Source organism: Saccostrea cucullata, unplaced genomic scaffold, assembly GCF_032062105.1.
Source record: "Saccostrea cucullata isolate Sc308-1 unplaced genomic scaffold, CSIRO_AGI_Scuc_v1 ctg1424, whole genome shotgun sequence".
Taxonomy (NCBI): Eukaryota; Metazoa; Mollusca; class Bivalvia; order Ostreida; family Ostreidae; genus Saccostrea; species Saccostrea cuccullata.
This window is the reverse complement of record NW_026938228.1, coordinates 36555-108643: the sequence shown is the minus strand read 5'-3', so window position 1 is coordinate 108643 and position 72089 is coordinate 36555. Positions and strand designations below refer to the sequence as shown.

The window sequence follows — 72089 nt, the reverse complement described above, 5'->3', positions numbered from 1 at the left end:
CTTTCTCGTCCCTTTTTAAATGCATAATTTTAACTTTTCAAATCATAACATTGTGATATTATAGCTAAAGTCTTCAAGCTTAAACTGTATAGATACTTATAAAAGATTTTTTGGGGGGAAAGAGACTTTCAATATATACATGATATTGATAAATAAAATCGTATACTTCACTGTAAAATCCCGGCTTAGCCATTACAGCTTAAAGAAAAAATATGAATATCTGGCGCATAAAACCCCTCTTGTTTCGTGCTAGAGACCGGCAAAATATAAGCATATATTCTTGATTGAATTATATGACATGTTATTCAACTAAATTTACAAGTTATATTTGAAATGACTTACTAAAAATTCGTTGAGACACAATGGAATCTGTAAACAGAGCGATTGCATTAATATTGCTTTGAGCAAAATCCTTTTTACTCATGCTAAACAAGTTAATATGATATTCTTCGTATAGGAATTCAATAACTCTTGAAATTCACTCTTGTATATATTTTTTTATTTTTATATTAACTCTCTCTGCGTAGTAAGATAAATGATAATTCACTTCAAAATATTTTTAGTGCGCTTTTCCTTTTGATTGACCCCCCCCCCCCTCCCCCACCCCCTAAATACGTTGATCGGACATGTGCAAGGCCCAATACAAGTGCATTTTCTAGATTTTAAACATTATGCTTTAAAATATCTGCGTACATGGAATTTTTTACATGATCTGAAATAATATGATTTTTCTGCCGAGGTCAAATTGAAAAAAAACCTTTGTTTCCCCTAACGCGACCTACCCAATTTAATCGCGCCGACTAAAAAGATTTTTTAAATAAGATGATAATTCAAATAAATTTTTTTTAATTGTTAACAGGGTTTTATAAAATACATGTACAATTAATTTCATCAAAATCAGTTTTTATCAGAACTGCCGACATTGTTCTACTGTGATTTTCAAGCATTTGTTGGAAACAAAATGACGCCCAGATGCATGTGTTTGTAGAGAATTAGATCTTCATAAAACAACGGCGACGTATCAATCTTATGCCTTTGGCTAATAAGAATTCTTCACTCTTGAAACAATTCGATAATAAGTTGTTACATTAAACAGAACATTTGAGAAAATATTTACTTCAATTATATGTCTAAGCACCTTTAATAAATATGTGCATTTTAATCCTACAGTCATCTCTATCGCCTTTTTACGTGACGTTATATTACAAAAAATGACGTTCCTAATGCATTTTTCCATTAAAACAATACTCTTTTTGAAAAAGTATAATAGATATCGAAAAAAGAAAAACGGTTATGAAAAGCTTAAAGTCTACTCTATCGATTATAAAAATCATGTCAATTTTGGGGATGAGGCCATATTTTATGGTTCGTGGATTAGGCTCTTTTTACGTTATCCCTCAAAATTATTGTTATAAAATTGTAATTATTTTTTCATTATTTTCATTTCATTTTTTTTCCTTAAATATTCTAAAACATCCATAGTTATAAACTGTAAAGGAATTACTCATCCAGGACTTCTTTTGTTAAACATTTAATGCAATTTTTATCAATGAGTGGTACTTTTCAGTTTAGAATATTCATTGGTTTGTCCCCTTTTGCTCATTATTCACCGAATAATGTAAAATAACCTATTTTTGATGTGTTACATTTTCGTGGTTAGAAGAAATGAAGGATGGGAAGATAGGGAACTGTATTCGATATCAAAGTCCATACAACAGTACAAAACAGAAGCAGAGAAACAAGGACCTCCAAAAGATCACAGGTGGGATCAGGTGCCATGCAGAAGTGAGCATCCCCTGTCACCGATTACACCTGCCGTGTGCTCCTTGTCATGATCGGGAAATAACTGAAAACTGTGTTGTCATTTTAGTGTATAAATAATAAGCAATAAGTATGAAAAATGTCAGTCAGAGTTTAACTTAATGATAAATTGTATTTGCTAACAAGGCCATTGTGTTGACGATTAAACTTACAAAATGATCTCTTTAAACAAGACTGCTTACACTCTTGTTTCATCAACCTGTATGTCAATAATTTACTTCGTTTCAGATAATATCCATACGTAGAGCATGCTTTGAAAAAGTCTACAAAACGACTAATTTTTAGAGCTATTTTTTGATATTTGATATAGAGCGCAACCTCTGATCTAAAATATGCAACTAGATAATGATAGAACTGTTTCTGAGGATTAAAAAAAATGTTTTAATTTTTTTTCAGTTCAGACAGTGCGCACATATTTTTTTCTTCACTGAAAGTACTCAATTTAAACTCTTTACCTAAAATTTCAAAAACATTGCAATATCATAAAGCTAGTTCTCTAAGACCTGGACCTTCAGGAGAAAAATTTTAATAGGATATGAAAGCACCAAATCTGTATTTTATCTTAACTCTTCAAATGAAAAATCAAGTGTTGATCAATCAATTGGTATATATACAGGGCCATTGTATACATAATGTCAACCGACTTCTTTATATGCCAAATTAACTACCGACGACCAAACATCTAAAGTAATTACCATAAAAAACTATAGAAATTTAATGCATGAGATGTAGAATTTTGGCCTTTCTCTTCGGTTGACAATTTTTATCCATTTAAGACGTACGAGGTATATTAGGCACGAATCAACGATTTCACTGTTAATAAATGTAATATAAATCAAAGTACTCAGAAGTACAGAGAGCCGGGCTCATTTACAGAGTAGAATGGATTTTTTACATGAATCACGTTGATATTCTGATGAAAAAATTATTTTAAAACTATCAGTATAAATGATAAGACACTGACAGTGAGTTTTTCAATCCTAATACCACGGCCCGATTTAGTCAGAATCAGAATTAATCTGGTACCGCAGCTGAATGTAAACAAACAGTCCAGTCTGGTTCCCTCTTCTGCTTTACCTCGTATGTGTAGAGAACTGCGGTAACACTGATTATCAAAAATCCTTACGCTAATGAACTATGTTCTTTGACTTATGAAGTTTTCAAAGTCATTACTACTACCGGTAATGTTTATTTGATATAGATAAAACTTCGTTTTATTTTTGTTGCTTTATTTAGCGTTTGTACATGTATTATCTCAAAAGCGGTTGAGAGTAAGAACTATATTTTTGCACGTAACTTTAAAATGGCGACTATGGGGTCAACATCCTGCCTTGAACAGGATCACATTAGCCGGCAATTGCTCTTTGAGCAATAAGCCCGGCTAAGAATGAATATTTTTTAAACATACATGGAGGTCTTAATTGTAATTTGTAACTCTTGCTTATGACTCGGTTATGAGATTTACAAAAAAGGAATATATACTTAGTTTGTCTTTAAATCTTTCACATCCAATCTTTTTTATCTCGAATAAAAATATCAGTATTCAAAATTCATTCACACTCATGGTGGAAAAACCTCATTTAGCTCATTTCTCTTTAATTTTTTCCAATAATCAGCATTTTCCGATTGTAAAATGTCCAAAGCCTCTTATTCAAGAACATCATCAATTGTGTTATCTACTAAATCAATGTAAGGAGAAACATTTATGCAATCATTGGGTTCTTTTTCTCTATACACTACATCTAAATATGTTCCGTCTGCATTGTCAGGATCTATATATGGTCCATCTTCGTTTGTTAGAGTTATAGTGTTTTCTCCGGGTCCGGGCAATTGTTCGTTACCCTCATTTTGTTCCTCTATTATTTCATAGTCAGGATCGGAATACGGACTTTCTGGATTGGTTAATTTCATTTCGTATGGAGAGTCCTTTGATTTTGGAATACTTGGGAGGCGCATCAATTATTTCCGTCTTCTTCTCAATGAAATTGCTCTATAATTATGAACTTGGAAAAATCTTCATGTAAATAGAGTTTCTTAATTAAGGAGAATAACTGTAAATTAGAGTCAATGTTAAATGAATTTATTAATTTAAAGTAGGGGCCTACTTCGTGGAAAACCGGAAGCCGGATTTAGCCGTTTTCGGTTTTAAAATTATGATACATTTTACATTAGCAAAAACGTAAAATATAAAGATGACTGAAGGTATTATTGTGCAAGGATCTAGATTTATACAGTATGTAGCAGAAAATTGAATAGGTTAAATCTTGTATGTCTTGCTAGTAATCTTTTGTAAGTAGTAAAAGGCATCCAGGAAAAGCGCATCATTAGTGGACATGTCCCCTAAATATAATATATTCAGAATTAAACTAAGAATAAAATTTATGTTTGTGATTAGGAAAGGGTATGTAAATTTTGATAAAATTGTTTTTAAAAAGAAAATTTCACTTTTTAGCTGATTTATAAATATCGTTGTCGACATAATAGGCATGAGCTATTGAACTGCGATGGGGGTACCTGTATGTATTACCCCATATCTCTGTGAAAAGACTGGTGACCAATACATTTATCATGCCTAAAAGATACTTCAAGTATCGATTGCTATAAATAAAGACAAAAAAATCAGGGTAAGCAAATTAATTATTGTAATAGAGAGCTTTAATTGGGTTTTGAGTTTTCTTACTTCATTAGTAAAATGAGATTAATTCTTCAATATATTCTTAGTTTGAACCAGTAATGTGTACCGTAGCCTGAAATGATTCATTATTATCTTTATCCTTTTGATTTATCTTAAAAAGAATTTATTTGCCATGTGCAATGACATAAAATTTAGACCGTCTTTAAAACAGTCGTGATTTTGTTTTTGGTACAAGAGGTTACTGGAGTGTTTCGGACCCTATCTCAGTACAAATATCGATTATCTATCTATTTTTTGTGCTTTTGAAGTAGATCAAGTATCTCTTAATCTTAATCAGGATAAAACTTGCACTGTTAACCAATTAATTATAAGAGAAGGGACAATAAATTTGTCAATAAATTTGAATCCTCTTTATAACAAAGCTTTATGCCAAGTTTGTGTAAATTTTTCTTATGGTTTTAAGATGATAAAATAAGGATTTACATTTCACTGCAAAAATGTTCCAAATATTAATGAAATCATTGACCTGATGTTACCATGGTTAAAATGAGATGTTTCAATGCGAGAATTTAAACTGAAAAAAATATTTAAACAATGAAAACGTTTTTGTGATTTCAATTAAAAGAATTAATTTGAAAGAAAATAATATCTTTTTTAAGAATCTTACCTTCAAAGCTTTATGTTAAAAAGACATTATAGATTAATGAGTGTCAACTTACGAAAAATTGCTGTTCGGGAAAAGTCGGTGTCTGTTTCTTTACTTCCTGCAGACAATTTAGTACCTAGATAAAAACATTATTGGGGTTTTAGAGAACAGAGAGTTGAGATGTGGGTTATACACTTTTAGAACTGGAATAAATGAAGGAAACAAAACAAATGAAATTTAAAAAAATTTAATGAACAAACAAAAGTAATTTTTTACAAAAAAAGAAAAACAAATTTAAGGGAAAAAAATGAAATGTTTATCAGCAGCATGTCCTGGAGAATGTCCTTTCAAACGTAGTAAACTAATCACAACACCCTTGCTGAAGATTTGATTTCTGTAAACGTACTTTTTCTTTCACAAACCAAAGTGAATATAATTCCACAAATAACACATATTTCAGTGTTTGCTAACTTTCACAATGTTGTCTGGATTATCTTTGGGTTGAATTGATAAATTTTCAAACAAAAGTGTAATTTTGATTCAATATCAACACATAACTTTAAATTGCTGGTCCCGAAGTGTCCATCAGGGCTGCCGTACTCTGTCGTACTCTCTCACACATTTGCGGTTGTAACTGCAAAACCAATGTAAGCCTCTCCCTCTCACCTGGACGAATGGCTATGATTGTCAAGGTAATTAACTGTAGTACCCGGCCCAAGACCTGATAATTACGAAATGGGGCGAAAGCCCTAGGACAAAAGACCCTAGGGAAACATAGTAAACAAACATACTTAATGTGTAGACTCAAACAAGAAAGCATACTTTACAAATTGCATTTTCAAATACCTGATGTAGACTGAGAACCCGCCCTGGCTACTTCAACACAACAAGCCAAACAAGTCTTATATCGACTGTGAATTCCCGGATACAATCCAAACACGAGCTCTCAGGTAGATAAGAAATCCCGAGAGGATAAAGAATACTTTTGACACTTACACCATAGGGACATTTTAAGGGATTAAATTTAGTTTGTAACACAGTGTCTGTCGTCATCTATTGTTGTGTAAAATCACAATTTATAAATTGATAAAGACTGAAAATTCAAATATATGTATTATTTTCAAATTGAATGAAGGATATGGAGATAAAGAACAGTTTTCAATATCAAAGTCCATTAAACATTACAAAATAGGAGAAGCGCACACACGGACCTTCAAAACATCAGAAGTGGGATCAGCTGCTATGGAGGAGTGAGCATCACACCCGCCGTGGGCTCCTTGTCATGATCAGAAAATAATGGAAAAATCCGTCGTCAATTCAGTATATAAATAATGGACTAATAATTAGTATTAAAACGTCACTCAGTATTTGACTCAATGATAAACTGTATTTGCTGAAAGGTCATTGTATCGACCCTATGGTCGATACAATGACCTTGTCAGCAATCATCAACTTTTTTGTCAATAATTTACCTCGTTTAAAAATTGGCCAGTACGTTGGTACTTTGATCATGCATGCTCTTGCGCTCTTGCGCATCGAATCAAAACAAACGAATTGAAAAAACAAAAAAATTAGATGGGCAACACTTTCTTCAAAATTATATATTTTAAACATTTCAATACAGTAAATAAATTATTACAGCAAAATCACTATTTTTGTCGGGGAATAATTTACGCTGTCTTCAAGGTTTAATGAGACTCATGAATTTATGTCAACCACGAAACATAAAATTCCTTATTTTCTTTATTCGCGAAATCAAAACCTTAAACTCTCATTATTCCTCAATTGTCGAAATCTATGATAAAAAAATCTCTCGGTGTTCTTGCCGATATAGTCTGTAATGAATTGGGATATATATAGATCTTCAGATGATTAGACCAACTTTCTGATGCTTGATTCATTATGACGTCATAATCAATTTCAACTTTCTTTTTCCCATACTAAATGACTTTAGCAGAATCCCGATACCTATATTAAATTTGATGTTATTTTAAAGAAGAGGCCCGGTGTAAAGACGAATAATGACCCCCATCGAATAATGACCGGGGTCATTTTTCGACAGCGAAAAATGACCCCCAGTCAATATTCTACGGCGAAAAATGACCCCCGGTCATTCTTCGACGTTGAAAAATGACCCTTTTGCCCGTAGAAAAAGTGTCACCACCCTAAAAATTTGCAGAACCCACGTGAAGAAAAATGACCCCCGTAGAAAAATGACTCCCTGTGGATTAAAGCTGAATTTTTTAGGGGGCAAGAAAATAAATTAGATGAAGAAGCATATTGGCCAAAATTCTCACGTGAGCTAATTGGGAATAAATTGATGATATGTTGATCTCATAACATTTTACAGTTATGGCAATATTTTAAGGTCAATGCGATGATTTAGAATCTAAAGGAGTAAAAGATTTATCGAGCCTAAAGGGTTAGGTATAAACATTATTTTTCGATGGTGGAAATCATCGTAGTGACAGAAAAAATCAGCAGTATTATATATTATTATATCCTCCGCTTGAAAAGCGGGAGGGTATATAGTAATCGGGTGTCCGTCTGTTTCGCTTTGGGGTATCCATCTCTTATCCGCAACTCCTCTTATATATAAAAATATTTAATTTACATCCTTAAACTAATTTATGTAAAACATCTGATACAGCAGACCCATGTTAGCAATTAACGTTCTAAATCCCGAAAATTCTTATCCGTGAGATTAAAGCAATTCTCGAGTTGAATTAAAAACTTCATTCAACGACTAATTCTAGCTTTTAAAAAATAGAACAAGTCTTCACAGGCATTAGTTTTGAGCATCAAGGCTTGCATAATAATTTGATATACAGGAATTTAAATACAGCTTCATACAAGTCTGTAGCAATAGTTTTCCTTGTGAGGGAGTTGGGAGGCTCCGTAAACAAAATCTGCGTACTATAGAGTTCTGCTACACGTGTACCATCAGATTTAATTTTCCAATGATAGATCTCTTCTGAATAAATTTAGAATACTAGTATATGTAAAGTCCCAACCATTATGGGTTATATGTATCAAAAATAGTCCAAAACAGTCAAAGTAGGCAGATGACGTTGTAGAAAATGTGAACGAGCCTACATGAATATCCAATAAATTGAATTTCGGTCAGAAACACATGCATATGGTCCACGTATTGTAGTCCTTTTTTAAAGGACAGCAACTTGTATCAAAATTTTAACGTAAGTTAAATTTTTGGGAATGCAGTCTACTAGAGACAGATTTATGTATCCCACTTGAAACGTATTCTAAGCTTTTAAGTCGTGTTTGTTCATGGTAGAATTTTTATAAATATTATATTATTCTCAAATGTCCATAAAGTTTTTAAAAAGTTTGGTAAAAAAAAATCTTTTGAGCAAAAAACTTAAAAACCACGTGTTTTATTTTTTTTCTCAAGGGATTGTCTAAATGCTGTTATCTGATTGGACAGAAGGATAAGTGCCTTGTTTATTCTGTGTATTTATAGAAATTGTGACTGTTGCATGGTTTGATTTCTAAAAACAAGTGGAATATCATTCTTTAAGCAAACATTAAAAGAAGGAATATTGAAAAGAAATTTTATTTACTTGACAATTAAAGAATCTCTTTTCAAACACAATTTTAGCATTGAAAGACTACGTGAATCTCTTGATTTTTAATTTCTCACTTGAAATTTTTCATTGCAAGTCTGGTTGTTCTACCGAGGGGAGGGGGAATAATAAGAATATGTATTTGCAAAGATCTAATGTCTTTAATCATATTGTGAAAGTCTGCATGTATAAGATGAAACATATGAAAAATATACAGCATCGAAGCGTCCTGTCATCCATTTCTATTCTTATTCACTCGCCCGAATGAAACCTTATTAATTTGAACAAATTACTTATTTTTACGCACCAATATCAATTCGTCTGCTACAAATTTCTACTTTTTCCCAACAAATATTTTTTCTGAAAAAACGTATCAATGGAGTCAGTAAAGAAAAAAATTATATTCATAAATTTCATCTCCAGTGTGCGTTTGATCCATTTGCATGTACCATCTTTGATTTGCTAGGTTTGCTCTTTTATCAGAGAAATGAAGATTAATTGATTGATTGTTAATTGCTTAAAACTGATTTGGCAATATTGCGACAGAGAGAAATGAGGAACTTAATTACCCCTACGTGCTAAGAAGAACAAAGATCAAATCTATTCGAACAAATGCATGAATTCCTCGAAGGAAGAACAATTATAATACACAGCATATTTTTCCCTTTCACCTTTTATAAATTTTGTATCACTTTAAAGGGGGTCATTTTTCAATGGGGGCCAATTTTTTATAGGACTAACATATGAAATAATGACCCAAGGACTTTTTTCTACAAAAATTATATTTTTCTACGGGTAGGGGGTCATTTTTTGTCGTTGATAAATGACCCCCAGGTCATTATTCGATGGGGGTCATTATTCGTCTTTACACTGGAACATACAAAGTACTGTTTTCTGAGAGACGGTAGGCAATCTGGATACATTTCCTTTGTCGAATATGAAAAAAACTCCGATATTCATGACTGGTTTTCTTTATTTTTCATTGAAAATGACAGTTTAAAAACATAGTTTTTCATCTTGTTAACATGTACCTACAAATTATGCCCCGAAACACCTTAATTGACCAAGCTGAAGTTGTAAGCATCATTAAAGGGATTTATTTCTCATATTTGATAAATCTGTAGGCATCTTTTATTTACTAATGGTAATCAAACAACCAAGCTATATGATAAACATGATGACTTTAACTTTTCTATCGTCAACTTCCCTTACTTATGCAGCAATATACCTTCATCACCTGCATACGGAGTATATATATCTCAGTTGATTCGATACGCAAGAGCATGCTCTACGTATGAACAATTTCTAAAACGAGGTAAATTACTGACAAGCAGGTTGGCGAAACAAGAATATCAGCAGTTTCGTTTAAAGTCATCATTTCGTAAGTTCTATGGTCGATATAATGACCTTGTCAGCAAATATAGTTTATCGTTGAGTCAAATGCTGACTGACGTTTTTCATACCAATTATTAGTCCATTAATTATGCACTGAAATGACGACGGATTTTTTCCGTTATTTCCTGATCATGACAAGGAGCACACGGCGGGTGTGACCGGTCGGCAGTGGATGCTCACTCCTCCATGGCACCTGATCCCACCTCTGATGTTTCGGGGTTCCGTGTTTGCTCTGCTCTTTTTGTATTGTTTTATGGACTTTGAGATTGAATACTGTTCGTTATCTCCATATCCTTTATTTACTAGATCCTGACCTTAATAATATCCCCTAAAATTTATATTAAAAAATTATTATTCGTAGTTTTCTGATCAAGAGTCAAGAAGATAAAAGAAAATATTTTAACTTCTTTCGTCTTTTTGTGGATACGGATATAGAGTGACCTGAACAAAAGAAAATGTTAATTTTTTAGGGTTTTTCGAAAAGTTCGTGGATATGTCAATTTTCGTTGAACTACTTTCAAGAAATTAAAAAAATAAGCTCAAAATCACGTTATTTTGTTGATGTGTGAAGTTTTATTTCAATCGATTCAATAGAAACCAATTTACTTCATTTTAAAATCAACATGATTTTTACCCACAGAGCATACTTTACGACAATGTAACGTTAAAAACAAAGCGTTAAGAATTTCTTTAAAGTATTATTATCCCTATAATTTTCAACAGTTTAGTTTAATTTTCACATAATAAAAACTTTTTCTAGCACTTGAAATTCATTTTTTAACAATTGTTCTCGTTGTATAATTTCCTATGTTTTGTTTCTTTCACCACTTACATGTGTAACTATGCATTCACAAGATCAGCAACTCGGAGGCGCCTATGTCTTTCAATGAAGTTCATTTTTTTTTAAGTTTTAGATTTCATCAGATAAATCGTTTCTCAACAGATTACTCTCGTCCGATACAGAGTCTCTGTCACTAAAATTCCACCTGTACCATTTATAAACACATGCACGATGTCATTGTGACATAATTTTTTTATTCTTTTAACATTTTTAGAGTTTATGCAGAATTTCTACCGAGTATAAAACAAAATTGCATCGCATTCTAGCTGCTGCCCTGTGACGTTCCACAACGTCATCATTTTTGCACTTTCAATGAAGACTACCTTACTTCCCGAACTGATCTCTTTTCAACGAATTTAAAATATTAAGCCCTAATTTGGAGTATGAATAAATGACACAGTTCTTAATTTAAAATTCTAGGACTTTTTAAAAAAGTTTTTGCTCCATTGTACAGAGAATAGAACTACAGACATTTTCATATTTATTTCGTGTTTTGTTTGTAAATTACTAAATGTTGACCTGCTCCACGATCCAATTTTTGAAGTTTTTAACTCTGGATAGGTTTGAAATAAATCATGATACATGTAATTTTAAAATTTTAAATACAAATAATTTGGATTTATTGTTAAAATAGTTCTTTTAAGTTTGGTTAGTATATAACTTTAAATAAAAAAAAAACATATGACAGGAGTCCACGAACTTTTCGAACAACCGTCGTAAATACGATTAACTGGTTTATCGGTCGGAACGTCTTACGGTAAACCGATTAGCAATTCTGTATTCTATTACCATCCCTTAAAAAATAATAATAATTTACTTTGCCTATTTTAGACAGGTTGATTTAACTGATCGACATTTTCAATGGAATCAGCATTGTTCGGGGGAAAGTGGGACTAACTTTTGAATTTCATCACATGGATCAGCTACACCTATGAATATATATTTATATTTCCACAAATGCTTATTTTTGTATTTCATCAGTCGTTTAATTATAATTTGGTTAACCTTAATAAATTATGTCCATAAAACAAAATTATATATGGCTGTCAACAAATACTGACCTGCACAAATTTATAATTCCACAGCATAATACAATTTTAAAAAATCATATCAGAAAAGAAAAATTGTCACTGAATATCAATTAATAAATATGATTTGAAAAATTTGCAAATACAGAAGAACATACTTTTTGCTGGACTTGAAATCAGACTCAAGACATCTGAGCCTACAGCTAAAATTACCTAGTATATATCTGCAGTTACTTATGGGTGAATTTATATAATGTATCGCGTATAATCATTCATGTTTCCTTGTGCTTGATTTTCTTGTGTCTTCAAGAGGTAGCTCTTTGGTATCCGACAATTAAATCATTTACAATTTAAAAATCATAAAACGTTTTTTGTTGTTTAACAAAGAGAAGGAAAAATAAAAAAAAAATGAAAATACATGTAATAATAATACCATAATCTTTCACACTTGCATTATTTATATTAATTTTGTGTGTATAGTAAAGAGTATCTAATTTTTGCATTATGTTATATTTATGAAAACAAAAATACATATCCGGGGGTCTGAATTTACCTAATGCCAATATTATTTACAGAAAGTTTTTGAAGGACAAGGTCAAAATTTATCGGTGACGTAGTTTGATTTAGACAACAATGAAATTCAAAATATATAATAATAATATCAATGAAGAATTTACTTGTTTTAAGCCTTCGAAGTGTAACAAAGTCATGAAATACTGTGGCATATGCTTGTAATGACATCACTTATTCACACAAAAGTAATACGATGCTTACTTTGACGGTGTTTTAGTTTAGAAAAGATGATAGGCCTAGGGAGTGGGATTTATGTGGAATGCTAAGTAGTTAGGTAAGGCAGCAATTACAATTTTTAAAAATCTGAATACCAGTAATCTTACTTAGATTGATCTCTTCGTTTTGGCAATAAAAAAGGTCATTTCACTCGAACTTAATTTGCAGTGGCCATCATTATTTTAACAACATGATGATAGCAATTTACTCAGATAAATTAGGTATGCATACCTCTTTGATTTATGCAGAATAGCCCTTTTATGAATTTTTATCCCTTCTGTCTCAGTCTGGGCATGGCAGTTTCGTTGAAGACGCATATATATACTTGGTAAGTCTCGGGCATTATAGGTTTTTTGGAGTCGATAACTATAGAGCATTCTCTAACGTGTATGACGTCATTTCCTTACTGACGACAATATACGGAAAATCAAGACCAATGTATGACCCCCTTTCGAAGTTGGGCTGTTTTGACAATGTTGAATTCCCGTAGACTTTGAATTTGCCGTCGTGTATAGACACTGGTTGGTTTTGAGGGTTTTCGAATTAATGCAGGAAGTTTGTAAGGCCATAATTTTATCAATTAATTCTATTAGTATCTTTCTGTTATCTCTATAATGACAAGTAGCAAATGGTTGGTGTGACCTGTTGACAAGGGACGCATAATCGACCATGGCATCTGATCCTATCCATAATGCTTTTACAATTCTGCGCTTTGTCTGCTTCAGGTTTCATTGTTTCAATGTACTTGATAGCTTGATACTGTGTGTTACCTTTATAACTCTTTACTAAAATCCAGTACACTATATTATTACAGATATAATGCATGACATGTACTTTGATTTAAAAAATAAAATCTAGGTGTAAATAAGCTAGACTTAAAGATGTCTTCAAAGAAAATGAGTGATGCAAATGTTACAAAAAGGCAAGAAAAAAATGGAACTTACAAAATCTTTTTTTAAAAAATGAACGTTAGGTTTGTGTTATTCAAGATCATCATATTTGTCCATTAATCACTTACTGACTTTAATTTTACTTAAATACTAAATCGTATATATGTGCCCTATCAGGCCCCAAGTCCATAAACTGAAAACAGACTTAAGTTTAAAATTTCAAATCAATATAACTTTGGAAATGATTTTCATAATAAAATAAAATTTTCATCATATGTTTGAATTGACGTGTTTTGCACAATTGCAAAATTTTAAGCTAATACATTGGATGAAATTTAAGATATTAAAAATCAAATATTTGACTTAAGTATGTTCTCAATTTATGGTCTTTATGCCAGGCTTCGATGGAATAAAAGCACAAAACGTCAACTCTAAATTCAAATGTTCAATTACATATTTTGTAGTTGACAAACACATTAAATATATATCCTTTCGGATATATAATATGTGGGATTCTCCTTTTTTTATTTCATGTCATTCAATTTTTTTTAAAAAAAGAAAGAACATGAAGAAAAAATTTATTTTTTTAAACAATATTTTTTTTTTTTGCATGTTTCAGTTTTGCTTAAAAAGAGTATTTCGTTTTACCTGTTGTATTTTCCTGCGGTGCAGGAAATTCAGAAAGAAAATATTTGACACCTGAAAAAGAAAGAGATAACCGTTTTGGATTTAAACATGAAGTAAGCAATCAGAAAACATACACAAAAGTCTAATGAAAGATTAATGACAAAATTAAAAAAAAATGTTCGTAAAGCAACCATGGACGTCTGAGAACATGGCGCAGCAAACATCCCTGTCGACTAATTAATTTTACAGTTTGGTTTTATCATGATCGAATACACTAAAGTCAATTCAGCATAAAAATGGCCTAGCAAATCGTTTGAAGAAAGTAAATTATTTTTTCTCTTGGGCCAGACTGAAGTGATTGAAATTCGATATGTATCAACAGTATCACAATCAAAATATTACTTTAAATGAAATTGTAAATGCCTTAGTAATATCGACTGTTTTTCAGAGTTCCATCTTGATTTAGTAATTTTTCTTACAAAGAACATGCTCTTGGTGTTGAAGGAACTTTAGATATACTAATCCCTTGTGAAGTCGAAAATGTTTTTGTTATATAGATAAGGTGAAATGGCGAAAGAACATGTGACATGGAGTTGATCATAAATTTTAGTTGTTAGTTTTTCATCAATTACTTGCTCAAGTTCTTTAATGTAGTTAATATTCAAATATGAAGCAAATATTCCAAATACCTCGTTGTCTTTTATATCAAGTTAATAGAATGTTTCGGAAAGAAATGTCTTTGTATCGAAGAATACTTACAAATACTAGAATATTCGTGAAGGCGGGCGAATGCAGGAAGAAACCTGTTAATTCTGATTACTTTATCCTTGACGAGACAAGTAGAGTTTGTTTTGTCACTGTCTTGTACAGCGGATACAATACAATTCCCAATCTGCTGAATCATTCTAAATACAAATGAGAGGACAAGAAGTGATAAATTATTTGGTATATTTAAGAGGATTAATTTCAAATATAAAATATTTTTTATATTATTGTTCATACTTTAAATCAAATTCATTTTTCAAAGTCTCTCCTCATAGAGCAGTGGTTACTGCGTCTGCTCTTGAGTTGCGAAGTATGAATTTGTTTTCCACGTTGTGGGATCGAATCTCACTGTGGGACGTGGGGACCGGTTCTTCGGATGAGATCGTATAGGTCGAGGTCCCATGTCCCAGTAGGTGCTGGCATGAAAAAGATCTTTCCCTACTCAAAATTTGCATGTATACACCAGCAAATAGTGGCGTTTCAATATCAGTGAAAAATTCTCGAGGGACGTTAAACAATAAATAATCAATCAATGAATTTCTAAAAATTCAGCCTGTGATACAAACCGAAGCCAGAACGAAACTTTTCAAAATACTCTGTTTTAAAACAACTAGTAGTTAATAATTAAAGAAATAAGCTAAAATTTCAAATGCGTTATCAATTAATATATACTTCTCTAATATTTAGATAGAAAAACTCCACATAAATATTTAAGTGAGACAATGAAACTTACTTTGTTCATATTAACATTTTAATTTTGTCATATCAAGATACATTGTGAATGAATACCGGCATAATATCGGTCCATTTGTTGTAAATCTGTAAAATTGTTTGATACAAGGAAAGACAATTGCCTTTATAGAGCTTGGATCTCGACATGGTGAAAGAACAAAAAATTACAATTATATTTTTGAAAGAACGTTTGAAGATAGTTAGTTTTTTTTCAGTATGATCCTGATTTTGCATGATAAAGTGTCTTTTAATGAGGAAAGCTTGGATGGACGTATTTGTATCTAGTTACAGTTCTACTTATTTTGGAAACATATTATATATAAAGTTTATATAAAAAATTAAGAAATCAGGAAATTGTTAAACTATGTTTGATTTTCAAATATACCTCATTCTACTATCTCCTTTAAAAATCCATTTTCCAATTTAAAAATGACTTTTAAAAAACGTTGAAGGTAAAATTTGACTAGAGATTTTCATTTCACTTTCAATTGATGACATTCATTTCTCTTTTAACTTGCGTTGGAAACCAACCACTGTTTTAGTTTTCTTTTAGAAATGAACATTCCTTTCAAGATGCTTTCATGGAAAATTGAGTTAACTTTATAAACTTACATTGAGAGATGGATTTCTCTGTAAAGTTTTCTAAAGTATCCTTCATTTGCAGAGCAATTGATCGCCATGTAATCTGAGAACAATTGGAACCAGTGAGGTATTCTATATTCTTCTTCAAACATGTGATCAGGAATAATATATTGCTGGAAAATATGCACATGACATTGATTAAATATTCATGTAGTAAACAGGAAATAATGAAATGAGATTGTCACATTTGACATTCTGTCGAAGAATTTCATTATTCTTTCAATACATAAAAACCATCAAGCAATGGTTTTCTTTCAATTAGCAATGCACACACAAAGACCTAACTTTCCACATACTTCATTAAATTGAAAAATTTATTTTGATACAAGAATTCAATGGCATTTAATTAGAACTTGCCTTAATGTTAAATATATATATATATATATATATATATATATATATATATATATATATATATATATATATATATATATATATATATATATATTAGGGATGTCAACGAATATTCGAATATTCGAATATTCATTCGATGAGTTGATATTCGAATACAAATCTGTGATTCGAATATTCGGTTTTTAAGTATAAGCATTTAATAGAGAGAAAAATCTGACAAGTTTTATTTGAAATTGAATGAAGTTTGTACAGTTGACATGAATAAGATTTGATTTTAAAAAAAATAAAAGACAGTCCTGTTGGATTACTTTAAAAGTGTGAAGAGTGTAATTATTAGAATAAATTATTCTTTGATCATTTAATCAGTGGTATAACAGTACCAATAACCTACAATCAGTTTGTATTGTTGTAAGGACACAGTTTTACGGAAAACACATGGATCCCTTGTTTATGTATATATCATTAAAAATAATTATCGGGAAATTACTTCACTAAAATTAATTGATTTTAATTGTTCTTCAGTAGATAATTGTTTAAAGTGGTATAAATTGGAGTAAGTAGTGTAGACTTTGGTAAGACGATCAGTTAATCTGGAACATACTAAAGAAGCTTTTGAATTGAATAAAGTGCTTACCTACAATATTCACTATCACTCGGGAAATCAGAAACACACTGGCTCTTTATTTCTTTTGTATAAAAAGAGTGATTGAGACACGGGGTTTCTGAAAAAAATATTTAAAAGATAAATATTCTTAGGTTATCAATCTCATGTAACATTAAAAGATTTTTTCATCCTAATACAAATAAACTGACCACACACTTCCACGCCACAGAGTTCCCAGCGGAAACGCGGGTCATCGGTAAAGCACCATGGCTCCTCTCTGTCGAAGTTCCGACAGTAGTTCTCTTTTGCAAGGCTAAACTCATCATACGTGTGTTCGTGTGGGGTCTGTGTATCCCATCTTTGACATGCTCTACCTGTTTCGGTTACGTTTTTGGTTCCTTGATATAAAACTCCTGGCAACCGACAGTCAGCGGAGATAGATTTTGCTTTACATGTAATTGATTAAAGAATAAAAATTTCTTTTTTTTTTCTTTTTTTATGTACATCAGTGTGTTTTTTAATATCCCTTATATTAAAATTATATCTATATATATAGAATAATACATACGTCTGTAATTTTTCTTCAAACTTAACAAATTTTCTTTCTATATCCTAAGAATTACACTGCTTTTTGTATTTTTCATGCGGTTTTGGTTAAAAGTGCTGCACGTATACATGTAGGAAATTGACACAGACCACAAGCTGGTATGACAAAGACTCCTGGTGTAAGTATTTAAATGTATGCATCTTGTTTTTCGATGTACTTGTCTGTCATTTGTTTTCCTAACCACACTGTGCTCTAAATTTCAGCAGATTGTATTCAAGGGCTATTGATAAGCATTGAATATTTTCTGCATAAAATCCAAAGGACTTCCCCTTGTTTGTGATTCATAAACTAACATAGGCATTGAACATTGAACATTGAGGCCTAGGTTTAGCATTCCCATCCAACTTGCAATGGTTGCAGTGTAAACCCCCCCCCGCAAGTAAGTCAAAAGCTCTCCTTTCAATTTTCTTCCGAAGCCAATGAAATATTATACTGAAACTATCAGTTATGTCGCTTTAATTACTTCGAAAAATTATAGAAAGAAAAAAATAACAAACGATGAATTATTGATTCTTATACATGATTGTAATACATGCAATTAATATAATAATATTTATAATTTTCATCATTTTTCATTATCTAAAAAAAACAAAAACAAGTATAAGACCTTAAATGTACATGTAGTAGACAAAACTATGTCAGCCAAAAATATGTTGCTTATTTTCAATCAAGGGCTTTCATTCCATATCCAAGATATTTCAATTTCTATATATTAATGTTTTGATTATTAAAAAAAAATTAAACAAGAAGAAAACATTACACAATCGACAAAATTATAAAGTAACTCCTGTTATATCGAAAAGATAAATTGTAATTACCTGTAAAGGAATATAAAAAGGTTCCAATAAGCAACCTAAAAGTTATCATTTCAGTTTTTTTTTTCATTACAGTTACAGGTTGAGTAAATCTCAGGAGGAAAACATATTGCAAAGCTGAGGTAAGATCATCACGGAATTTAACTTCCTTTCTTTGTATACATTCTATATGCGAACAAGAAAAGAGGATGTTAATGTTTGTAAGTATTTCCTTTATGTGATGTTTTTTCCTATAAATCTGCACATTACTTATATATATTTGCACACATCTTTAAAAGCATTAGTCAATATTTTTATAATGAAAAAGACCGAGGCTTTGTAACTTCCATTATTTCATTAGGTATAACATCACATACGCTTGTTTTGTTCGAAAGTATTCAAAGCTTTGAAAAAGGTTATCAAAATATATATATACATCTATCCTTCATGCAAATAATATATTTAGGACATTTGAAATAGATTCAGATCATATTGTATTAAAAATTGCAATTCGAACTAATTTGAATACTTTGAAGTATTAGGTACCAGTCCACATAAAAATTAGACAAAATTTAAAAGATCTGATACAGCCTCTCTTATGAAAAAAACGTCAATATAAAATTTTAAAATGTTGTCTTGAAAGAAAAACAAAGTACTCAAAATTTGGGGAAGCTTGTTGACGTAATACAGCTAAGAGATTGATTTGAAAAGTTCAAGGAATGTCTGTCCTATATATAATACAAAGAGTAAACTTGTGATTGTTTTTTTTTTAAATGGCCAGATGAATTTACATAAAATATAAATGTTACAAGATAGTTTGAACAAAGAACTACCTATTTCATATAAAATTTCCATTGGCTCTGCCTTCATTAGTTTGTAGTAAGTCTCTATGCGTAACGAGTTTACTGCAAAATATATTATCTCCCTTTGTAGAGCTCTTTTGCTTTAGAAACAAATTTTAGACTATGAAAGTATGGCAGACGATCAAACAAATGTAATCAGAACTAGAGCAAAGCTCGTTGCAAAGCAACGAGTAGGTCTTCCTTCTTAGCAGTAAGCAGAAAGTGAAATGTTTCATTTGTCAACTTTACAACCTTTCTTTATTTGTTTGACTCAAATAGCAAAAACCCGTTCTTAATGTCTGAATCTGGAGTGAGCACGAGGATAAAAAATCCAATGGTAATCTCTCCACCAGCATTGAAACTGTACCCACAAAACTTTTACTCCCTCATATTTTGACTTGATTTGTAGACACACATCATCTTTGATGCAATCATGTTACCAAAGTGTGGCATACTACAGAAATATCAGTGTTTTGATACATCATGATCTTAAAAATTGCTTTAAAACATTTACACAATATAATTAAATAGTGAGAAATCCCAATGTGTTACTGATTAACTATCTCCTTTTTTTCGTCAATCAGTAAAAAGAACAATACTTTTACAAGAAATACATAGGAATGTGTTGTGTATGTCTCTAATTTGCAGCCCTCCACTACCAAATGGTGGTATCTCAATAGGAGTGTAGTGAAATTCTCTGAACAGGGCATTCAACAAAGAGATCTCCTTTTGAAAGCATTGCTTTTCATTTGAACAAATCTTATTTCCCTACACTACAGAATGCTGTGTGCCAAGTTAAGCTTAAATTTGTCCGGTGGTTTCGGGTAGAAAATAAAATTCTGAAGAATTTAAGACAAAGATGATAATGTGTGAATTTTAATTTTAAAAAAAAATTACTATAGCTTTAGCTCATAAGAGCTAAACTGTATACAGAGTTAGTGCTTTGTTGACTTTGAAATGTAGCTGGACATCTCTTTCATATTATGTTTGAAACTAGAGGTACTGTGAGCGATGAGCTCACTAAATGATACCCCCACCTCCCGTTTGGTTATAATGGCAAAGTCCATGTTTTGCTGTGGCCAGAAAACCCAAAATATGTGTCAGATCAAAAAGTAAAATAGGAGGTGCACAATGGCAATATGAAATAAAGATTCTGTAAAAGTTTCATCAAATTTCATTCAGTGGTATATGAGGAGTTGCGGATAAGAGATGGGTACCCAAAAGCGTAACAGACGGACGGACAGAATTAACGATTACTACATATATACCCTTCCGCTTTTCAAGTGGAGGGTATAACATGTCCTTTGTGCTGAATCATGCACATATGTTATGCTTTAGATGTTTATACCTAAATAGCAACTTTCCTTCAATTATACGGTAAAAATACACATATAAGATCTTATATATTGCCGCTGAAGATCATCTTGACCATTAAAATTGGTATTTTTTCCCTAGGAAGCGGAAGACCTAAATACAGATGTTAAAATGAAAGATCTGACACATATTTAAAAAGAAGATTTATTCCAAACTTAAACATAGATTCTGTAACAAAATCTATTTTTCTTGAAAAACTGAAAGCAATTGATAATATTTTTGGATTCATCAAAACTTAAAACATGATATACTTAAAGTTATCTTCTTAAACTGAGAATTGACTGTTTCAATTTCATTGTGCTGTTTATTCTTTGTTATCTCCCAACAGAAGCTTTTCTGGCAAATCATAATCATGCTTGGCATCAAATGTCAGTACTCAGATGACAGTCACACCTATCAAAAAGAAATTGAAATTTTTTATTGAACTTTTTTTTTTTAAAGTGTAACTTATAGGATAAGATAAACCATCAATCTGAGTTCAAAGATACTGTTACATTTTCTTCATGTGTATTATTTGTAAAAGTACTCTGTAAGTATAATTATACTTATGAACATGATGAATAGAGGTTTACAGGCAGTCATTTGAAGATGTAATAAAATAACATATTAGTTTTTCATGATTTCAAATAAAGAAAATGTACATTACTTGTTCATGTCTAAATTTTTTAGGAATGGTTTTGGTTAACAGTTTTTAACCGACTAATCAGTCAGAAAGAATGTATACAGTTATGATTTTTCATGTGTCAGGATAAGGCCATTCGTAAAGGTGTTTCAGCACATTAGGAACAATGCACTAATGAAGTGACAAAACACTATCGCATAAGGAACAATGAGCTAGCGCAAAGTAACAATGTGGCTCTAGCTAAATAACTGTAAATGTATTACATTTGGCTTGTACGATATTTGTTGGAGATTCAATTTTTAACAAGTTAGCATAGATTTGATTTAGCACTCTCTGAATTTGCTAGTTATGAAAGTTAATATACAAGACATTTAGACAATTAGCTGAATCTGCTCTCCGCCAAAATCGCTGAATAGAATACACTGCTGAATGTAATACATTTACAGTATAACACTATGCTACTAATTTTATGACAAACATGCTTAGGACACTTACACACTAGTGTGAAGTAAAAATGTGCTACCACCCTTATGACAATGGGTTAGTGTGCTTATAACAACATGGTGACAATGTACTTGTGTGTTTGTAACAATGTTTCAGCAGGATGTTTACACCATGCTGTCAAGCTTACACAAAATAGATTTTGTAAAGTTGTGTTAGCATGGTAGCATATTTTGTGTCAGCACAACTGCATGTTGTTTTAAGTTGCCTTAGCCCGACATTGTTCCTAGCACGCTTTTACACTTTAATTTACAAATTGCCTTTTCAGGACACCATATTTTTCCTAACCGACTAGCTATGTTTTTTGTAAAAGTACATGTACCAGGGTACATGTAAATCATTTTTATGCATCCAGAGATCCGGGGCGTACATTGTTTTTGTCCTGTCTTTCTGTTTGTCTGCAAACTTGAACCTTTGCCATAAGGCATAACTTTTCAACCATGAAAGATACAGACTTCATATCTAGTATGCCTATTCCACTGATTAAGCTCTTTCAAATATTACCATGGTCAATGACCTTGTGACCTTGAATGTGACCTATATACTAAAAGTAGCTTTTTGAATGCAAACTTTAACCTTTGTCATAAATATGCATACTTCACTAATTAAGTTCTTTTCAATGACACCAAGGTCAATGACCTTGTGACCTTGATTGTGACCCATATGCTAAAAACAAAAAAATAGTTTTTTTAACCTTCACTGTTACTTTTGAACCATGAGAGGCAGAGACTGCATATTTGGTATATATACTCCACTAATTAAGCTCTTTCAAATGACACAAAAGTCAATGACCTTGTGACCTTGACTGTGACCTTTATGCTAAAAAAAACCTTTTTTTTTTAAATTTTGTTGCCGCTGGATGCATAGTGTTTCACAAACACATCTTGTTTTCATTTAATTTTCCGTATGTTTTTAAAAGACGAAGAATTAAACTCAATTTTCTATAAGCTTCTATTCATTATAATTGTTCGCCTATTAGCGTTTTTTACTATATAACCAAATACATCATTGTCTGTTTTGGTAGCCTAGTGGTAGGGCATTCGCTTTGTATAATCATGAAGCCAGGTTTGATTCTAATTCACTGCATCAAACCTAAGACAAAAACATGCATGCAGTAATGTACCTTAACCATGCAACAAGCATTTGAAGTGAATGAGACCTTAAAAACCTCACAGTAGATGTTAGGACAATGACCCTAGTTGCAAGTAGCCAAGTAAAGGTCTAAATTGAAGCTATTCACCAGTATATATTAACATCTCTAAATGAGTGAAAATTCTCAAATAATATTATCAATCAAAGTATCTATAAGAAGCTATTCCTTACCTCGAAGGTTCCAATCCCATTGCTAAATGCTTGAGACAGGTTACTCTGATGAGACTGTATAAACCGAGATTCTGTGTCACAGTTGGAAATGGCACAAAAAGGATCCCTTACTTCTCAAAGGCAATAAATGCTGAGTGCAAGTCTATATTTGCAGCTTACTATCCCAAGCGGTGGCATCATAAAATGACTGAAAAATGATTGATAGGCCAATAAACAAACAAACCACTCCTGAGTCTTATCACAGGAAAAATGCAAACTTTACATTATTACAACTTTTTTTTTTAATTTTCCTTTGCAATTTAACTGATCAACATTTGTGCAATTTTTTATCAATTAAATTATGATACTAAACACTTTGTTTGAACAGCTATTTATAGTGAGTACAGACAGCAGCACAAAGCGCTGCTCATAATGCGAGCTCTTATGACAATGCCTTGGCGATGAGAAAATTATAACTTGCACGTTGATCCATACAACTTTTTTCCTACAGTAACTTTGGACCCACAGTGCTTTGCTTTTTTAAGCTATATTCTTGTAAGCATGACTAAAACTTGAAAGTTTCAAAAAAATAAACTCACCTTGATCTAATTGATAAATTGCAGTTAAATAGTGAAAAAAAAAGAAGAAATTCTTAATTCATTTAAGTCAGCACTATTCAAGCTTTAGACTGCAAATGTACCGGTAGGCCTAACTTACACTACGACGTCATGTGACTTCAGAGTCTTAGTAGTGCCCTGTTCACATGAAGAGTTAAATTCGCAGTAATTTGTCGCAAAGTAAACTAATTAAACTCTCTGTGTGAACAGGGCCATCTTCGCTAGCCAAGGGTTTCTGATACGCTACTCTCCTCATAAACCCTTGTCCTACAGTGTTCATAGAAATGGGGATTTTTTACCAGAGTTCTAATTGGATTTCAGTACACCCAGGTCGACCAATCAGCAATTGTTTTTTGTAAATGACGAAATTTGCGTTTGGGATGCATCTTCACTCTTTAATCTCGGAAATGAAAAACGGAAGTAAACAACGATCTGTAAGATAACATTCAATTCTATGAATAGCCATGCATCATGACCAGGTGTCATCCAATATCTTCTAAATATGTGATTATATAGGAATCTACATTGAAGCTTCAGATTTGTTCTATAAATAATGAATAAACATAACTCAATTATTGCTTCTTAATTACCGTAATTAGGGGAGTATAATACGCATTTTTTTCCTAAAATAAATTTCTGTGAGAAAGGGATGCGTATTTTACATCACAATGGGATTTTGACAAGTTTTTCTTTCAGGTGCAACACGGCTATCATACGTACATACCGTAGTATTACCTAGAGACACATGCAATTTCTTTTGTTAATTGCCATATTTTAAACTTCGGAAAGTTATTGTTGGAAGGTATGCTTCTTATAAATGTCACTTTCATAATCTTTTTATGCCCAAATAACATGAAAAAGTAAGTTAAAAGTAATTTGAGCTGCATGTTGATTGTCTCCGAGGAGGCCGCCATTACCGATGTTATTTTTAGACGTTCACTCATAGCTATGTCACGTGCTTCCGGAATGAAAGTGCACATGCACCTTATCTGCCAGACAAAGTAATAAATCATTTTTTAATGAAATACAATGAAATAAATATTAATTTTAGGTTTAAAATAACTCAGTGATAATCTGCAACAATATTAACACCCCTCAATACGTCCCAATGAAAGGAAGCCAATGTTGTGACACACGTGCGCTGGTCAAATGATAATTACCTATCAACACCCCTCGGGGCAATTAATTGTCTACCGACTCCAAAGCAATGTTTTTACAGTTAGAGCACTGATTATTTACTGCCATGTTAATTGCTGTGATTATTTTCTTTGTTAAAAATTGGGGGTCGGTTTATGACCTTTCGTATGTTTGAGCATGGTGAGCATGTGTTGATTACGGCACTTAAACAATTAAACACTTGTTAAATGTAATTTTACCTTATCTTATACTTATCGGCCTCTTGTTTAAATAATTGAGAGTTGAGAAATGAAATATAAATTATGCTAAAACTTTTAATAAAAGTGGTATCATTTAGAAAATAAGATATCCGCGAAGATTCAGAAGAGGAAAATCGTAGTCTTGTTAAAGAAATAAATACTTTGATGTTTCAATTTCGTTTCCTGTTAAAATATTGTAAGATAATTTTAAGCATGATTATCTAGAACCAAAATTAAATATGACAACTGATAAAACTTTCGACAATATCTCTTGCTTTGTTAAAATAAAATTATTTCATCTAAGAATATGGCGACGCATAATTTCAAAATCACCGTAACTATTCTTTAAAAAAATCTGTTAACATTTTTACGCAACATTATCTTGTGCTTTGTTGAAATTAATGAATAAATAATTTTCTCCAGATTGCCGAGATACGGAATGTCAGGATTAAGAGAAAGTTATAAAGTGTGTATTTTAAAAAAAGTGTGTTCAGTAAATTTTTGACACCTAATCCTCGCGCCAATTTTCGTAACAAATTACCGTGATTTTCATAGTTCAGAACATTGCTTGGTAAATTTTTCTGTTGCGTATAATACATCCGAAGTGCGTTTTTTTCTCCAGTTTCAAACTCAAAAAGGGGGGTGCGTATTTTACATCAATGCGTATTATACTCCCCTAATTACGGTACTCTTTAAAAAACTTTGATTTAATTTTTTTTAACACGTATCTTTATTTCTGGCGATGATGCAATCTGTGCGTACCTTATAGATTCGAGATCACGTGATGGAAAACAATCCCGTCTTTTAACTTCACCGTATGCCAATTTAAGGGTTTATGAGGAGAGTAGCGTATCAGAAACCCTTGGCTAGCGAAGATGGAACAGGGCATCAATGCACCAAATTTCAATTGCTGTTTGACAGGCCCGATCTAAATTAAAACTGAATAAGTGTCTGCCCTCACCCTAACAGTCGCACTGGCAACATATTAGTTGAAGAATATACACTGTAACAATAAGTGTAGTGTGAATTAGAGTATCACTATGATGGATAGTGTTGTGTTGAATTTTTGCATTTTTGGTTTTGAAAGCGAGTCTTGTTGAAATTACATGTTCACATATATTTAAGTACAGGTCTCTGTAAGAATCAGACAATATGTGTATAAAAGTGAATCATGAGGGTTCTCAGAATTCGATGATTTTACACACATAGGTTTCTCTTACCCTATGAACCACGTATGTAAAGTGAAAATTATTTTGGGTCCTGGTTACTATGGAAACATGGCCAAAGAAATTTTCCCTAGCAACCGGTCAATTTTCCATGTTTATGGACAAATATATCACTAAAATTAGAGGCTTGAAATTGAATGTGAATATTACCAGAGGGGTTCTTAAATAATGTTATCATAAAGATAAACATTTCAAGTGATAAAACCATGTAATACATACCATTTTTATTTCAAGATATTTCTTTTACAGGCAATGGAAGATATGCATGTTTTGCATTTTTTGCTGATTCAGCATTTTTGTTAATTTGGGCAATTTTCAAGGCCATATATCTCAAACTTCTTGCACAATACAAGAGTATGGTATATTTTACATAAAGGCAGAGGAATATCCTTTTTGGAATTTAAATTCAAAAACGTGTGTTTTTTAATATTTACAATTGGTTGCCTAGCAACAAAAATGGATGTTTTGATTAAGAGAAAGAGACAAATTGTCAAATATGCGAGTTATTTATGGAATTAAATCTTATCGGTGGATACCAAAATCAATTTTTAAAGTAAAAACATATTTCTGAGACTTCTTCATGAATCCAGGAATATTTTGCATATACTTATCGCCATAGTAACAGAAAATTTCCCTTAGCAACAAAGAAAATAAATCCACTTTTGACATGCACTCATATATGTTTGTAAAGATTATTCAGTGTTTGACAGACCACAGTGATTTAAGAGCATCAGTACATTTTTTGTACTTTATTAGTCCCCAACCCATGAAACTGGAGGGGGCTATAGGTTTCCTCTGAGTCTGTGCGTCGGTCTAGCTGTCCCTATATCTGTCTGTAAGTCTCTTCTACTTGGGTTTCCACACTTATTTTCTAAACGCTTGCAGATATTAAGCTGAATTTCGGCATGTGAGTGTATCTTGGTAAGTCACAGATCAAGTTTGAATGTTGTTACGCTTCATTGATTTTTGATAGATTTATGGCGTTTTAATTTTTTTCATAATGGTTTAAGATCGGGTTCGTGCTGTGCTAAATTCCAAAGGTCAACATGGTGAACATGAATGATGATGAAGCCAAAAGAAGATGTTTAAAAAAAAATGAGTTAAATTTCCGTCTTTATGCGTTTTATTTTTTTTTTTAGATTAAAGGCATGCATAACCTCAAAATTTTTAACATCAAACACTTTAGCATGGTCATAACTTTTGCATATTATAAAATGACATTCTAGAGAAACCGGTAGGGGCATGCATTGCTTTAGTCCAAAAAATCTGACGTTTTCCTGGCATGTAAAGTATCAAAATCGTAAAAAAAAACCAGGAAAACGTCAGATTTTTCGGACTAGCATTGCTTATGCAATAATCTCAGAATGTTTTTAACGTTTACACATGGCAACAACAATGAGCATGTAGCAATCATGAAAAGTTATTAAGCGCCATATGGCATTTTTTAACATGTGTAGAGTGTTATAGTTAACATTTGTACCTATAAACAAACAAGTGGCAAGGTTCCAGGCAATAAAAGTTAGACGAGTTTTCTTTCAATCTCAATCTCACAGTTACATGTAAAGGGGTTGAAATAAATGTACAACAAAATATTAGAGAAAAGAGCCTTGAAACATTTTCCAGGGACGAAACCAAAGCAAGCCTTCAACTGTATAAATATGCATGTTTTTATTTTATCCTATATTTAAAAAAAATCACATTTCTATATAACTCACTCAGATGATCAATATAAACACATTGTTTTGGTCATAAATAGACATAATTAATATAGATTTTCACATTTCAAAATTTTCAAACTTTATTCTTCCAAAAAGAGCAGTGCTAGGGAATTAAGCAGAAAAAAATGTGCATCAGTTAAAATTTGAAACAAAAGGCCCAGGGACCACATCCCTCACCTGAGCACCGTAGCAGGGATCAAAGCAAAAATCAGTTCAGGCTTGGAAAGCTTAAATATATTTGTGGTCCCGACCTACCCCTAAAAGGGAGGGGGTACGTCTTATTTCTTAAGTGATACATGTATCCAATGTAACTTAAGTTCTTCCAGATAAGTACTATTTAAGGTGAGTCAAATAACAAGTTTCTTGATTAAAGCTGAACACTAATCGTAAAAAGGCAAAGTCCGCAATATTTCCTGTTCTTCAATGCTCTCCCTACAACCCATATATAAGGAGCAGATCGCTTATCAGTTCAATGTATTTTGCTGTAGAGATCCGACAAGTGTAGACGTACATCTTACAAATTTACATAGCCGTGCTACTCGGTCGCGATGAAATTATCAAAGTTAACGTACTTTTTCCAAAACAGGACAAAAGTATCATGAAAAATAGAGGTCGATACATCATTTACAAACAGAAAATGCACATAAAACAAGGAAAAAACGCAAAAAATCTAAGACCACGCAAGGAGTACTACATGTTGGCCACGAGTTTTGAGTGTGCAATCAGGTGTCACAAAATCGAACTGTTTATATACCCTTCTGACAGTGCCTATTTATGAGAACATGTAAATAGTACCCAAGAAAGCAAATTCCAAAAGCAGCAAGATATTACTTTAAACCACTGGTACTTTGTTTCCGTGGTTACACGGAAAAGAAGATAATGATCAAATTTTCTTATGTTGTTGGTGTTGTGGTGTTGCAAGGTCCTAGGGATGTATACATGTCACAAATGCAGATCCAGTGCCGGTGTGCCGGTCATCCACCCTCCCGTTTGAAGATTTTGTACATTTACACTAATGTGTATAAAATTTATATGTCCACTATCCTAAAATCAAGGAAAAAAACATCTTTCATTTGTGGACCCCCACTAGTCCCATGCCCTAAACCCAATGGGGACTTTAGTGCAGTCTTGGACCCCCTTCCTTCTACTGCCCCCCACCCCCAACCCAACCCCACCCTGTTTTTTTCTCTCAAGATAGGAGCACTAGCCCAATTTTAGTAAAGTAAACAGATAGCTAATGAAACATGCAAATTTAGGCTGAAGTCAGAAAATCTAGTGGGTACTGGTATTCTAAATAGTGCACGAAGTAGAAATCAGATTTTGCAAATATAAAAAAAACATTTTTTTTATATAAATTCAAACATTTGGAAATGAATGTATTCTTTGAAAATTAAGATACATTGATGGCATTAGGAATTCTATTTATTTTATCTCAGTTTAGTTCAGTTTATTGAAGTTAAAGGGACATATATCTCACAATTATACATTTTTAATAACAAATATAATGATGAGCTTAACATGCAACATGTACAGCACATATTATATTTTCTATAATGTATAAACAAGTGAAAGGCACTATTCTTGATGCACTCGCTAGTTGCACAAATTTTCCTAGATTACATAATTCTTTTTTATTCTGTGCAATAACATGACTACCGGTAAGTAACTTAGGGCACTTGGTCTTCGGGAGTATAGTACATATGTACACTGTGTTACAGTTTCTATCTAACATGTACAATTTTGCAAAGCCTAGCCAATGAAAATCACTTTTAATATTTACAATGCAGTCATCATTATTTTCTGTCCTTTTTAGGAGACATACTTGAAGAATACAATTATCACTAGTCACTACTTAAAAAGAAAAAAAAAATATTTAAGGATTTTCTTTTCCCTGACCAGTTCAAGAGGAAATTCACCTAATTCACAATATATATTACCATAATGTTATATGTATTTTGAAAAGGGTACATAGTGCGGGGTGCAGATATAATTATGTTTTGTTGTACAATTTTTAGTGTATTGATGTATATGGGTATACCTATTGAATACATCAAAACATCCCTCCTTTCAAGTAACACTATATATTATTGTAAGTTACAAAAACAGTTTGATTTATCTTTTGAAATTAATGTTTTTCAAGTTAAAAAAAAAATACCACACAAAATTAAAGAGAATTTGTACACTTCAATTGATTGATTGTGTATATTGTTAAACGTCTCTCTCTCGAGAATTTTTCACTCACATGGAGACGGTGGAGAGCTGCAAATTTTGTCATATACTTGGCACTGAGGGCCATTGAGCAGGGAGGGATCATTTTTCATGCCAGCACTTACTGCGACACGGGACCTTGGTTTATATGGTCTCATCCGAAGGACCAGTCTCCATGTCCCACAGTGGGATTCGAACCCTGGACGTAAGGATTGACTCCTTTGCGACTCTCGAGCAGACGCTTTAACCACTGCGCCACGCGGACGACTGCAGACTTCGAAAGATGTATGTTGATTTTCGAAATCCATTGCTTGGTAAAAATATATCATCTCATGCAAAGTGATCAATAATGCTATGAACGCTAGGGATAGAAATTTACAGTACAAAATATTAGGCTATATTTTTTTTGTCCCACATTTATATGGCAAGTATTGACTTTGGACAATTGCAGGCACTTTTTCTGTATTTGTCCTGCTTAGGGCATTGATTCCCTATTGATGTATTGTAGTTTTATTATACCCAATTTGGACAATTGTTTCAAACAAAGGATGTAGCAACAGGGGGCCCAAGGGGTGGGGGCTGCCCCCCCCCCCAGTTTTTTCGAACGTAAAATTACTGTAGGAAATGTTTATTAGAAGACCCCCCCCCCCAAATTTACAGTTACAGTTAAGGGAAATAAAGAAAATGTATTATTGCATTGAAATAAAATTTGGTGCTAGCTGAAGGTGTGCTTTTATTGTAAACAAAAAATAAATAAAAATACATGTATCACATACCAATTATACAAACAATGATATTTCAATAAATATTTTTTAAACACCGGGAGCAAGTCCCTGTGCACCAAGATTCATTTTTTAAATTCATAAAAAGATTGCTCATGAAGAAAACTGGTAAAAATTGTAAATCATGCTAGTTTGAACATCTAACCCGTCTAAGCAAGCTACTCTGAGTATATATACAGTGTTATATAGAGATTGTGTCTGTCACTGTCTGACCTGACATATGTCTACATTGTCTCTCATCAACGTGCTTTTACATGTACTGGTAAGGTAATATTTTTATTGCGAAATGTACCGGGGTCGGGGGAGAGTCAGGGCAGAGGCCCCCTCAGGTGTCACAATTTTCAAAGCAGAGGAATCTCGGTTAAATGCATGAAAGCCAAAAAATGGAAAGAAAAAAGCACAGGGGCTTGCTCCCGGCGTGTAATAATTATTTATTAAAAAATCATTTAGAGAGTAAACCAAGGGAAGTAATTGGGAAGCAAAAATGCTTCAAAATGCAGAAAAAATTAATATTCACCTTTAAAATTCTTTTATGCATATCATTTGCCCACCGAATTTTTATTTAAAATGTTTAATGTAATAAAATGTTGACCTTCCTTTTTCTATGCTTAATTTGTAAATGATTGTATTTTTTGTCTTAAGCATTTAAAAACATCAAAATTTACCATATTTTGATATTTTCGAGTACCTAGCATGACCACTAACAAGTGTGAAATGAAAATTGAACCGTAACCATTGTTGTTTGAATCTCTAGCACTGGTTTCAAAAAAATTATACACAAATTTAATTATCTCCTCTCATTTCTGGACATCTTCATGAAAAGAGCAGATTTTCATGATTTACAGAAATGAGAAAGTCTGTATCCCGTTTCCATGGCAATGGTGAACCGAGGTTATAATTCAAAAATACTTCTACATTTCACAATCAATCACACATTTGTTTAAAATTATGACAGAAAAAATTCAAATCTGTAAGTATGCGTTGCCAACCAATTTTGATAATTACGGAGAATTGGTCTTAAAATGCTTATGTACAGAGACTTTAGAAAATAACTTTAGCTCCTTGTAGTGTATAATTTTATTAACGTTATAAGCTTAGTAATATTGCTATGCATTAAATAAGATCAAAGTTCAACACTATTTTTTAATATTTACCAAATCATCATTTAATTCTAGACGAAAATAATCAAATCTGTGAATGAGTGCATGTCAAAAGTGGATTTATTTTTTTTGTTGCTATGGGGAATTTTCTGTTACTATGGTGATAAGTATATGCAAAATATTCCTGGATTCATGAAGAAGTCTCAGAAATATGTTTTTACTTTAAAAATTGATTTTGGTATCCACCGATAAGATTTAATTCCATAAATAACTCGCATATTTGACAATTTGTCTCTTTCTCTTAATCAAAACATCCATTTTTGTTGCTAGGCAACCAATTGTAAATATTAAAAAACACACGTTTTTGAATTTAAATTCCAAAAAGGATATTCCTCTGCCTTTATGTAAAATATACCATACTCTTGTATTGTGCAAGAAGTTCGAGATATATGGCCTTGAAAATTGCCCAAATTAACAAAAATGCTGAATCAGCAAAAAATGCAAAACATGCATATCTTCCATTGCCCGTAAAAGAAATATCTTGAAATAAAAATGGTATGTATTACATGGTTTTATCACTTGCAGTGTTTTCAATAAGAGCCGGCAACCGGCAAAATTAACCGCCTGTACGAGTAATTTTGCCGGCTATGAATTTTCCGTCATTAGGATTTTGCCGATGCTGATACGCAAAATTCATAGATTTTATCGCAACTATTTCCATGATCTAGAGTAGCTTCCCTTGAGTGCGCTCTTTTTCAAGGAAGTTTGATTAGATCGATAGTGTCAGGTAATGGCGTCGCGGACAACGAATATTTTAGCGAAGTCGTGGAGAAATGTGCTGCTGCTTTAACACATGCGTGTTAGATCACATACATTAAGAGGCATAAAGAATAGTCCCTTCCGAAAAGATTTGTTTGTGTTTTATAATTTTCGATTGAAAATTGATCATGTATCCATTCTAATTCTTACAGAATTTCCACAAACTGAAAATCTCAAATGTTATGCTGACATAATAATTACGAATAAAAGTCTTAATATTTTAATCGTGACTCAGACATAGAAATTCTTACAGCATTTCTACAAACTGAAATTGAAAAAAATATTCTCTTTTATCCGTCTAAGAACTCTTGAAATACAGGAACACTATCATTTTCACATTTGGGAAGGTTTTAATGTACTAGTATTTTGTATCAAATACCATTTTCTTAATTATTTTGTTCTGACTATCTGCACAAAATGTCAAAAACGTAAATCAATTTAAAGATTAATTTATGAAAAGTCTAAGATTACAGAATATTTCAATTTTTGGGGGTACTCTACATAACCAAGTGTTTAAAAAATCTAAAATTTTCAACCAAATAATTTTTTTAGTTTTGAATAAACATCCTGACCAATTTATGTGGAAGGGACTAAATATGTAGAATTTTAAATATGATATTCTACCACAGACAATTGTCTGTACTAGAATTTCATACTTAAGTTGTCTGTATGTTTTTATAGACACTTAGTTTTCGGAAGAAAAAAAACAGTATGTCAAAAATCTTGTCAAACAAATCTGTAAAAAGGAAAAAAAAAATTTAATTGGCTTTTTTAGGTAAAATTTGATAATTGATAGTGACAAGAATGTGAAAAAAATTACTTTTTTAATGGCCTTAGAGGTCAGAAAAATGAGTCAAAAATGTTGATTTTCGTTTTCGGCCGGGGGGCTTCGCCCCCCTGGGCCCCCTACCAGGGCTCTGCACTGGACCCGCTGGGGGCCTAAGGCGGCCCCCAGACCCCTCGCCGATACTGATTTCCTGCTATTCCATCTATTTTTCCTTCTATTGAAAATCTTATTGAAAACACTGACTTGAAATGTTTATCTTTATGATAACATTATTTAAGAACCCCTCTGGTAATATTCACATTCAATTTCAAGCCTCTAAGTTTAGTGATATATTTGTCCATAAACATGGAAAATTGACCGGTTGCTAGGGAAAATTTCTTTGGCCATGTTTCCATAGTAACCAGGACCCAAAATAATTTTCACTTTACATACGTGGTTCATAGGGTAAGAGAAACCTATGTGTGTAAAATCATCGAATTCTGAGAACCCTCATGATTCACCTTTTGTCTGATTCTTACAGAGACCTGTACTTAAATAAAATATAAAGGGATGTGGGGATTTTAAAAGGCTAACAGAGAGCGTCTGAACCGTAAAACAGATATTACATCGGTGTGTCTGTGTATTTCTAAAAATATCACAGCTCTAAGCTGCCATAGTAATGTAAATTTTAGGTAAAAAAATTCTTACTTTCATTCTCGGTCACAGCTAGTCCACACCAATTATTCATTAAAATGCCACCGTCAGCTCTTTCATCACTCGATGCAATTATCACTGGGAAGTCCGAAACAGAGTCAAGACGACAAGAGTGTTCATCCTTGTTAATGTGACAGTCGGAATTTCCTCGTAAACAATTCACACAAGAATATATAAATCGGATAATTCTGCTTAGAATAATGTTCCAGAGAATTGATAAAGTACTTCATAGCTGCAGATTAAATGTGCGTACATGTCTACATACAGCTTGTATGATGAAATTATGTTCAACTTCACATCATTTCTCAATTTCAGTTTGTAAACATCATGTGTCCGATTTCGATGGGACACACTAAAACCCGGATATACTAAAGACCTGATATTTACCTGATGTTTTTATTTTAAATTAAGTGATAATAATGATTACTTTAAATGACTTAATTAAAGACTTTTCGACTAGGATGCATTATGCTATACAAAAATTCATTTGTTTGGAAATTTTACCGACAATTTTGATTAAGATCATATCAGGTTTTAAGTATATCGGTCTTTAGCCTTCCTATTTCCCACAATGCCGCGCGTTGTTTACAAACAAGAAGGTCCCGGAAAAGACTTCCTCAAAAGAAAACATTTTGATTTACCTTTTGTTGTGTACAACAAGATTTGAATTATTTGAATAAAAAGAAAACAGAGAAACACAGAATCAAAACTATATCTTTCAACTTAAAACTGTACAAGAGGCCCAGCTAGTAAAGTCTTCCTATAGTCATGATAGTAGACAACTTGGTTCCTGTAAGGATTCTCATATATTTGTTTTATAAAAAAAAAAAACCCACACAATTAAATATAGCTTGGAAATTGTTTCTCTTTATATCAAATGACAAGATTTAGTCAGTTCGAAATTATTTCAGTCAGACTTTTTCGTAATCATGGAAATATACCAATATTTTTAGCTATCCTCGACTGACTTTATTATTTCAATTTTGCATCAAAACCTTAAAATAAGCTATTTTATGCTAGTTCCAGTTTGTCTGAAAGTGATTTTGAGGGATGAGAAATTTGGTTGGATGCTTTTAGTGCCATTAATTAATAAAACATGTCGAAAACCGCAAAAATTTGCACTTGCTGACTTCTTCCAGATTGACCGGGAGTGACGTTGTTTGACGACTTTCGACAATTCAGGCTTCATTTCCGGCTGACACCAAAGCCGAAAAACAGAAAAAAAAACTCAAATTAGACTATTTTTTCTATTTCTTTTGATTCAAGAGAGAAAGTTGAATTTTTCGTCAACTTCCGGTATAAACCGGAAGTACTTCCAATCGATGCTTTTTGTTGACGATTGTGAATATAAATATAAGTTCTATTTGCCTTTATTCAAAATGGTTGAATTTTTCAAAAATTATTGAAAGAAAACATCACTTCCTGTGTCGACCGGAAGTGACAAATGCAAAATCTAAAGACATCATGCATAACTCAAAAAGATGTTTTATCATCCCTGAAAGTATCGTGATTCAATCTTGAGTGGTTTACAAGAAGATGCTTGGACAAAATGACAATTTAAAAAAAGAAAATCGGACAAAAAATGGAACCGGAAGTGATTTTTTCAAAAATGAAAAAAAGGTCTGGAGATATTACAACAATGCATCATTCCTAAAAAAATCTTTGAAATCAGTCCAGTACTTTCCGAGAAATCACGTGTACTATGAAAAGGGAAAAATAATAATAATAGGAAACATAAGGAAAACAGTAAGGTCTTCCGAAGGAAGTCGGAAGACCTTAATAACAACAAGTGCAGTTTTTTTTACCTTTCATGTATCCCTTGTGGGTTATCATCATATTTTACATCTGAGAAAGATTATGTTCAAATTTCCAACTGTAAGAAAGACATCAGCGGACACCTTGGAATTTTAAAAATGGTCATGACAATATTCCGTCTGAGGGGTACTTACTGTTGTTCAGAATGGTTTTTTTTTCACATTAAATAATTTCACAATTTGCCCTATTCATCGTGAAAAACTGGGCGTAAAGTTGAGGAGACTAAGTATGAAATGTTCCTTTCCAGAGCATTTCAGCAAAGCCAAGACGGAACGTTCAGTGACGTCCAAAATGTCGTGCTTTATTCTTGAACAAAAAGGAGTGTTGCTTCCCGTTGGTTCAGGTAAGATTCAAGGCTGTACTTCTCTAAATATATATTGGTAGATGTCTATCATTCAATAGTATATGCAAGAATATCAGAGTTTCCGTTTTCCGTAGTTTAATTTTGCATGTGAATGCATAATGTCCTTAAAAACTCGAATGAATGAGATTTTTGGTATTATTAAATCATAGCTCTTTTACCTATATATAGTGAACATGTAAAACGATGAAATTGAATACAACTAGACTTTTTGAAATAAATTTTGTAATACAATACACCAATTTTTGAAGGTGCTGATGTTCCCAAACAAAAACCAGTGTTTCACAAGAAAAAGGACATGATGAAGTTAGATCATGCTCTGGATTTCATCTACAATTGCAATTGTGTGCCAAAAGTGAAGATAATTTTATTTTTTCTTTATATATTTCATTGAAAACAATATTTTGTAAAGTCGCTGGTATGACAACATTTCTTGCCAGATTTTATCAAAATTTTCTAGATAATCCAAGAAATTATTGTAGTTAAACAAAACAATAGTTTTTATCTGATAAGCATTGATAATTAAAAAATATTGTAATTTAAGTCTGACATCTTGAATTTTAGAACTGATGTTTAGTGATGAACTATATTTTACTACATATTAAACGTGTAATGATCTTTTAAAGAAAGATAACTTCACATTTTTTGGTTTAAGTACTGAAATAAATTATTAAATTGGACAAAAATTGACCATTTACCTATGATTTTACAACATGTTGTTTTCAATGAAATATATAGAGAAAAAATAAAATTATCTTCACTTTTGGCACGCCACTGTATAATCCAGTATTTCATCAGGTATATTATAATTAATTTATTTCTGAATTTTGGGTATGGTGGTAAACAGGTAGTGCAATTTTTAAGCAGAGTTCTGAACTGTTTGATTACAATTGATGATTGTCAGTATCATTTCGATTTGAGTTGGATTTTACTTGAAGCTTTTTATAATATAGGGATCCCATGAAGATGGCATTACATTTTACCAACCCCTGTCCTCCTACATTTGGTTTTCCTCCAAGTTACCTCATCTCCTGAATTTGAAGTATGTCTTTTTCAACTCTAGAAACACTGATGTGTATGACAGACTTTTTTCATTTACTTTTTATTATAATATGACCTACATTTTGAATACTTTAGCCTTGAAATTCATGCTTTTGAAAGGCAGGGGATAACTATTTTAAGACACGTATTACCTGTGTCAAAATCTTTGTATATAACCAGTGTCAAGATCTTCCCTTTGTTATTGACCCACTTTTTCCTAAATAAGTGTCAAACTTCATAGCTGAGGTCATTTTAACCTTGACATTGCCTTTGACATTGATTAAGTTTTTCTTAAAGTGTTTAGTTCAGTTTTAGAGATACCATTAATAATATTTTTACCAAGCATCGTATGCTAACACATACTATTGTAAGCTTTTCAACTGCATTTCTTGTGGTTTCCTTTGACCTTGACCTCATAGGTCAACCAGTTAACCATATGGGATATTTTCATTAAAGCATTTATATGTGACGCGCCAAGCAAAAACCTCCCTTAACGAAGAATTTTGACATTTTCAGTTTTTTATTGATTCTGGTAGAGTTTTTCTTTCTCTTTCATTTGATGTATAACATGACATATATTTCTGTGTATAAATGTATAACATATCGCATGAAAAAGACGGAAAATTTACTTTGACGTACGGTGTACGCGTGCGTAACTCCATGGATTTTCATAACGTAAAATCGTAAAATAACGAGAAGTATATAATAATTTGATGATACTTGTATTTTTAAACTTTTGATTTGATTCCCTTAGAAATATCAATAATTAAGATATTTCATCGTACTAATAAAATATACATTTTAAACTAAATCTTTGAAAAAATGAAAAGAGGGGGGGGGGGGACACCGAAATGATTGACAAGGGAAAAAAGAACAAAACTGAAATAAAAAATCTTCTCTTCCTCTAAAAGATTTTCCAATTTATGGCTTTTTTAATGCAAGAAAATGGCAGAAATCTACATCACTGCAACAGTAAAAGAAAATAATCAACATTTAGATGAAAAAAATCTTATTGTGGTAGTACAAACTATACATGCACCACATCTTCCTACGTACGAGCTTGGGTAGCATGTTAACCCTTAAGCTCATTTGGTAGAGCACTGGACTGTCAAGCCAGAGGCCTTGGGTTCAACCCCAATTAAGCAGAGGCACTTACACTATCAAAGTAGTTATCAGTATCTTTAAACAGTTTGAGACAGCCTCTACCACCCCCTCCCCCGGGCATCAAAAGTCTATACAATACACAGTATAAAAAAAGTTTTGTCAAAGTTTACGTTTTAAGTACCTAAATTTTTAAAGAGTATGACAGGTTTTTTTTACCTAAAGGATACCACATTTCTTTTAACACGTTTACCATATGTATTTACATGTTTAGCTCCGAATTTTTAAATACGGGAAAAAAGTATGCAGAACAACATTGTACGCCCTCATCTCTGAAGACTTTTTGGGTTATTGATAAGATACTCTGCATCCAGGAATAAATTGTATTTGTCTCTTGTAGTAGAGTTTGATCCTTTTCTTCTTTGGATGTCGTTATGAAATCGATCTTTAATTCACATGAGGAAGTTGTAAGTTGTCAAACTTGTTTCCAATCCTTTTGTTTATCTCAATAAATACGTGTTCAAATCAAAACAATTAAGATTAGGTGCATCAAATTTTAAAGTGTTAAATTAGAGTTTAAACCATTATTTCTTGTTAATCTTTAAACATTTGATAATTTTTCCTGGCCCTACGTTTCCTATTTTATATTTATGTTTAAATTATTGAAAAGAAATATGTTTAGAATTATTTCGTAACTAAATGCGCTAGCATACTTTTCAGTGAATCAGAATGTAACACCCACCCCATCCAATAATATACGTTTATATATTTTAAAATATGGTTCGAAAAAAAAATCTGCAATTTATATGCATGTATGAAGTTGATCATGAATTAATTTTGACCAATCATTGTACACTAACCGAATAACAAACCACAATACCCTAATATACATGAATCCCACAAGTAACACACTCAACAACTTCATTTACATTCATTTCTAGACATAGACTGTAAAGTCTAGCCTAAACTTTACCGTTACCTTCCTGAGAAAGTACATTCACACATTATGATTTATTTTGATCAAATCAAATATTAGTTGCAACAGAAAATAAGAGAACGGGTAAAACATTCTTAATATTCTACCATTATTGTAAACGGGGGGGGGGGGGTGTATCGGCTATGGACATTCACGCTTGATTAATTACCTGAATTAATTAAACAAGAACAAGGCACACACATGTACAATCGTAAGTTATAACTTTTTTTTTGTTTTTTTTTTAAAATAATTAATTGATGTAATTTACATGTATACAATCATACGTTTTTTTTTAAATCATTAAGCTTTATAAATGGGTTAGTTGAACAAGCACGCAATATTCAAGTCGACAAACATGTATTTTTCATGTTTGATAAATCCTTTATTTTAAAACATAGAGCGTTTTGATAATTGTTCTTTTTTCATATTTTGTGCAGATTTGTACCGTACTAGTTTTGCTATTTTTTTTTCACAAAACTCCCCATAGATGTACATGTATGTACATGTAGGCATGTACACTGCGACTTTGCAGGAAAAATTATTGAAATTGTTTTAGTTTGTTACTTGTATATATTAAATTACGTGTAATTGGTAGCAAACTTTAATAATTTGAAATGCATGAACATATTCATTTTATATTGCAATTCAACAGAAGGAAACAAGATTATTATTTTCCAAGGTAGATGTGAAATCATAAAATGTTGGTAGTAAAAACTTTGTCGGGGAAATAATTATTACAGGTTAAATAAATCCTTAATATTGAAGGTTAAAATAAAATGATTACAATGAAAATTTATAACTCTAAAATGTATAATGTAAACTTTCATTCTGTTCTCAGTTCAAAGGGCTGAATAAGCACCGGAGACTGCGTTACAACATGCGGCAGCCCAATTCAACGGTTTTATAAATTGCCGACATTACGTTGTTTTCAGGAATCCAAACCTTTAAAGTCACCTCTTCACCTTCTTTTCTCTTCTTTTGTAGAAAAATCATGTACTAAATGATAAAAGATTGGAATGTTTAAAGGCGTTCAAACAATATGTATTAATTTGTAACAATTTGTATTACTTATAACATTTTAGCGATGTATCATGTTTGCCAGTTTCACATTCGATGTATTGTGTATACACTGTAACCTCAGTAAACGGATTATGAATACATAACAGAGCAGCAAAATAACGATATGTTTCATTTTTCCCCCGGAAAATGTCGATAAGCATATGTCCAATCTGTTTTGTTCTCAATCATAAAATATCTTAGAAAGTGGGACAGTAACTTACAATGAATGCGAGCATCCGTACTGTATATATACATGTATTCACGACAAAATGTGCACGAAGTCTCCAAAGAGCAGACACAGGAGAAGGGGGGGGGCAAATTTTTCCTACATTTTTGCGTACATGAGAAGGTGTTAAACAATAACAAAATAAATTGAGAAGCTCAAAAGCCCTTCCTTCAAAATATTCATTTTAGATCAACAGCTAAAAACTAATTCCGGAAGAAGTGGCCAAGTCAAATTCTCTGTGTCGTATCTATAGAGAATTACATTTTTAACTAAACTTCACTATTTATCAATATCCTTGGCAAGCTATCAAATATTATGTACAGTTCTTACTACTTGCGCAGAAAGTGCAGCGAAGGGCAATGTATATTTTTCCAACTTACATCATCTACGGAAGTGAAAAGATTTAGTTATATACTTCTTTAATTTAATTATGGTTATAACGCGGTATTTTCTTGGATAAAGAACTTATTTTTTATTGCATAAATCGGGTTACCTATATCACAATCACTTGCATAAAAAAACATGTCGATCCGTCTGAACATTTAAATATTGTACAACTGGAACTGTTGAAGTGATTTTTAATGAAAGTCTACTTTGTTCATGATACAAGAAATGAATTAAAACAATTAAATTATAAGGACTGAAAAAGCTATCCAATTTATATGTACGGTGTAAACTGGGTTGGAACAGCGTACAATTTTTTTTTATATATATAAACCGCAGCGTTAACTGCCCAACTCAGTTTATACCGTTTATATTGAGTAATTCAGGTCAATTTTCACTGCATCGCCATTTTAAAAATAGATGCCTTTCCTAGTTTTATGCTCCTGTTTAATTTTTCTTGCATGTGCATCACGATGAAACAGCTGGTAATTAGCAGCTTAAATTAAAAAAAGATACGATCTTTAAAAACTTGTTTGTTTGACCTTTTAAGATGAACCGACTAAATCTTTTCAAAAACTCCGAATTAGTCATTTCGGAATTTTCTTATCCAATCAATATTTCAGAAATGCCTTCAATCTTATTCAACATTGCACATTTCCGACAAAAAATTCGACCTACCTACCGACGCAATTTTTTTAACTGAATAGAGAGAGGGCAAACAAACTTCATGTTAAAAACGGCCTTACGGGAATTTTTTAACCACCACTGGACATCTTTAAAAAATATACACTTAATAATTGTGAAAAAGGATAGCTAGGTCACACAGACACTTGACAGAAAATAATTCTTCTTAAAGAATAAACTACATCAAACCACACCCAAGAATCTTTCTTAGCATATAAATAAAACAACATTCCCTTGTTCTGCTGAGGAGAGTTTTTCTCGAGGAGGCGTTTTTACGTCGCTTTTACGTTGTTGACTTTAGACGCGTCTTTTGACGTTACGTCATAATAGATATAAGGGAGGTTTTTGCTTGGCGCGTCACATATAAAAGTAAAAGCTATTGAACTGTGCATGCATCAAAAACACTTGACATTGAACTCCAAAAAGAATTATTTTGTACCCTGCCAGCATAAAACTACAAATTTCCAAGAAGCATTTTTAAAAAAGCAAATTGCTTTTGCAAGAATTACATTTATGCATTGTTTTGTAAGATTTGGTAAAGGCTGCCTGATTTTAAAAAATGTTTGATGATTTCTTAGAATATTGTCATTGACAGGTTTCTTCTATTGGCACAAAAGAACTAAGACTAGAGGATGGAAGAATCGTAACAGTTCCAGAAGTAATAAGAACAGTCTGGCATTCAACACTCATTATGATATACCAGGCATACTGTGAAGAAACCCAATATATTCCCTTATGTAGATCCACACTCTTCCACTTTTGAGTTTGTCCAGCATCAAAGCGAACATATCTATAAGGCTTTGATAATGCAGCAGCAGACGGATGGAATGCATATGATGTGCTTTTATCAACAGTTGCAGGTTTCTAAACTTATATATTCAATTGATGTCTAACATGTATGATAGTATTGTTTCCGAGAAGCCCTCTGGTAACTTGAACTTATATGTACAAGATGGGTAAAGCCCTGATTAGTCCAAAAATATGGAAGCATTATTAATAAGTGTAGGTTCATTAGTTTGTTAAATCATGCCCCTGTCACCATTATGCGTAAGTTGGGACCACATATATTATATACTTTTTGATATATTTTCTTAAAAATTTGCAATGTTGTGTAATATTTAAATTAAAATATATGATGAAATTCTTTTTTCCAGATCAAAATTATTTTAAGTTATAATAGCTTGAAATTTTGGGGCCAGGACAATTGAATCTCATTAGCATAACTAGGTATACATATATTTTTAGATGTTGAAAAGTATGTAACAAATGGATATTGCTGCTGGAGCTGACAGAATGTAAAGAATCTATCGTTACCAGCAGAATTTACATGAAGACAGACTTTAAAATGCATGTAAAACAGGTATTTGAAAAAAAAATCATAATTGATAGCTGTCAAATTTAAAGTGATTGTGAAACAAAATTATTGCATTAACGATTAATATTTTATTCTAGTAACCAGTTATGCATGTTCATCTTCAAGGCATATCATATACATTAAGATGTATACTGTATAACAAATAATCTAATGATATCATTCAAAGACTCTTTTTGCTGGTGCAATGTAAATAATTAAATAAATTATTTTATTCTTTCTTCTTTTGGTAGACTGACCACTGCAGTGATCATTGTATAATCTATGCTTTGAGTGATCCACATGATCTGTATTGATTATCAACATGATGTTGTATGTGATCGCTGTCAATTACTCCCAAATGCAATTCTAAATTTAAAAGGAATTTTGAATAACCTTGCGGGTAATTCATAAATGCAAATATACAATGTAGCTTTTTATCATCTGATCTTTAAACCTATACTTGAAATTAAAATGAATTTAATAAAGTATTAAGTTCACTATTGTTGAGACATTACGTTTACATTTAAAGGTTAAGATATTTTTCTTACATACCAAAAATTATGGAACATTGATTTTTAAATGAGTTCAGTAATTGAATTGACAGCTCTTTCACCAACTACAAAAGAGTAGATGTTTGAGGACAAAGATATAGCTGAAGCAAAAATTGTTGAATGGAATAGTCACATTGTGCGAACCATTTATCAAGACAATGCAAGAATCCAGACACTGAAAGATCTGGAGCCTGGTGATATCCTTCTTGTTATGGACTGGGCCATGAAATACTTGCCTGTATCATTCAGAGAGAAACAGAGCGATTGGTATGGCCAAAAGGGTATAAATTGGCATGTGTCTGTCTGCATTTACAGAGATGTATACTCAAACTTAAAGGTGAGATAGTAAATGAAAGTAAAATGTTCTCTTTATATGTCTGTCTGTTTTTTGTAAGCTAATCAAGAAATAAGATAAAATTATGGAATAGTCATTAAACAAATCTGAAGATACACTGGACAAGAAAACATAAAAATTAAGTGAAGCCTCTATAAGGTGTTGCGAATTCTGATTGATCAAATCATGACCCACGGGATTCGGTGAAAGTCATGTCCAACTACAAAACACGCGAGAAAACTTTTTACAACAACTCATTGCACAGGTTACACAGATCAATAATTTACAAACTTTTTTGGCTGAAGTTAAGATTGTATGTGAAATTGCGGCATAAATTTAAGTTAATCATTAACTTTTTTTGTCTTTCAGCACAGAACATTTGCACATATGATGGATGGAGTGAGGCAAGACTGGATAGTTGTTGCATGCCTTTTGGATGACACTCTCCGTTACATCAAAAACTTCCTAGCACAGCAAGGGCATTTCTCAGAAGCGATAACGCAGGATGTTACCACTGAGGAAATCTATGGCTTGCCATTCCAGGCTTCAGTAGGCGTACTGGTGAGAATTCTTTGGGTTTCTTTTAAGCTTCAACTAAATGTACATGGCAAAATGATTTGGTTAATATACTTTGTTGTCTATATACGTGCACTATATAAACTGTTCATACAATTATATGCTTACCTGAGCTGCAAGCTAAAATAAGCCTTTTGATCCCCTCCCCTGTAAACTTTTCAATACTGAACTGATTTGTGTGTTTTCCTAGCCAGTGTGTTTAGGTAAGCAATGTGGTCCATCGGACTATTGTTACTCGGTTACATTTTTTTTCAAAGTAATTTAAAAAAAGGGAAGTTTTCTGCGTTTAAAAAGGAAACAGACACAACTATTAAAGTACGCTGAAAAATATCATTCAATGATTTTTTTAAAAGTTGATGTTGATTAATTGGTATCAGAATACATTATATAAAAATTATTGAAAGAATAAGATATATGTTATGGAGAACAATTTCTTTAATTTTGAAGTACAAACCCTGAAACGTTCGATTTTCACAATTTTCCGTTCGCTCACCGTTCGTTCAGTGTGCGTTCAACCGTTCGCTCTTCGTTCCCTTTACTTTGGGTTCACCTTTCGTTCACCGTTTACTTATCGTTCAGTTTTCATTGTCATTCGGAACTCCGAAGTGAAAGGACTTATCTTTTTGATGGTAAGAATTTACACGTTTTTTAATTAAATAACTTAGATATCGTGTTTGAAAAAAAAAAAATTTTCATTGCAAAAATTATCTATGATAATCATATTTCTTATTATTATAACTTAGCTGTCACATTATTCACGAAATTTCCCTGGAAAATAATACATTACGTACCTACATGTATGAAGAACGATGCTAAAATAATAAATTTAAAAAAGGGCAATGTACAAATGCATTACGCACGGCAACAATTCATGAATAGAATAATTCTTTCATTGCAAAAATTATCTATGATATTTATATTTCTATTATTATGACTTAGCTGTCACTTTATTCATGAAAGAACAAAATACGGTATTAGCAATAATTCGTCGCAAATAATACGATATTTTAATCATCTTTGTATCATTGTTTGATGTTACGCATTGAAGTAAGGAAGATCCGAAGTAAATGCTACAGGTACAAAAATGACGTAATTTTTAACTATGACGTCACTGATACGCGCTAAACATTGAATGTTCGTGCAAAATCGTTAAATTATGCTGAAAAATGAGTAATCTTTACTGAAATTAGACCCGTTCACATGCAACAACCACTTTTCTACTCCGCATATAAGTTCATCATTACATATCTTAGTTACACTATTAAAATAGTGTTGGTTGTCATCTGTGATCAATATAAATTTTACAAAAGTTAGCATACGGATAAAGACATTCTACCGACGCAATGTTCCTGATTCGATGCCAATGACGCTTAATTTAAACAGAATGAATTTTTTTGTTTTAAGTCCCATCATTTGAAATAGTAATCTATATAAATACCTATAAATATAAATAAAATATTTTGAAAACAAAGAATAAATTGTAGTTAAAGATGCCGCTTGAGCTTATGTTATTTGTACATGGTATGCACTTGTAAGTATACTAGTGTCCATCGGCTGTACATGTATTATAAACAACAGTAGTTACAGTACTAACATATCCTATAGGCCTCAATTCAAGCCACAAACAAGAGGCCCAGGGGCCACATCGCTCACCTGAGCAAATTGGCTAGGCAAAGGTTTACTAAAGGGGAAAGGGGGGAGGCTTGATTTGAATTTCAATGCTACTTGAGAATGCCTTCATATTGCATTCATATTTGATACAGCATATGGCTTTGCTGTTCTTGATAAAAACATTTTTTAAAAACAATTTCTTCCTATATATTCCTATGTAAATAATTGATCGGCCTTTGTGGTCCCACCCTACCCCCGGGGGTCATGATTTGAACAAACTTGAATCTTAACTACAGGAGGATGATTCCACATGAGTTTCATCTTTCCTGGGTCAGTGGATCTAGAGAAGATTTTCTCTCAATACTACTATGTAAAACTTTGATCGGCCATTGTGGCCCCACCCTACTCCCAGCGGTCATGATTTGATTGATTGATTGTATATTGTTTAACGCCCCCTCGAGCATGGAGACGCCACCATTTGCCGGTGGAGAGCTGCAAATTTTGTCCTTTACTCGGCACTCATGGCCATTGAGCAGGGAGGATCTTTTTCGTGCCAGCACCTACTGCGACAAGGGACCTCGGTTTATACGGTCTCATCCCAAGGACCCGTCTCCACGTCTTGCAGTGGGATTCGAACCCGCGACGTAAGGATTGACTCCTTGTTTCGCAACTCCAGAGCAGACGCTCGAACCACTGCGCCACGCGGGCGACTGGGTCATGATTTGAACAAACTTAAATCTTTACTACATGAGGATGATTCCACTTGAGTTTCATCTTTCCTGGCCCAGTGGTTCTCGATTTTAAAAAAATTCCCTATCTAGTCCTATTTAAAATTTTGATCAGCCATTGTGGCCCCACCCTACCCGCGGGGGTCATGATTTGAATAAACTTGAATCTACACTACCTGAAGATGATTCCACATGAGTCTCATTTTTCCTGGCCCAGTGGCTCTTGGGATAAAAAGTTTTAAAGATTTTTCCTGTATATTTCTATGATGTAAAACTGATCAGCTATTGTGGCCCCACCCTACACCCGGGGGTCTTAATTTGAATAAAATTGTCTTATCTTATCGCTTTAACTTTATTACTTACAAAATATCTCCTGTTATGAATATTAAAAAAACTATCGTGAATATAGAAACTATGTTACATGTAAATTAGGAAAACCCGGTTTTATTGATTTTTATTCCTTTTCAGGCATTCGATGATTCAGCCAAGAGCAGTTCTTCTCCAAAACAATGTTTCTTGTGCAAGACATGGATAATTGCTGTACAATTCTTTTATCTCATTTTCTACGATGTAAGGTTTTTCTTAATGCACTGAGATACATATAAGCATGCAGTATATATTTTAATTATTATATAGTTACTTAAGTATTATTTATTATAACCAAAAACTTTTTCAAGTTCCCTGTTCTCAAAACCGCTTAAAAAGATGCAATTATTTTGCATCAAGGATTTCATTTTTGTTAATGGTAACATTTTATTTTTAATTATAACATACATCTGGTTTAATTGGAGGAAAGCGTAAAGTAATTTACATACAATGTTAAAATAAAACGAATAAAAACTTGATTAAAATAACATATTTTCGTGGGTTTCAATTTTCGAGGTTTTAGAAAAAAATATCTTTACGTGGGGATTTGATTTCGTAATTTGAAAATGCTAAGTAGCAATGCATGAATAAATTTATACGTTTCATGATCGTCATGAATTTGTGGGTCTCTCCATATCTCGAAGACAACGTAAATTAATCCCATTCCCTACCCCCCACGAAAAATAGTTATTTCAGTTTTTTTTTCTTCAGTTAAAAAGCGTTCTTTACAAGCACGAATTGCAAGAAAGTTTACACTATGCACCCGGATTCCAATGGCCTATTCTGAAGTTAAGAATTCAATGCTTTGGGAAACAGACTTTGCAAGGTTTGTTGACTAATGAATATAAAACTTCCAAATCATGCAGTAACGGTAAAGTGAGCTGTGTTCCACTCATTAGCTCCTTATGTCTCCTACTGTCCGGTGATATACAGGTAAACCCTGGGTCTTCTCTGCCGACGCAACAGACCGTATCCTGTATCGGCTGTCTAAGAAAATCTAACGGGAGCGCTGAACTTTCCAATTTTCCTGATATTTCAGAATGGATTTGCGATTCTTGTGTTGAAAATATATCAAATAATTACGATCTTGGCAAATCAGCTGACGATTTTATCAATTTACTACCGAAAGGCATTTCTTTTGGGCATTTGAATGTATGTGTTTTGCTTAGTAAATTAGATCAAGTTAAAATCTTATTACGGAAGGGTTCCTTTGATGTTTTTGCAGTTCCTGAAAGTAAGATTGACAACAGTATATCGGACTCTGAATTATCTATTAATGGCTATAGACTGATTAGACGTGACCGTGACAGACCTGGCGGGGGTATTGCCGTGTATATCAAAAATAAATTCCATGTCACCGAAGTCAAACAACATGATGAAATTGAAGTTTTGAATTTTTGCCTAAAAATAGGAAATTCTCCTAAACTTACATGCATAACGGTTTATCGACCGCCCAATTCCAAATGTGAATGGCTTGAACATTTTGAGAAATATGTAGAGGCGACAACAACTTCTAATGACAACGTTATAGTCATGGGTGATTTTAATGTGGACGAAAATAAAAACTCAAATCTTAAAAATATTAAAACTCAGGGACTGTCTCAAATAATTAAAGAGGCCACTAGAGTAACAAAAGACTCCAGCACCCTCATTGATCATATATATGTGTCCGAACCTAAGGATATATGCAAATCTGGCGTAAAACATATGGGTATAAGCGATCATCATTTAATTTATGCTGTCCGAGGAAAAATAAAGAGCGGCACAAACAGTCATGTTAACATAAAATTTCGTAGTTTTCGGGATTTAGATGAAGGCCAATTTCACGAAGATCTCGGTGAGGTTGATTGGAATGAAATTAAGAAGTGTGGTGACGTAAATCAAATGTGGGATGTTTTTAATGCAAAATTTTTCAACGTCATTGACAAACATTTACCTTGTAAACAACGGCGGATAAATGTTAAGTCTGAGGAATGGATAAATGATGAAATTTTAACTGAAATGCACAACCGTGATTATCTGCACGAAAAAGCACTACAAACAAAATCAGCGGAAGACTGGGATCTTTATAAGGCCATCCGAAACCGCGTTACTCTCAAGATCAGAGATGCGAAACGGGACTTTGTAGAAGAAGCAATGGATCAATGTACCAATCGACCAAAAGATATGTGGTCTAGAATAAAACAATTTCTACCATCAAAGCAAAATTCTTCAACATGTACACAATTACAAACGGAAAGTGGAACTTTAACATCTTTAGAATCTATGGCTAACTATTTCAATGATTTTTTCTGTAGCATTGGGTATGAAATAGGGAAACAGTTTGATTCGTCTTTACCGGAAGTAGAACAACTTAAACCGCCAGGTTCATTTAGAATTCCAGAAATCACAATTGAATTTATTGCAAATGAAATTGTTAAAATGTCATCTTCGAAAGCCACGGGTATAGATGGTTTGTCTGTAAAACTTTTAAAGATGTCTTTTAGTCATATAGGTGATATATTACATTTTATTTTTAATGAATCTATATCATCGTGTACATTTGTTGATGCATGGAAAAGAGCAAGAGTAGTTCCATTGTACAAAGTGGGTGATGAAAATCTAGTAAACAATTACAGACCCGTATCTATTTTGTCAGTCGCTAGCAAAATTATTGAGCGTCATGTTTTTAATTCTTTTTATGAATATTTATCAAAGAACAAACTAATAACTGAAAATCAATCAGGTTTAAGGCCAGGTCACTCATGTGAAACAGCACTAGACAATCTAACAGATAAATGGTTTAAAAACATGGAGGACGGTAAACTTACTGGAGTTCTGTTTATTGACCTGCGTAAGGCCTTTGATACAGTCAATTATAAAGTTCTTTTACACAAGCTGAGGTCATTTGGAATCTGTGAAAATACTTTTAAATTTTTTCAATCTTATCTTTTAAATCGTAAGCAATGTGTCAGTTGGCGAGGTGCTCTGTCTCGAGAAAAAGAAATATCTTTAGGTGTCCCTCAAGGGTCAATTTTAGGACCGTTATTTTTTATTTTATATATCAATGACTACTCAAAATGTCTTAAACACTCGTCAGTCACAATGTACGCAGACGACACCTCGCAGGATGTAAGCGATAAATGCATAGACGTTATTGAGAGAAAACTTCAAGAAGATTTAGAGTTAGGAATTCAATGGATGATTAAAAATAAGCTCAGTATAAATCTCCAAAAAACGCAGTGCATGCTTATTGGCACATCCGAAAGGTTACAAAAATGGAGAAATCTTATCATAAATTTTAATGATGTTCAAATTGAATTTGTGAAGCAGGCCAAATTACTTGGTGTTTATATTGATAATACTTTATCTTGGGATGTTCATATTGACTTTATTTCAAAGAAAATTTTAAGAAAACTTGCTGTGCTTAAGAGAGTGAGTCATTTTATGCCACCGAATGCTTTAGTTAAGGTTTTTAATAGTATTGTATTTCCGCATTTTACTTACTGTTCCACTGTTTGGTGCAATGTGAAAAATCAAATGTTTTTAGAAAAGTTGTACAAACTTCAAAAGAGGGCAGCTATGATACTCTTAAACATTCGAGATGTTTTAACTCCTACTACCTTTTTATTTTCCTGTTTAAACTGGATGCCAATCAAGGATTATTTTATGTTTAGACAGGTCACTTTTCTATTTAAGGTTTTAGACAATCAAATGCCAGATTATTTGAATGTGTTTCAATATACAAGAGATGTCAATTGTCGCCAAACCAGGTCGAATGATTTTATGTCAAACATATTGTATTTACCACGAGCCAAAACAGAAAATTACAAACGTTCTTTTAGATATTCATCTGCATTTTTATGGAACAAACTGTCACAAAATGTTCGAAATTCTAGGTCAGTGGATATTTTTAAATCTGTGTATCTCGCTACTCAATACTTAAAATGGATTTTTCCCCAATGTCTAAGTGTATAAAAGATATGCTTCTTCATGTTTATATATGTATGTGTTGTATTTTTATAGCTTGTGGTTATATTAATGTTAATTTTGTATATCCTTATGTGATTGTAAATATGTTTTAATGCAGGACCACAATGAAAACTAGCTTTATGCTAATTGTGTTATCCTGGGTAAATAAAGGTTATTATTATTATTATTATTATTATTTCACAGTAATTGTTTGTTTTAAAAAATAGATATAGACCGTTTTTCTCTTTAAAATTTTAATACAATGTAATCCTTATTTAAGCCTAATTGATTATTTTTTGTAAGTCCGTGTTTGCTCTGCTCCTATTTTGTATTGTTTAATGGACTTTGAGATTGAATATTGTTCGTTATCTCCACATTCTTTTCATGATTCAGATATGCAATTTAAAAGAAATGAAATATGTAAAGATAACAAACAGTATTCTAGCTCAAAAGTCTATTAAACATTAAACATACACGGAGCTCCAAAACATCAGAGATCGGATCATGTGCCATGTAAAAGAAAGCATTCCCTGCCGACCGGTCACACACGCCGTGATGTTTGTTCTGAAGCTAATTTTATTCAATGACGTTTTCCTATTCTTTAATTTTTTTTTAATTTCAGCTCACCATTTATTTACCAGATATAATCAGCTTATTACTTTCATTTTTAACTGAAACTCATAATATTAATGCATTCAAGAAAATTCTAGATTGGCCAATATATGAAGATATTGTAGTTACAAAAATGAATAAAATAAAAATGATGAATACCTGGTTATTTAACTATCGATTTTTTTTATTAGCTACAGGTTTTCAGATACTTTATATAGTGTTATCATGCTCTTTTTATCCACATATACAGAAGCAAACATGTATAACGTCTTTTTATGTACTTTCTTGATAATGCTCTTATTAGTATTGACATGTTACAATTTTGAGACAATAAAAAGTTACATCTCTTTGAAAATATTGATGACTTTCAAAACAATAATAAAACAAATGACATGTCCGTAAAATCAAGTATCCAATAAAGATACGTACAGGTATTTTTCTTATTGAAAAAAATAGAGTTATACAAAAAAAATTCTGGGCATGACGGCCAACAATCTTTAAGCAAAATCATTTACACGATATGTACCTAGTAGGATCAATAGCATACTTGTTTATTAAAGTTTAGAATAATCCATGAATTCCTTTGTCTGAAACATCATAATTATGGATAAAAGGCGAAGAAAGCGAACAGTAATCCATCGCGATAAATTTCAAACAATATAAGAATGTCCACAGGCAATTAACTCGGACCTTAAGGAATTTCAAAGGTGGGATATCAAATTCTTACGATCCTAGCATCTCCTGTTTATCGGTAACACACACCATGAGCCTTAAGCATTAGTCAAGCTTAAACATTCCGTAGTCAATTTAATACTTGTACATAAACAAAGGCCTAAAAATTGGTATAAAACAGGCCAGCCAAAACACAACGCAGTGAAATGCTATATTTGTTAATGATATCTTTAGAACGATAATATTGTTTACTTGAAAAGGGTGTTGAAATCCCTGCAATATAAACTTATGTGTGAGTAGCGTACATGTAGTGTAGGCGGGTACAAATATTGACCATAGTTTTGTAAGGAAATATAATGGATTTTTTTAAAGTTCTTTTTTATAGAGACATGAAAACTTTGAGTATGATATAAATACGTAGACAAACATTTGGCAGTATTTACTGAGTCAAACATTTAAGTAGAAATGACAAGCAAAAATATCTTTTGAATTTTTTAGGATAGCCATAGTGACGTTGTTGCGATTCATTGTGGCCCTTGTATTCCTGTTTTCAAACGGTACAAGTAATGATGTCAATTATTGTATGTTGATTCCTTCGTATTAAGAAATAGAAAGAATCAATCCATAATTGATACCCCTTTTTATCTTTTCAATTTTAATTGAAATGTGTAAAGAATACAATAGATGAAATAATCAATAATAAATAATAAAAATGTAATTCCATTCTCAGAATCACTGATATGACATCAGATTTCATCTCTTGAAAAAAAAAAAAACTACATAAAACATTCTAAATAAACTAGTGAACAAATCTCAGACTTTGGATATAGTTTTCAGTTGAAGAGTTTCCTGGAATTATTTTTTGGTTCGGGGAATTTTTCTCTGATAACTTCCTAATGACAGAAACATTGAATATCTTTTTTAAAAAATCATTTAAATCATCTATACTATTAAAATATGGACTTTATTATCTAAAAAAGTGGGGATTTCAAAATGAATAATTTTCGCTTCAATAATATAAATGTACAATAAAATCGAATAAGCATAGGTGCAAAAGCCTTGGAAAGTTTCTACTTCTCTCTTAACATCCAGACTGTTTTCTTCCATGCTTGCTCAAAAAGGTCACTTTTCATAATATGGACCGCTCTCTGGGAAAAGGGGTCTTAATGACAAAATTTTCGAAATTGACTTTTTCAAATATTTCAAATCTACAGCAAATTTGGGACACACAGTCAAAATTTGAGCATTAAATTTGCTTTAGTTTTAAAGTTATGCGTGTTTTAACACAACATGTTGCCATTAAATAAAAACGTCAATGACGTAATTGAATAACGTCATCTTTTTTTTTTTAAATGACGTCTTAGATACAAAGACTTTCAATAACGTTATCTTTGTAAAAAGAAATGATGTTTTTGAAACAAATTCTAATATCAATTTGATTATAAAATTGAATAACATAATTTAAATTTTGATATAAATTATTTTTTTCCTAACACATTTTTAATAAAAATATCATGAAGCACATTTATTAAATTATTAAGTGAGTGTATCCGTGCATGTTTCAAAGCGAATGACATTCTGTATATGTATATCCAATTGATTTCATAAAGGTTGACTACAATTTTTTTAATAATAAATGTTTATAAAGGACTAACAAAATAATTATGATAACAAAGAAACAGAAAACTAATATACAAAACAAAGCTTAGTATCATTACATATACGTTATTAAACAGGCCCGATGGGAAATTGTGACCAGATAAATGTTTGCGGGCGTCAATAAGGTCATTGGTCAGTAAACAAACTGGTCAATCCTGGGTAAAACTTCTCGTCTTCTAATACGCTGATCTTTACTTCTGCTTTTGAACCTTATTCCTTTACGAACAAAAAAAACCAGGCTTAGTATTTTGTAACCAGTTGAGTACATTTGAAATCCCCATAGAGATGTAGAAAAGTCTTTCATTCCAGCCACTGTCATGCGGGGTACCCGAGAGCAGAGTGAAAACTGTTCCACGATTGTTTCAGTCTGATTAATGAATTAGTCTCCTAAGTTTTTAATCAACGCAGCAAGCGTTTGACATTGAAATTGTATCATAAGCTGATTTGTACTGCTGCCCCGTCACAATTTGCCATATAAAACATATACATGTATTCCATTAATAAAAAAAAATCTTGTTTTGTCCGATGCAGTTATCAGTATGAACTGTATATAAAAGTTCTGTATTTCAAAGAAAACGAATAGATCAAATAATTGAATCCGGTCCATGTGTAATTGTAGCTTTAAGCACTACAGTTACGTTGAGAAATTTAAAATAAAAGAGATTTATCGTCTTTTCGGATAGATCAAATAATTGAATCCGGTCCATGTGTAATTGTAGCTTTAAGCACTACAGTTACGTTGAGAAATTTAAAATAAAAGAGATTTATCGTCTTTTCGGAAACCAAACTTCTGGATTTTATAAAGAGTAAAGAAGTGGAGAGGCCATTGGAGAGCATAACGAGGTATAACTCATATATCAGAGATGTCAAATTAATATTACATGGCGTTCGGAGAAGTGTTAAACGTTGAGACTGCTAAACCCTGAAAAGAAACCATAACTCTACTTAAAAAATGTGTGTTGACTTATTATCCGGTAATTAAATAGCTAAGACCATCTTTAAAAAATGGTTGTCCTCTCCCGATCGATTGTCTAAAGATGGCCCGACTCAAGACTTTTTTTTTTACATACCATGACACAATATTTTTTTATTCCTCTTATTCCGTCAACAAATATGTTGAAATTTTCTGGCAAAGTTTTTTCCGACCTACCTAATGATCCAATAATTTACCCCAAGTCGGGAGAGAATAAGAAAACATTATTTTAAAGATGACCTAATTAACATGCGTGAATTTAACTTGCTGTATAAAATTTGATAAGAAATAGTATTAGTTTAAAGACTTAACATGATATGCACACGCTTTAGGAGGTAGTTTTCGTTGAAAGAGGGGGATCAGCCTAACAGAAAAATTTAACAAAAACAAAACTAAAAAAGGCGTTCACATTACTTTTGAGGTGCACAACCAAAATTTATTTAAATATTCTTTTGAGGAGTATTAATACTGGTAAAGCTTTTAAGGGTTAAATTTTAATTCGCTTTGTTTTCTATTAAGCGATACTAGTAATTGTGAATTATTGCCCACCCCCTCTAGTTTGTATCTGATATAAAGTACAACATGAAGAATCACTCATTTTCTCTCGGTGCAACTTTAGATGAAATCTCTCCATGATCGAACTTGTGTAAAAGTCAATCAAATATATGTAATATGTGTGTTTTCAATAAAAACACAAACTAAATTATGAACTTCCACAGACACCTCAAGCATGTCAAGAGAGGATAAAGTACATGTACTTAATTCAACACCCCCCCCCCCCGGCCCCTTTCGGATTGAGTCTATTTGAGTTACTTTTCATGATATGACATGACATGATAGAATCAAATCTACCATTTTGAAAACACTTTACACTTATTTTCGGAGACTATCTTTGCTTATGAATTAAAGTATAAAATAATAAATATGATAGATCTGACGGAGAGTGTTTTTTAAAATTATGATCGCTACATTTTTGTTATTAGGGGGGAGGGTTGGTCAATCTTGTTAGCTATCAGATAGAGATTAGTCATGATGATAAGTATAACGTCATGTATGTTATCCGCATTTCATACAAGTCAACATGCGACTGCCTGTGATATTTCAGTATGACAGTATCCCGCTCTCTCTATGCCTAATGGTTTAACATCATTATGTATCGGGGATTCAAGGCAAGATCCAAGCCTCACAATTTATTCCTGAGTAGGGGGTGCATGGATTCTGCATAAGTAATAATTACATCCAAACTATAAATTTATTGACGAGCAAAAAGAAAATAAAACCAAACCAAAAAAAAAAATGTACACTCCTTTCAAAGGTGTTAAACTTATTCCGTAGAGGGGTGGGTCGGACTGCTTTCACTTCTTATGCTTCAAAAGTATTATTTCTCCTCAAATTTTAAACATTTGATTGCTATAAAATTTGAGGAGGGTAAAATTTACAATTTTAAGGGGGGGGGGATTCGCGCATTGAAATTACACATCGTTTTTAAAGATTTTTGATATTGATTAAATGAAAATACTATTCTTTTAGAGTATAATCAAGAATTATAAATAAATTCTAAATTATCAGTAAGTATAATGTTTATACTTTGAAAGTTTGCAAACATTAGTTTATGATTGGCCTATTTGTGCGTTCACGCATCTTCGCTAGCCAAGGGTTTCTGATACGCTACTCTCCTCATGAACGTATCAGAAACCCTTGTTGTATAATTGTAGCATTAATCTATTGGTTGATGGATTGAAATTCATTTGTTTTCTCATTTATCGAATACAATGCATTCATATTATTATTAAAATTAAAAAAAAAATTGAAAAACCAAATACTGCTACTACATGTATATTTTGTATTGTGCGTGATATATACATTTAGAGGAAACAAACAACATTCCAAATCCGTTGTCATTTCAGTGTGTGAAGAATGAATTAGTATGAATTGTTAGTTCAAAACATCAGAATCTAATATAGTCGTTGACTGGATATGATTTCTATCTATTTAAACGTATCAGCATTAGTTAAAAAAACACTTGATTCTCTTTATTATAGAACCCCATTAAACAAATTTATAATTTTTTCAGCAGAACCCTTCCATTTTCAAACAACAGTTCACGCCAATGGCACGATATATTTTGCGTACAAACAGGTAAAATATAATATATTTATTATGTTGTTAATATTGTTAAACAATAGTTCTAATTATCTGGCCCTCACAAACCAATGTTAAATGCCAATAAATATGAAAATATTTAAAAGTTGCATTGTAAGAAAAAGTGTTCGTTTTTAAATTTTAATTTCAAAATAATTCCACGATCAAACTTACTAGAATTAACAATATAACGGTCTGTTTTCGGTGTATAATCATGTGACCTGACCTGGTTGTTCTCGGGAATTGATCATACTCTCTATGTATTTTAGTATTACAACGTAACCAAATTGCCTTATTTTTAGTGTTTTATTTCTCTCAGTTAATTTTGGTAGGGATTCAATGTCACTAGGTAAGACACATCATGTTAAAAATGTATTTTGTTCGTGCATAACAAGTAAAATAAATATGTATTGTAGATTCCAGTAGAAGTAGTTGAAATTGACACAAGAAATCATCCCGTAAAAGTGGGCGTGTCTGATGCATTCTACATAGACGTCATGAGACAAGGTATAAGTAATAATGATATTATAAACAACAGGCGATCAAAAAACTCCTTTTTAAATCATACTTATATGAGTATGTACGGCCTTTGGTTTTTTTTTCTTTTTTCGACTTATCATGTCAGTTAAGTTATGTATTTTAACAATTAGAAACAGTGCTAAATGGTACCAAAAGAGTAATTAGATTAAAAAATATTTGAACAGCCGTTTTGTAAATATAAATATATTGTCATTTTAAACTTTCGGACATGTACTGATAGCTTAAAGGCAAATATAAAGCACTGAACACTTATCTTTTTAATTTAAAAGGGGTGTAGTTTCCATCTTAACCTGCCATTTCCTCCACACTATTCACCTACTTATCTATACGTGTGGAAGCCTTGGTGTGACACTGATTTACTTCTTGATTTACTTTTTATGATGTTTTGTTTTATTTCATGTTATTATATATTTGTTAACATACACTTTTCCTATCCCGAAAAATTGTGGGTAAGATGCAGGCTACGTATATAGTTTCAAGAAAAAATAATATTTTTGCTTGAACTAGGATAAAACATATCACTTTAATGACATATAAGCCAAGTCACAAGTCATATATAACAGATAAGTCACAACAAAGAAGGAATAACAAACAGTCTTAAAGAGTAAAAGATTTTCCTTATAAGGCTTCGTACTTCAGGGCTGCTGGCCGATTGGAAAAGGTTATTTGTTACAACTTCATAAAACAAATTGTTTTATTATTTCATCAACATTTTTATGATACCAGTGTTTTATTATTTCATAAAAATTTTTATGATACCAGTTTTAGAAATAAAACAAATCATTTAGAACATATAAATAGTTTTACACGTCTCTTATTTTCTCGCAAAATGTAGGAAAGAAAAACAATAATATACATTTATTGACTGAGGTTGAGGGCAACATGCGTTTTGTCGGACTCATGAAGCAGACAGTTTGACTCCAGGGTCTAACAAAACGCATATTGGTAGAGAACTCTGTTAATGAATGTTTTGTTATACCTTTCATTTGATTTCATTTTTTACATGCAAGTATGTTGTACTCTATTCCGTGATGTAACATCAGGTCTGTCACCGTTTGACACCAACAAATGAAAATAAGAGAAAGCTCCGCCCATTCTGTGTCAAAAGCGGTTCAGCATCTCATTCACCGCTTCAACATCGTTTTTTAAGCCCGCTCAGCAAAACATTAAGAATGTTAGACTTTTTTCGTAAATATTTGTATAGGAAAAAAAATTGTAAGGTATATGACAAAAGTAATTTTTGCAGGTGTAAAAAGAAGAACCTTATATGAATACGACCGCTTGGATATCAACTTTAAGTTAGTTCGTTCAGGGACTGTCGTCATCTTGGACCCATTGAAGAGTAAGTTTTCTGGTTGTCTTGGAAAAATAAGACTCAACAATACAGCTATCAAAACGGCCGCTTTAAATGTCTGTTCAATCAACATTTAACTCAAAATTATATAATTATTGAGCATACTGGGACCCTAATCATATACTGAATACAGGGAAATTTTCGCCCCGTTTAATTTTCGCCCTTGTCGGAAGTGGGCGAATTAAAAACGGGGCGAATTCAAAGTAAACAGTATAATACCTTAAACAAATATCTTTCTGGGCGAATTTAAAACGGGGCAAACTTGTTTCTGTCTGTAAAAGGGTCCAAATAACATGGGGCGAAAATAACCCTGTATTCAGTATAAAGAAAGACAACACAGCTATGAAGAAAACCAACTTCTTTCTGTCTGATAAAAAATTAATGTCAGCGTTAAAATCCATGACACTATTTGTAAAACCTCTTTGCTGTACCGCATCCAAATTCATAATTTTCATTTTAGTTTTACATTAAATTGTTTCTTATTCAAGCTTCGAAGCTTTCATGTCTTCATACTTGCTTACAGCCTGTAATATTGCCAAGGATTGTACAACTTGTTTAACTCAGGACGATTCGTTTGATTGTAAATGGTGTCCAGTGGTTGGTAGGTGTTCCGATGGCACTGATTGGCTGAGACAAGAATGGCTTGGTCAAGATTGTGACAGAAAGGTAAAGAGTCTTGACAACATACTCAGAATTTGTCTCAATTATCTTTAGGAAATTTGATTTATTTGACCTGAATTTTGAAATTTTATACAAATTTTTCTTAATTACAAAGTTAAATAATAATTTAAATTACTTTATTTAGTAACAATAAATGAAAATAAAAATTAAATTGCAAAATATGGGAAAGCGAAGCTATCATAAAAATCTATTCACAGTTGAAACTGTATTAGGTAGCCAAGGGTTTCCGATCCGAAATCTACTCTACAACACTTGGCAGATTTGGCTGAAAATTTTAGAACTCGGGCAAACGAATTTGATTGGCTGCGAAGTCTCAGTCTAAACAAGGTTTTTACTAATCAACGATTTTCGGCTGAATTAAAGTCTGTTCCTGTTTTATGCAAAAGAAGAGTATTATGTACAAGGGATGAAAGTTAGGACGTGATATATGCTAAAAAAAAACAAGGGAGTAATTAATTTATTATTTTTTTCTTTTGATTATATGTCTTCAATAATTATTGAAAGGACCACATAAGTCAGTGTTACGCATTTTAGGTGCATCAATTCAAGCCAATCAAATGTCACTGCTCATTGATAACAATTGATACGGCAACATGTAGAAAGTATTGTCAAACTCTTGACAAAAAATCACGAGGAACGATATTTTCTACCAATTTTAAGGTGTGCCAACAGCTGCATGAGGTGTTGGATTATATTCCACATCAAATTGCAAGGATGTCGCCATATTGTTTCAAACGTCATGTTGATTTACGTCTGTTACGGCTATTTTCATTGCACAAATATGAAAGAGCTTCAAGGGACTTAACTCAATTACGACCATAGGCGGCGCATTTAAAGTTCCCGTTTGATAGGATTAAATCTGCCAAGGGTTGTAGAGTAGATTTCGGATTGAAACCCTTGGCTAGCGAAGATGAAGTTGTATCTGCATTTGCAAAATATAGTATAAACGAAAACTATAGATGTTTTCTGGTATTCTTCCATTTTTTAAGCCAGATGATGTCTTACTTTTCGCTACCATGCCTCGAAGCATTATTGCTTATAGAAACACTAGATTGATTGATTGATTGTATATTGTTTGAGGTCCCTCTCCAGAATTTTTCACTCATATGGAGAAGTCACCGTATGCCGGTGAAGGGCTTCAAATTTAGACCTATACGCGGCACTCAGGGCCATTGAACAGTCAGGGTTCTTTATCGTGCCAGCGCCTACCGTGACACGGGACCTACGTTTTTAAGGTCATATCCGAAAGACCCGTGACTTTCACTTCTGATGCCGAGTACTTTGCGAAGGAACAGTCACTACCTATTTTTACGTCTTAGGTTTGACGCGGTGCCGCGAACGAGAATCGAACTCGGGCTTCCAGATCACGAAGCGAACGCTCTACCAGTAGGCTACCGTGAACGGTAGAAACACTAGAACTAAAGACTAACAAGGGCACTACAAAGCGGAGGAAACCCTTGCAAGGCACATATCTATAAATCAAAAAGCATTTGATATCAATCCCGATATAAATTATGTCACATCCTATTTAAACAGCTTTTAATACTCACTCACCAATAAACGAGCCTACACGATTAAGTTACTATATAAAACCTCTCCAACTTCCTTGCAAGGAAATAAAGGTGTTAAGTGGCTGAACTTGTTATGATTCAATGAACTGTTTTATCAAATTGTTTTCTCAGGCATTTGATGACTCAGCCAAGTGCAATTCTCCTGTAAAAGAACCGGAAAGCAACACCCTTTCACCATGAATACTGTAGATCACTAAATTTTCGCGACACTTTATTTTCGCGAAATAGTCATTGACTCTTGATTAGCGAGACAAAATTTTCGCGAATCGTGGTTATTGCTCTATATATTCTTAAGGAATACTTTTATACGCGAGAATTAAATTTTCGCGAGCACACTTCCTCGCGTAATTACGCGAAAATAAAGTTCTCGCGAATAAAAAGTGATTTACAGTACAAAGTATGATACAGACACCACCGTGTTTCCCGGATGATAGCTACGATGGTTTTACAAACCATTTAAGGTAGAACCTATGTCGGAGAAGTCTTTGTCACAAGATTTTCAAACTTTTCATAATGATAGATTAGCACTTGCTTATCAATCAGTTAAAAGCACATGACATGTTTCCTTGTTATTAAATGTAGTGCAGCCAGATAAACATGGAATGATAAACACAAATTGCGACTTCACAATTTCAGTCATTTTAGGGGTACTTGTCATGCAAAGAAGACAACAAAATCCCAGAGTTGCTTCTTTAAACATCATTATTTTTATTGTTTATTAATTGAACAGTATTAAACAATATTTCCTGAGAATAAATTCTTTTTATTCAATTGACATAAAAGATAAGTCCACATTTTCAAAACTATAGGCAAATGAACTGTATTTATTTTCAGTCAATTTTCCACCCTACATTTGTAAATATATATCAGAAGTCTTTGTCACAATGTTTTCAATCTTTAATATGATAAAGAACATACCCAAATGATTACAAAAAGTGATTAAAATATATACGTTTCCCCTCTAACTAATGAGAGATGAGGTTATTTACCGATACTAATATTCTTGACCTTTTTGCACTTACACGGATTTTATTGTTAAATGACTGTTCGGGGCTACTTTCAGCTTAAAAATGTTTATAAAAATTGTACTTTTAATTTAAAAGATCATATTTAATAGAGATATTGTAATAAAAGCCCAAGAATATGAATAAGTAACAAATAATTATGAAAAAGAATGCACATCATTTCATGATAGATATAACAAAATGTACACACAATCTACAACACGTACATCTTTGTCTTAGACCCATTTCATCAAGATATTACACTATTAAGTTGGCAACTGTCGATTTAAAAAAAAAATATTTTTGCATTCCTCCAAAATAGTTACATGCCATTTACTATTAGTTTGTTGTATACATGGCAATTTCATCACACGATATAGTCTTTGATTTGTCAGCTTAATTAAGGTCAAGATCTATTAAATGAAAGGTGCCTACAAGTTTCTCTAATTCAAGAAATATAATGTCATTAAGCATTATATTAAAAAATAATTAAAAAATAATATATAAATCGAATATTATGAAGATTATTTCGGCATGATTTTAAATCAAATTCTGTGAATTTCAAAATGCAGTATTTTGTATCATTTCTATACTGAAGTTGTAAAGTACGGGAAATGACATTGCATTAATTATGACGTCATAATGGATCTAGCACAGGCTAAACACATTCACTAGTTATGATGTCATACGACGTAGGTTCTACGTTAAGTATAAAGAACTTTTACAAATCATTTAAGTATAAAGAACTATTGCCTAAAGTAAAAATATAATATTCTACTGGTTTGATTTATTACTCGAACAAGACTATTTGCACTAGAAATCTTTGATGTGCTTATTGTCCAGTACTGAATAAGAACATAGAAAGAGTTTTACATATGAAATTTCATTTTCAAGTTGTCTTTTTGCTAAACCGAATAGCTACTAAACAAATTGCAGTATATTTTTTTTACATACTGTAAACGGAGAAATTTTGGCGCATACGTATTTCAGCGCAAACCCAAGCGGGAATGCATTGGCGCAAATAAATTTTAGCGCTTGCACTTAATTATCATTAAAATCTATGAATGTGATATTCTTTCTTTTATTACATTTTTATCCGTGAAATACTGTAATTTATTCATTGAATAAAAATGATATCCTGTCACAGTGTGAAAGGATATCAAAATGATATCCTGTCACAGTGTGACGAATATCAGAAGTGCGGGAAAACTCTCGACTTCCCTTCCCATAACGAAGATTGCTGTAAAAAAATCTTCCTTGACCTAATATAAGATAGATGGAAATAAATAAACCATTCTGACAGCGAATAAAACTGTCAAAATTACCAAAAATATGTTGCTAAATCCTTGTTTACAGTGTATTCACTTCACATAGCTATGACGTCTCAACCGCTCAACTATGACGTCACAAGCCTATGACTGTAGTACAAAAAGACAGAGACAAAGAAAAAATCAAAGATTTTTTTTAAAAATGTAATAAACAGAAAATTCAATGTTTTGTTCTTGAATATGGAATTTATTTCACTCGTGAGACAGGATTCTTTGATATTTTCACTCGTGCTTCGCACTCGTGAAAATATCAAAAATCCTGTCCCACTCGTGAAATAAATTCCATATTCAACGACAAAACATTGAAAATCCTCTATTTATCCACGCCAGTATTTGACTTTTTGGTTACATGTAGCCAAGCACAGAAACACAATAGCCTCCCGTATATAAGAAAACATTCGTCAACTTTACCGTGATGATGCAATCACATGGACGTGGCACAATGTTAAATTAAATTTGAATATTTTCTTTTTAAATAAAATAAAAGAAATGGAATATTTACGCATTTCATTCATATTCGAACGAAAGTTACTTGGAAAAACGGTAATCATAATTTTTTTTTCTGCAAGCTAAATATCTATGCTTGATTGCATTGTTTACCTCGAGGCGATAGATGATTGACATCCAGAGAAGCCAAACTTTGAAGGTGCTAATGATAAGTATCGGGTAACAACTACCAATAGTTTAATTAATTATAATTTGGCAGAACTTTATCGATCGACCCTATCGATATATAGCATAAAATATAATAGCATAAAATTGTTTGTTTTTTTTTCTTCTGAGTACAGTTTTATTTGTATTATATTCAATGATAATGTACCACACCACAAACTAAAATCATGTTTTTAAAAAACTGGAAATGCATATACAAAATTGATTTGGTAAGTTTTCCGAAATGATCTTTTAAGTTTGGTACTCTTTTCCTCGACAACATCTCTACATAATTACGAAACAAATTTTCTATCTTTTAATCATCCTACGCAAGCTGGATATGAACCTTATTATCTAAAAAGATGATGTTCTTGGTATTTGTAACTTGTGATTAAAAAATTCTTAGATTTACAGAAAGGTTGAATATATGTACATGTTAAAAAACTATTGGTATTCAAAATCTGAATTGCATTCATGGTGGAAAATCTTCGTTTACCTCTTTATTTTCTTCCACATCTATTTTCACCGTTAAATTTATTGCAGCAGCATTCTCTGATTGTAAAATGTCCACAGCCTCTGATTTAAGAACATCGTCAATTGTATCATCTACTAATTCAATGTAAGGAGAAACGTTAATGTAATCATTGGGTTCTTTTTCGCTATGCACTACATCTAAATATTTTCCGTCTACATTGTCAGGATCTATATATGGCCCATCGCCGTCTGTTAGAGTTAAAGTTGTTTCTCCTGGTTCTGGCAAATGTTCGTAACCCTCATCTTGTTCCTCTATTATTTCATAGTCGGGATCGAAATACGGATTCTCTGGATTGGTTACTTGCATTTCGTATGGAGGGTCCTGTGATTTTGGAATACTTGGGAGACGCATCAATTCTTTTCGTCTTTTTCTCATTGTTATTGCTCTACATGATTTTGGGGAAAAAAATCTTTATGTAAATAGAGTTTCTGATTTAAGGAAATAAGTTTAAATTAGAGTCAATATTTCATAAATATATCAATTTTATGTACTATGTTTTCTGTCTCACTGGTTCTTATGGAACAGATTTTTACAAGATGACAGTAGATTTTCAGTTATTCTTAATTATAAGTCGTAAAAAGTGAGTTTGGCGCTTCATGTCGATATAGAATGATTGCACTTAGTGTACAAAAAGTGGCTACCGGTAATTTGTGCAAAAATAAATTATAGAAAGTAGCTTGATGAGATTAATCTAGCAATTCTTCTAGGTCTTAATGGGAACTTTGTAAAATTACAATATTTAAAAGTAAGTAAAAATAAAGAACGAGACTGTTTCGTAAAAGGGGTAAAGGCAATTTACAAAACTCCATTGTTATTCAAAGTTATACCGATTTTTAAAGCTGGAATACATGGTGAGCGCATTCTTGCCCAAATTTCTCAAAAGGACAGAATGTGTAGAACTGTTATAAATTTAACATATTTAAGGGAGTAATTTGGGCAAGCCTGCGCTCGGGGTAAACTTTATGAAAAAAGGTACAAAACACCGACCGTTTTCTTCACTTTTTACGGGTATTTACATGTCATTGACCTCATTGTGACCTGTTTAGTATTCCAATTTATCACCTGATTTGTAGAGTCAGGTAACTTTATGAATACAAAAAAATCAGTAAACCATGTGACTGTGGCTCCGATAAACATTCCATCGGAAAGCGACCAACTTATACCGTTTCTCTGGTTACATGTACATGTACATTTTCAATTACCAGTAATCAACATCGAGTTTTTTTCTGCCAAGTAATTCAATAGGATAATGGAATATTAAATTGGACAAAATTTAATGATATCTTTTTTTGTTTTTGGATTTAGGGGAAACGTTTGGAGACTCAAAGAGTTTCAAAGAGTCCCAATCTACGCAATAGCATTATTCCTCAAATTGTTTTTAAGTAAAAAATATAGGCACACAGGGTAGAAGCAATTCTAGATGGTTTAACACTTGGAACTGCTTACTGGGACCAGAAAAAACAACAACCAAAATATTCTAGCTAAAAAAAGCTCAAAACAGTCACACATGCATATAATGAAATTGTTTTATTGATGAAATATCACCACATGCAGCATCGCAAAAAAATCCTGTACACCATTATTTGTATGTACTAAGTATCTTCTCCACTATAAAAGAAAGGAGAGAGAAAGAGAGAGAGAGAGAGAGAGAGAGAGAGAGAGAGAGAGAGTTTAATATTTTTAAAAAAAATCGATACGGTACTAATATTTGAGAAAATATTTTTCTTAATTTAAATTATTCTTTAATATGATTTTTCCGTGTTCAAAGACAAGTTGGCTTCTTTCATCAGTTTATCAGTTTATTTATGTGTTAAATTGAATACATTTCCACCTAGAAACGACCAGAAATTGGGGGGGAGGGGGTATGGATTTAGGAAGGGAGTACATGTACATATCAAAGATCCTCCCCTGCACCCTTATTTTAAAAAAAACTGGCATAATCATGGAGAAATTTTTTGTGTTTACTTTTCTGTATATTTTGTATTATATTCCAGAAACCATTATAACGGGCTAAAACGTGTTCTTAGTCGATCGACATAGTGCCTCGCCTACTCTGAATATTAATGTGTCACAATTAAAACCCAACCCGGAAAAGCGCAACATTCCGGAATTAACAACCACTACAGGGTTTTTTAATTACCTGAAATAAAATGAAAGCGCCGTTTTCCAGGACAATTTTTGCAAGCAAGACATGTACCACAAAGATAACAAAATATGGGTTAAGTGTACATTAATTAAGATTTGAGTTAATTAGATAAAGTTAGAGGGGTACGAAAAAGGGGCCACGATACTATGCTTAAGTGGAAACATTCTTTGAATACTCTTCATAGAAAGCATTATGCTAAATTTGTTCAAAATTTTCAAGTGGATTTGGGATGATGAAATGAGAAAAAATGTTTGTAACAACAACGACGACAGGCAACTGACAAATTTTCTCAGATAAGTTCTTTTGAGAGTGCAGCTTGGGATAAAAAATGCTGTTAATTGATATTTAAAAGTCCAGAAAATTAAGGTCATTGACAAGGCAGGGTGTCCGGAGAAAAAAGGTATAATATATAGTTTTTTTTCATTTATAAAAAGAGTGATCTCCCGTTTGGAATTCTCTAGACGGCGGAAATAAATAAAGCGAATGTTACAGAGGTAAACAAAAGCACATGTGTTTGTTTTTATGGATTGAATAAAAAATACAACAAGAAAGAAAAGTAGTGATGGCTTTGTTGTACAATGTGTAAACTAAAGGGGCAGACAGCCACCAGGTCGTCATTTACCATGTTATGCTGGGAAGGGTAAGATTTGCCATATTATGGTGAAAGCTAGGTTACCGGATGAGAACAGTTCTATATAAGTCATGTGAAGGAGGCACCGCACGGTAATTACGAACTTAAGTTATTAAAAAAAATCCATGCAAAAGACATTATAAACAATTTGTTTGCAATAACGTAAATTACAAGACAGAAACTCTTGATCATTATGAATAATAATTAGATGTTAAGGAAAGTAAATCAAAATTAAAGAACAGTGCTGGAATTTCTCTCTGGTTTCTATATTTGCATTTTTAGCCGAAATATATATACATGTAATCGGAAAAAAAGAATAAAACAATGTATTTTATTGAAAATGTCTATGAACTATATGGATTTTAGAGAAATTACATGGTTAAAAATAATGTAGGTCCTTTCTATTAAGATTTTATATAGGAAATGCATTAGGAATTATCAAAACTTTGATTCGAAGGAAGGCTAGCTTGGTAGGTTGAATATGGCAGAATAAAACATGTTTTGTACCTTTAAATTTGTTCAAAAGTTCTTAAAAAATTCTATACTAAAACCAGAAACCTTGCATATGTCCAAAAGGAAGAGTAAAACTTTTATAATACATTCTATAAGATACAAATGTAGTTATCTGAAGTTGTATTTAACTCTTTGATTGAATCTAACTTAATTGAAATGAAATTTAAGAACACAGACCTTATTTTGTATATACTGATTGCAAAACTGACGGCAATTATCAGTGCAACCGCGAATCCTACGGCAACTACAACATACAGTGTACATGAATTGTAACAACATGATTACGTAAAAACAGTGTGATGTACATTGAATGTTTTACATTGCTCTTGGAAAAATTCATAACTCTTTCTTTATTTCTTTAAAGATTTACTTTATATCTCTCTACTTGAAATATTTTCACAGCAAAAAATGTTGCAAACGACAAAATTAATAAAATCTTTGACATGATATTACCATGGTTAAAATTCGAAAAATTCATTGCGAGAAATCAAACCTAATACGCAGCTAGGATAAGGCTGCCCGTAAAATTACAAACTGTTCAAACTGTACTAACTTCTCTGAACTACCTAGATATGACGTCATAATAGAATATGACGTCAAGACACTGCATTCTTGAGCTGACATGACGGGGAAAGTGTCATAATTATTACATGGCATGTAGATTTATTTTGGGGACTTGTTGTTTCATTCAAATGTAAGAATTGTTTTTTAAGCTCGAGTGTGCTGTTATGATGTTGAACATTTGAAATCTAAATATCCATATTCCTATTGTTTGTCCGATATGCACATATTCAAACAATAGCAAAAAATTATGTGTGAAACGCTCCCCTTACACGTCCGTAGACAGAGTTAGAATTTATGAATCGTATTTATATTGGACTGGCACAAGTGATAAACAAGGACAAATTGAAGATATTCAGTGTGAATCTATAAGAGAAGTATGGCCTCTTACTGAGTTTTGCTGGGGGATGGTGTGTAGTTTAGCCGTTTTTGTATAAATCTCGATAAAGAGTGGAAAACACCTCTTCTTGTGTTGTTAAGTTGAATATCTCGTAAAATATTTTCTAAACAGGTAAAAATTAAACCTGCCCCCAGCACTTTCTATATATCAGAGATCACGATGAATTGATCTATGTACCAAACTTTGCACAATATTTCTGTTTTGCACTTGTGCCGAAGCGATTTTTGTGCAACAATTAGGAATATCATAAATCTCCGTCACGTGATCAACACAGTCATGCGACATCACAAAAAAGCTTTAAAATAGAACCTGATTAAACTATTATCTCAAGTTGACTACAATTTTAAACAAGGATTACATATTAAAATTTAAATCTAGCTCAAAATATAATGTATATTTTCAAGGCATTTTTAGCCTTCGGACAGCCTTATCACAACTGCGTAAATATTTAAGAATGAAAAAGTATTGTGTTTTCAATTGTTAAATTTGAAAGAAAATAATTTCCTTTTTAGACTCGTAGCCTCAAAGCTTTATGTTAAAAATGACAGTATAGATTAATCAGTGTCAACTTACGAAAAATCGCTGTTTGGGAAAAGTCGGTGTTCGTTTCTTCACTTCCTGTGGACAATGTAGTATCTAAATAAACAAATTATTGGGGTTTCAGAGAATAGAGACTGTCTTCATATTTTTCTGCTATTGTGTAAGACCACACGTTGTTAACATTGTAAAAAAAGATTGTAAAATATATGTATTATGTGCAAGTTGAACAGGAAAAATATATAATGACAACACTTTTCCCTCCTAAATTTATGTTTCAAACATTTTATACAAGAAGAAAATATTACTATCAAAATTTAGGGAGAAAATGAACGTTAGTTTTGTGACATTCAAGTTATAATATTTGACTATTTACCTGAATATGACCTTAAAGCTTGGCTTTAATTGTACTTAAAGACTAAAGCTCGTAAATATGTTCAATATCAGATATCTGCTTCGATTGAATCAAAGCACAAAATTAAAGTCTTTAATTAAAAATTCTCAATCATATCATACATGTATATCATGTAGATTTGAAACATATCAAACATGTAGCCTTTTGGATTCATAATACATTTCTTGCTTAAAAAATCATTCATGTCATTTTTGTTTCAAATTTTAAAATATATTTTGCGTATCTCAATATTGTTGAAGGGAAGTATTTATTTTTTCGCGTGCTGTACCGAAGACACCTTGTACATCCTTAACATTAACGTCAAAATCAAAAATATTCCACAATTTATGGGGATCGGGCAGTGGTCTTTTGTAAGGAACGATAACTTTTACAATTGGCGGCTTATGCCTAGGTCACATTTAAGCCGATGGTCGGGTGACTAAATTTTTCTTGTCTTGTCGGTGAAAGAAAATGATCGGACAACACAAGTATTGGGCGACGCGGTGCAGTCACATTAATTCCTAGGAACACCGATTACTATGTGATAAATAACACATAAAATCTTTTTTTCTTTAGAAATTAGCAATATTTTTTCATAGACCTATATTCTGATAGGATACGTGAATAATGTTTGCAAGGCAAAATGGAAGAATTTTATAATTTTTTTTTTAAATTGTGACTCAATGTTGAAAATGTGTGCAAAATTTGGTATAAAATTGCATAAAAACGACAAAAGGTGCATATTTAAGCACAACAGAATACTTAAGATATTTTTTTATATCTAACAGATTAATCATTCATGTAATTTCCGTTCAAAAAATAAATATAAATCCATGTCAAAATTTGTTTGTGTTATGTATCTTTAATAGGTTAAATATTCACAAGTCGACCAATCGTCGTCCGATCATCGACCTCTGAGCTACAGTTTGATTTTAACCGTCGGCCGAAATTTTGGATACCCTTATACCTTGGTCACATTTGAGCCGATGGTCGGGCGACTAAATTTTTCTGGTCTTGTCGGTTGAAAGAACAGGATCGGACGACACAGTATCGGGCGACACGGAGCAGTCACATTATTTCCTAGGGACAACGATGACTTGGATAAATAACACAAAAAAACTTTTTTCTTTAGAAATTAGCAAAATTTTTTCATAGATCTATATTCAGATAGGTGACGTGAGTAATGTTTGCAAGGCAAAGTGGCAGAATCTTATAAAATGGTGACTCAATGTTGAAAATGTCTGCAAAATTTGTATGGAATTGCATAAAAAACGACAAATGGTGCATATCTAAGCAGCAAAGAATACTTAAGATTTCTTTATATCTTACGGATTAATTATTTATGT

At 32.2% G+C, this 72089-nt stretch overlaps 1 protein-coding gene and 1 long non-coding RNA gene across 2 annotated transcripts; both read right to left on the bottom strand.

Moving 5' to 3' along the window:
- Nucleotides 1-21307: 21307 nt before the first annotated feature.
- On the bottom strand, nt 21308-35234 carry LOC134249664 (uncharacterized). Its single transcript, XR_009988342.1, has 3 exons — nt 34716-35234; nt 23417-23603; nt 21308-21363 (listed from the first exon to the last, which is right to left on the bottom strand). It is a non-coding gene; the product is annotated as an uncharacterized LOC134249664 (long non-coding RNA).
- A 29967-nt stretch (nt 35235-65201) lies between these two features.
- Nucleotides 65202-70453, bottom strand: LOC134249663 (uncharacterized). Its single transcript, XM_062731995.1, has 3 exons — nt 70386-70453; nt 69029-69095; nt 65202-65946 (listed from the first exon to the last, which is right to left on the bottom strand). Exon 3 carries the CDS (start codon nt 65934-65936, stop codon nt 65499-65501), a length of 438 nt encoding a protein of 145 aa, XP_062587979.1. The 5' UTR covers nt 65937-65946; nt 69029-69095; nt 70386-70453; the 3' UTR covers nt 65202-65498.
- Between the last annotated feature and the right edge of the window lie 1636 nt (nt 70454-72089).

Excerpts from the sequence above, each read along its gene's own strand:
- LOC134249663 (XM_062731995.1), bottom strand. The coding sequence starts at position 65,936 with ATGAGAAAAAGACGAAAAGAATTGATGCGTCTCCCAAGTATTCCAAAA.